The sequence below is a fragment of the Mytilus trossulus genome, chromosome 8 (genome assembly GCF_036588685.1).
Source record: "Mytilus trossulus isolate FHL-02 chromosome 8, PNRI_Mtr1.1.1.hap1, whole genome shotgun sequence".
Classification (NCBI taxonomy): domain Eukaryota; kingdom Metazoa; phylum Mollusca; class Bivalvia; order Mytilida; family Mytilidae; genus Mytilus; species Mytilus trossulus.
In genome coordinates, this window is record NC_086380.1 from 46,015,025 (window position 1) to 46,087,113 (window position 72,089).

At 32.6% G+C, this 72,089-nt stretch overlaps 2 protein-coding genes across 3 annotated transcripts in view; both read right to left on the bottom strand.

Annotated features, from left to right (window-relative positions):
* Positions 1 to 8,535: 8,535 nt before the first annotated feature.
* LOC134681027 (clathrin heavy chain 1) lies at positions 8,536 to 50,042 on the bottom strand. 2 transcript variants are annotated; one of them, XM_063540400.1, is made up of 32 exons: positions 49,847 to 50,042; positions 38,717 to 38,924; positions 37,744 to 37,893; positions 35,503 to 35,621; positions 34,679 to 34,696; positions 33,221 to 33,382; positions 30,259 to 30,372; positions 29,725 to 29,898; positions 28,899 to 29,096; positions 28,281 to 28,481; positions 26,688 to 26,963; positions 26,272 to 26,409; positions 25,791 to 25,883; positions 25,348 to 25,419; positions 24,593 to 24,773; positions 23,928 to 24,091; positions 22,744 to 22,869; positions 22,170 to 22,312; positions 20,816 to 20,938; positions 19,546 to 19,657; positions 18,984 to 19,106; positions 18,245 to 18,390; positions 17,758 to 17,941; positions 16,474 to 16,666; positions 15,892 to 16,049; positions 14,918 to 15,082; positions 14,490 to 14,646; positions 13,998 to 14,116; positions 12,892 to 13,455; positions 12,223 to 12,444; positions 11,409 to 11,484; positions 8,536 to 10,642 (listed from the first exon to the last, which is right to left on the bottom strand). In XM_063540400.1, the coding sequence occupies exons 1-32, from the start codon at positions 49,886 to 49,888 to the stop codon at positions 10,518 to 10,520; spliced, it is 5,046 nt and encodes a 1,681-aa protein (XP_063396470.1). In that variant the 5' UTR covers positions 49,889 to 50,042; the 3' UTR covers positions 8,536 to 10,517. The 2 variants fall into 2 exon arrangements, with proteins under 2 accessions (XP_063396470.1, XP_063396471.1); XM_063540401.1 differs by lacking the exon at positions 34,679 to 34,696.
* A 16,116-nt stretch (positions 50,043 to 66,158) lies between these two features.
* LOC134681028 (mediator of RNA polymerase II transcription subunit 21-like) overlaps positions 66,159 to 72,089 on the bottom strand; it is a 24,127-nt gene continuing 18,196 nt past the window's right edge. The window contains exon 4 of the mRNA XM_063540402.1: positions 66,159 to 66,554. Coding sequence (XP_063396472.1) covers positions 66,393 to 66,554 — 162 coding nt within the window. The 3' untranslated portion in view covers positions 66,159 to 66,392. The remainder of the gene's footprint in view (positions 66,555 to 72,089) is intronic.

The following is a 72,089-nucleotide window of genomic DNA, read 5'->3' on the forward strand; positions in this document are numbered from 1 at the left end:
TACCGACTCCTCCACGGCTGTCACGGGATTTTCTAGGTAGTAAAACAGTCCAGATCAACTACAAATACCGACTCCATCACGGCTGTCACGGAATTATCTGGGGTAGTAAAACAGACCAGGTCAACTACCAATACAGACTACACCACGGCTATCACGGGATTATCTATGGAGTAAAACAGACCAGATCAACTACCAATATCGACTCCACCACGGCTGTCACGGGATTATCTAGGGAGCAAAACAGACCAGATCAACTACCAATACCGACTACACCACGGCTGTCACGGGATTATCTAGGGAGAAAAACAGACCAGATCAACTACCAATACTGACTCCATCACGGCATTGACGGGATTATCTGGGGAGTAAAAAACAGACCAGATCAACTACCAATACCGACTCCTCCACGGCTGTCACGGAATTATCTTGGGTAGTAAAACAGACCAGATCAACTACCAAAACCGACTCCACCACGACTGTCACGGGATAATCTGGGAAGTTAAACAGACCAGATCAACTACCAATACCGACTCCACCACGGCTGTCACGGGATTATCGAGGGAGTAAAACAGACCAGATCAACTACCAACACCAACTCCACCACGGCTGTCACGGGATTATTTAGGTAGTAAAATAGTCCAGATCAACTACCAATACCGACTCCACCGCGGGTGTCACGGGAATATATGGGGAGTAAACCAGATCAGATCAGCATACAATACCGACTCCTCCACGGCTGTCACGGAATTATCTCGGGTAGTAAAACAGACCAGATCAACTATCAATACCGACTCCACCACGGCTGTCACGGGATTATATGGGGAGTAAACCAGATCAGATCAGCATACAATACCGACTCCTCCACGGCTGTCACGGAATTATCTTGGGTAGTAAAACAGACCAGATCAACTACCAATACCGACTCCACCACGGCTGTCACGGGATTATCGAGGGAGTAAAACAGACCAGATCAACTACCAACACCGACTTTACCACGGCTGTCACGGGATTATTTAGGTAGTAAAATAGTCCAGATCAACTACCAATACCGACTCCACCGCGGGTGTCACGGGAATATATGGGGAGTAAACCAGATCAGATCAGCATACAATACCGACTCCTCCACGGCTGTCACGGAATTATCTCGGGTAGTAAAACAGACCAGATCAACTACCAATACCGACTCCACCACGGCTGTCACGGGATTATATGGGGAGTAAACCAGATCAGATCAGCATACAATACCGACTCCTCCACGGCTGTCACGGAATTATCTTGGGTAGTAAAACAGACTAGATCAACTACCAATACCGACTCCACCACGGCTGTCACGGGATTATCTAGGGAGTAAAACAGACCAGATCAACTACCAATACCGACTCCATGATGGGATTATCTGGGGAGTTGAACAGACCAGATCAACAACCAATACCGACGCCATCACGGCTGTCAAGGGATTATATAGGGAGTAAAACAGACCAGATCATCTACCAATATCGATTCCACGGCTGTCACGGAACTATCTTTGGTAGTAAAACAGACCAGATCAACTACCAATACCGACTCTACCACGGCTGTCACGGGATTATCTAGGGAGTAAAACAGACCAGATCAACTACCAATACCGACTCCACCACGATAATATTCGAGGGAATACACGAAATACGTTCGGTTATCAGTCAAAAGCTCCAGGAAATTTCGGCGGCAACGTTACATCGGTATGACCTCTCAATGACACATTCGATGTAAAAAGTTATCAAAATTGTCAATAACTCCTAGAGAAAATATTTCCATCATGTCACCGATTATGAGATTTTATTGTGCTGAACTTTTTTGCTGCCTTCTATCATTTTTCCTACCAGAAGTCCACATTAAACTCAAAAGTGGGTAAAAGTTTTGAATGACACCAACTCAGTCCAGTTGTCGAAATTGTTAACTTTGTATAACTGATAATTGTTTTCTTTGTTTACAATTACTATCTGTCTTTTAAAAACACAAATATCAGTATAAACCCTACATTTGAGAGCAACAAGATTGCTACAGTATAGGACTCGGAGCTATTGTCACAATACTTAAAAATAGTCAATGTCCCATTCCTCAAGAACAATATCAGATCAAATCATCAAAATGTCAGTAAACTATGGCCAACTACACGACCGGAAACATCCTACCATGTACATGTATAAATAAAGACAATCTCAGAGAAGTTGCGATCTCAAGATTTTTTGTAATAATACTAACCATAGTCAGTCACCATGGTCAGTCATGTAACTCCTGTAAAAGTTATCAGATGTAAATTTATGTACGATATGGTCAACTACTATAGACAGTTTAAACATTGTGTATCCCCTTTTATGGAGCCTCATATATGGTAAATGTATAGACTATTTTTTTAAATTATTACTGCAAACGTTGGTTTGTGAGGGACACTCCAACTTTTTTTTCAAAACCCTGGAACCTCATTGGACTGCACATGAAGGTAATTCCAAATATTACAGCATTGGAGTTAAGCATGTCAAAAGATTATGAGCGACAATTCTAATATGACGTCCTTATTACGCTTTGTAAACAAATCCGTGTTCTATAGAGCATACAAAATATGTTTGACACATGCGCACGAACTTACTGTGTATATACACGTTATTTCCATCCTAATCCTATAAAATGTATACATTTAAGCAGCTAGCTTAAACTTTTATTATATATTTTTATAAAACAACATTATATTTACCCTGCTCGTGGTTTTTAAACTTATCAAATATGAATTGTAATGCACAGACTCCTCGGGGAGGAAACGGGAAAAGCCAAACGTTTTTACGGTATTTCTTACGCTTCGACCTATAAAAATACTGCATTTGTCCTATTAGAATCGAAATAATTCCTTCATGTCATGCTCTATGCTCATTTTAACATGGGTAGGCATTATATTTGACCACATTTAACACCTCGCTAACGCTCAGTGTAAAATATCGACAAATATAATGCCTACCCATGTTAAAATGAGCATAGAGCATGACATGAAGGAATTATTTCTTAACTAACAAACCTATAATGTTCAAGGTATGAAAGCTGGAGTTTCAGCAAGATACAATTGCATTTACCAGTTGTGTGGAATACAATTGTTTTTGGTCATTTCATGTTGGCATTTTTGTAGATAGTGTACTGCGAATTATTTCTGTTGTTAACAGTCAAGTTCTATCTATCTATCTTTAATTTTGTAATCGTCGGCAAAAAGACTCGAATAACTCCTGGAGGAGACAGTTATTAGTCAAACTAGTCATTGGAATCATTTTTTTTTGTCAATTGTATTAATTGGCATTTCAGTAAATCTTGAATTTCTGTTTAGTATTGCAGTTTACAGATATTGGGTAAAAACACTAAATTGACAAAAAAAAGTGTTACGTATTTAAAGGACGACATCAAAAGTTCAATGTAGGATAAAAAAACAAACTTAATTCACATAGTTTTTTTCACTGACCACCCTCCTTTCTTAACTTTATTTGGGAAAAATTTATTGACCAATATGGATATATGTAAAATCGATGTTGGATAAACAAAACTTGCAGCAGTGTTTAACCCCCCCCCCCCACCCACCCACAGACTATTTGATTTAAGTTTTTAATCCATGCTACATGATCTTCTGATGTCATCCCAAATGGCATACATTTTTTACAGAGGAGGTAAAGCCATTGCTATTGTAAAAGTTATGTTTTCTTCTCTACTGAAAACCTAAAGAAGAAGAAGAAGAATGTCAGTATTGGACATCTTGGAAAAAGATACATTTTTTTCACTTATTTTAGTCATTAGATGAAAACAAGTATACTGAACCTTTTTTGATGTCATTTGGCTTAATTATGGTTCAAATTTTATGAAAAATTAAAGTAAATGGTGAATGTGTCCATGGGACACAGGTGATGCCTGAGCTTGCATATAATATTATAAAGAGACATAACTCAAACACCGCAATAGTGTTGCTTTCCAAATTTGTGCTTGATCTGAGTTTTGTAGTAATAAGAATTATGTATCGGTTTAATAACATCAAGTTTAGAAAACCTTCAGCCTTTCCTTTGTAGTAAGAAACCTTGTAGTATAATTTCAGAGGGATGCATACACTTGAGTTATTGTCTGTAAAAAAGAAAAATTGCTTCTTTTTGGCCACTTATTCCTATATGTTCAGGGATATTAACCCAAACTGACACCAAGCCTTCACTTCATTATATGGAACCGTGTGGTACAATGCTAGAGAGATCAATGCAGTTAAACATAAGTTATTGTCCCGAATTTTCAAAAATGCTTTTTGGTCCTTAATTCCAAGACTGTTTGGCCCCATAACCCTTAAAATAAATCCCAACCTTCTGGTACAATTTCAGAGTAATTGAAATACTTATACACAACTTACTGTCCTGAAATTAGATAAATGTATGTTTTGAGCCCCTAATTCCTAAACCTATGGGACCATAACCCCAAAAATCAATCCCAACCTTCCTTTTGTGGTTATTAACATTGTGTTCAAATTGTATTGCTTTCTATTTACCTATACTAAAGTTATTATCAGGAGACCATTCGTCTTCGGACCCCACTGACGACGACATGATACCAATATACGACCAACAAATTTTCAATTTTTGCGGTCGTATAAAAATTAAATTTGTTTTCGTTTAAAATTGTGAAAGATAAAAAAAAAAGAAAAAAAAGTTTTATTTTATTTGAATTGTTCCAAAAATTTATAAATAGATAATTGAAACTCATTATCAGCCCTTAAGTGAAGTCAGGAAGAAAGGTTTGCAATGTAAAAACTCTTACGGGTAATTTTATGAGATATACTGTTTGACCAAACGTTTATCACCTTGAACTTGAACTTTTAAATTTGCTTCTGTTTAGTTTGTAAAAAGTTAAAAGCTGTTGTTTGACCATTGAACCAGTGTTTATTATATGGTATTTAATTATAGTCAATTGTGTAAAGATGTTAATATCAGTGAAAATACACCTACTTCATGTAATTGCAGTAATTCCGAATATATTTATGGACCCATTTCCCATGTTATAACAGGAGATCTTACCATCGTTCAAGACCGAGAGTTAAAATCATTCCTCAGTAAAGGACCTAAATATCGTCCCCCGTCAATTATTAATTGGAATGAGTGTCGTAATATAATCCACGACTCACTCCATACTTACTGTATGAAATGGATAAAACGGGAAAAAGCTGACAAAAAATCTTTGGACTCTTTTTTAATTCAGTAATGAATATAGTTGATATACGTATTCAACATTTTAAAGAACATTTTACTATTAACAATAACCACAATAAACCTATTTCTCGTATCAAACATAAACTAAAAGAACTAGCTGTTGAAGGCCGTACTTTAACCTATAATGGTTTAATTTTTAAATTGTTATTTGTATGGAGAGTTGTCTCATTGGCACTCACACCACATCTTCCTATATCTAGCCAATGAATTTGTTTTTGTCCCGGCCGATAAAGCTGCTAATAATATCATTATTGTTTGACGTAAATTTTACATTGAGGTTCTGAAAAAGGAAATCACCAATTCACCAACATTCCAACTGACTCCATTTTCAGAAAACGAAATCTGTAACAAACATAAACTTTTAGCCAACGCTTTACAAGCAGAGCCAAATACAATGAAAGTCCCAACTATGTATTGGCTTCCGAAGCTACACAAAACCCCTTACAAATATAGATTTATTTCGTCTTCAAGCCATTGTTCAACTACTAAATTGTCTATTCTTCTTACCAGCAAACTTGGTACAATTAAAAACCTTATAATAAATTGTTCAAATAAGGCCTTCGAAAATAGTGGAATAAATTACTTTTGGAGTGTCAAGAACTCGTTGGAAGTACTTGATAAATTGCATGCTTATATTGGTGATTTTGAATCTGTTCAATTTTTAGTAGCAATAAACAAAAAAAACTATGTTAATTGGACATGCTTTGATACTATATATGCCCTTGAATTTTTACTAGATAACATTTTTGTTCGCTTTGGGGATTCCATATATCGTCAGATTATCGGAATTCCAATGGGGACTAACTGTGCACCACTTATCGCGGACCTCTTTTTGTATTGTTATGAGTTACAATTTATGACAAAAATAAGCAAAGACCCATCAAAACAACATCTGATAAACAAATTTAATAATACTTTTAGATATTTGGATGATATTTTGGCTCTCAATAATGACGACTTCAGTATGTATATTAATGAAATTTATCCTGGTGAACTTACTTTAAATAAAGCTAATACTAACAATGACCACTGCCCTTTTCTCGATCTTGATATCTATATCATTAACGGAAAGCTGAATACTAAAATTTATGATAAAAGGGATGATTTTTCATTTCCTATCGTTAATTATCCGTTTTTAGATGGTGACGTCCCCTTGTCACCATCTTATGGTGTTTATATATCTCAACTTGTACGATTCGCTCGTGTATGTAACAATGTTTTAGATTTTAACGAGAGAAATTTATGTATTACTGAAAAATTATTACACCAGGGTTTTCGATATCACAAACTAGTCAAAACATTTACTAAATTTTATCATCGGTATAAAGACATCATTCGTAAATATAGCTCAACATGCAGACTTCTTATACGTTCAGGTATTTCACATCCAATTTTTTATGGAAATATTCTTTATAAAGCACAAAGGTGTCAGTATTCACCTCATAAACTTACAAAACCTTTGAATAGACTTATTAAGAAGGGATATAATTACGATACTGTTGTCAAGTCATTAAAGATTGCATATTTTGGCGTTAATATTGAGTCACTGATAAGGTCTTTGCGTCGGAATTAAACACATTTGTTTTAAAAACAGTTGTTGGCATGACACGGGTTATGTTCTTCTCATATATGTTATGATGGTATGATACTAAACCCCTAACGGGAAGGATTGTGTCTGATGTTCATATGATGAAATCATAATCTTTCAGTCAGTTTAATTGAAGTCTGGAGCTGGCATGTCAGTTAACTGCTAGTAGTCTGTTGTTATTTATGTATTATTGTCATTTTGTTTATTTTCTTTGGTTACATCTTCTGACATCAGACTCGGACTTCTCTTGAACTGAATTTTAATGTGCGTATTGTTATGCGTTTACTTTTCTACATTGGTTAGAGGTATAGGGGAGGGTTGAGATCTCACAAACATGTTTAAACCCGCCGCATTTTTGCGCCTGTCCCAAGTCAGGAGCCTCTGGCCTTTGTTAGTCTGGTATTATTTTAATTTTAGTTTCTTGTGTACAATTTGGAAATTAGTATGGCGTTCATTATCACTGAACTAGTATATATTTATTTAGGGGCCAGCTGAAGGACGCCTCCGGGTGTGGGAATTTCTCGCTACATTGAAGACCTGTTGGTGACCTTCTGCTGTTGTTTTTTTATTTGGTCGGGTTGTTGTCTCTTTGACACATTCCCCATTTCCATTCTCAATTTTATTTGTTGTAAATTACCAGTTGCTTTTATTAAAATACAATATCCAGATTTGTTATCTGGTTTGCAATGCCCACTGCCAAAGATGATGATGAAAAATATGTGTTTAACATCAAATGGCAAACATTACATGTATATTTGGAAGAGTATGTTGAGTTGATATAAATATGAACCCTGCTCTGTACAAAGGGTATAAACAATCAGACCAGTCACCAAGATAAACATTTGCTAGCTAAGGGTGTAAACAATCAAACCAGTCACCAAGATAAACATTTGCTAGCTAAGGGTATAAACAATCAGACCAGTCACCAAGATAAACATTTGCTAGCTAAGGGTGTAAACAATCAAACCAGTCACCAAGATAAACATTTGCTAGCTAAGGGTATAAACAATCAAACCAGTCACCAAGATAAACATTTGCTAGCTAAGGGTATAAACAATCAGACCAGTCACCAAGATAAACATTTGCTAGCTAAGGGTATAAACAATCAGACCAGTCACCAAGATAAACATTTGCTAGCTAAGGGTGTAAACAATCAAACCAGTCACCAAGATAAACATTTGCTAGCTAAGGGTATAAACAATCAGACCCCTCTCCTCTTTACTTCTTTAGACAGAATTTGCGAATAAAGTGTTTTTCGCCTTCTAGTGAGTGTTTCAAGTCACATCCACTCCAACTAAATCATTATTGACCTAATGACAGCTTTTAGAAAGAGGTGTAAAAATTTCTCTTTATGAATAGAGGTAGGTGAAGCATAACCCTTAATTAAATATGACATTTCAAAATTTGCATTTGAATATCAAAAGATCTTCATGAAGTTCATTAATAACTTTTCAAATGCCACTAAATATTATCTCATGATTAAAGATAAAGACATACAACACAATTGGCATGTGGTAATTGATCTCTACATTCATACATGATCATCTTAAAGGCATTTTTTGATTGGAATCAGCCAGTTACAACTGAGATCAATGGAGATCGTTACCTTGTGCATCCTAAATTTTGACTTTATCAAAGGTGAACTGGATTATAACCTTTGGCTGGCAAAGATGCTAATACATGAAAAACAACCGATAGTAATCATTTTATTTTATTCAATTATTTGTTGTATATCATATAACTATGGTCTATAACAACAGTGTTACAGGCACAGCCATCATTCAACCAATCAAAAGTCTTCATTATATACACACCATCACTGAAAAGTTTTGATTGGATTAAAACACCTGAATGATTTGCAAAGCTGTGACAGTACTGTTAAAATGACTGGATTAACTCAATTTGGTAACTACTTATAACTGAAAATCATTGGGCAACATAATTCTATAGTAGAGCTGTATAAACAAATATGCTAACCACAAGCATAAAGTCTAAAGATGTTTAAAAACAAAGATTTCAGCTAATAAAAGATAATCTCTATGATCATTAGAGTTAAAGAATTACTTTTTTTAAACCTATTCATTTACTAAATTAGATGGTAATTTTGACTGCTGTCTATAAGGAATATCCATGAAGAAATATGAATGTAATTTGGACTGTAGTCTATCCTAACTATTCCTATTGACAACGGTATCCAGTCATTTTAACTAAGTGTATATGATTCCTGAATTACAATGTTCAATGGACAACATAAATCAACAATGTGCTATCATGTACATGCATGTACATAATTTATATTAAGTGCTTATCTATTTCACTAATACAGAATAAATAAATCTACACATCTTAAAAATTTCACATCACATTCTTTGTCTAACATATTCACTCACAGTTATGACCTGGAAACACATTAATATATCAGCTTTTGATAAGTCATTGAAAATAGTCAAAACCATTTTTTGTATCTTTGATATCTTTCTCTAAAGCAGATTTTTTTTCAATTTCTAAAACTTCTATCCTTTTGTAAGTCTCAAGTCTATCACCACTTTGATGAGAGTTTGTTATATGAATAGTTTTTACAAAGAGTTAAGCACACATTACTAAGTCAACCAAAAACATTAGGACAAGCAAAGATTTGGATATAAACTTCATGCATAATATTTAACCATGACAGCGCTATATTTAACTTTCCAAGCATCTTAGAAAAGTCAAACATTTCTGACTTAACTGATTAAGCATTATAAAATTTACATCTTTATAATAAATTTTACTCCAAAATACACAGAATTAACATATTAAAATTAACATCTATTTCTCCCCAATACCTAGACACTACAACCTTTTCAGTTCCAGAATTATTGCTATCCTCTATTCTAGAATATTCATTACTTTAAAACACGGCTATAACACTTCTAATCTAACTTTGAGATGTCAATTGGTTTTTAAATATATTTTCCCCTGTTATAAGCTCTAGCATAAGGTCAAACAAGACATTTGGAATGTTTTTAGACAAATTTGATACATGAATAAAATGTGAATGTACCACATATGTCCAATCAGTCATATTATATATAACTCAAGACAATATTTTTTGTAAAACCTGCATTTAAGACTAGATCATACATTTCTTAAGGTGTTAAGCTGTCTGACTTATAGGTTTTAACGCCATCTTGTGGCAAGCACTTATACTAAATCAAAACTTGATACAAAATGACTGCATTTGTATTTGCACCGAGCTTTATAAAACAATCAAAATCAATTTAACAAAATTTTATAGATAAAATATCACTATAAATAAATATATCAACTGAGTATCTTTTCAAAATAAGAAAACTGTAAAATCAGTATGATTTGATGAGAAAATGGTTCCAAAAAATTAACTTAATTAATAAGCACTTTCAAACTATTGCAAATTATTCAACTTTTGTTCAAATCAAAACACATTATCAACAATAAAAACAACACAAAATGCCAATAGTTCCAGAATAAAATCACAATATAACTTAAATCTGAAAGTTACAAATAAACAATAACAATCAACAGAACATCTTCCATTCTGATACGGTCCCTCTGTGAATGTTCCCATTTATAATCATTCTTTAATTCACACAGGATGATATAATGACAAATGAATAATGTTCCTAGGAATTTGAAGGTTGGCTTTATGCGGAAGGTTGTTACATGCCATAGCCATATGGGTTAGGTGGTACACCATATTGGCCACCATAGCCTGGTACAGGTGATGGAGCTTGGGGTGGCATCATTGCAGCTGGCCCAGCTGTTAACATCAGCTGTTGTTCACCTATAACAAAACCATTAAATATGATAAATTATTGAAGAAAAACACAAACTTTAGTTATAGAAAGTGCACAAGCAGGCACTTTTATAAAAGTAGAACCATTTGAAGGAAACAATTATCTGCCTTACTCGAGTACTCTACAAATTTGAGTGCAATGATCAATTATATATTTGTTTATATTTACAGGACATTTATATTCAGTGGCAGATATACTTATTGTCCAAGAACAACTACTGCAATGACAAGTCACACCTTTTACATTAAATCCCAGAAATCAGAGGTGCTTCTTACATTCTGTATATTAATCCAGACTAGAACCTTATTTCATTTGTTTAAAGTGGGTGGCTTGACAGCCCAAAACAACACTATTGTTATAGAGTATATTACATGCTATAACTAACTCGAGGATTAATTGTGTATGTCACATAGAACCTTAGCATTAAACTAAAATAATGAAATACATGTTTAAATGTATATTATGTTGCCTTGGTCAAAGAATGGACTGATTGTTCTTCAGTGGTTGCTTTTTGTTGATGTGGTTCATACATATTTCTTGTTTCTCTGATTTTTATCAAGTTCTGACAATTGTTTTTCCTGTTTGAATGGTTTTACACTCGTCATGTTTGGGGCCCTTTATAGCTTGCTGTTCGCTGTGAGCCAAGGTGTTGAGTACTTTTACCTTACAAATTGTGACTTGGATGGGGAGTTGTCTCATACCACATCTTCTTTTATCTGATTATTTATGTAACTTATGTAATTTTGTATTTACCCAGAACAATTGGTCTTTCTTCTGCCTTTTGTTCTTCTTCTGTCCTGACAGCTTCTGATTGTTCCAACTTGTCCACCTAATAAACATTATATATAAGTAAAAACTCACACTCACAGGAATCAAGTAAAGGCAAGCTGTTCAAGTAGTGGTACCAATTTATTTGAAACAATTTATTACATTGGTTGCAATGAAGTACATTGATTTCCCAGTGAAATAAGAACCAATAAATAAACGTGGTTATTTCACTCATCTGACATCCTACAAGAGTGGTTTGATGACGTCACACCAAAACAAATTGTGAATACATAGAAACAGATACAGTTCCTTACATTTCCAACTTAATTTCATGGTCGTATAAAAAGAATAACTAATCAAAGAATTCAAATATCAAAAAATATTTGACTTGAGACTGAACAACACCGATAATTAACTCATGTTCTACAGGCATTCTTGAATTAGTGTGCTGTTCGGTCACTGGTTCAATATTTTTCTTCATTTGAAATCTTTGATTAGTTATTTTATAATAATTCAAGGGAATTTACACAGCACCGTTTCTTCAAAAAATATCTAAAAATATCTTATCTTTTTTATTTCATTCAAGATTTCTGACATCACACATATCCTTTTGTTTTGCATTAAAGAAAATTTGTTAAGTCTATTCTTATTATTGATATTTAATGAAATATCAAAACATTGAACATACTCATTGTCCCAACAAGAATAATAATACATAAATGAATGATTATGTTGTATTCGCTATGATTCCTTTCCAAAATGTAATTTGTACCAGAAATTTTAGCTTTGACTTCCTCACCTTTGATATATACTCTCTCACAACCTGAATCATGTATGGCATAGCAAAATCCATAATATTGTGTCTCCATGCCAACTCAAGTATCACATCGGGTCGTAATAAATCATAGCATTGGAACAAACATGCAGCAAAACACTCATGATATTTCTCTTCTAGGAACCAAGCTATCAGGTCTTCAGCAATACCAATGTCTTTAGATTCACCAGCATAACACATTGCATCCTGTAATTAAAGTAATCAGATTTATTGTTGTTTCATGTTCAATACAATTATCAGTTACCACCCTTTAAATATCACTTCTGTTCCTATCGTTACCAAGACAAATGGTTGGCAAATTGGTTGAAGAAAAGAATCATGTCAAGTTTCATGGTAATGTTACTACCAGCTCAAACATTCAAGTATTAATGCATTCCTAGAGTTTCCAATTTTTAAATTAACATGTTTTAGATAAAGGTAAAACCAGAAAAGCCAGTCAATGCAAGAAAGAGTTAACTTTTTTAGGTTTGGTGTTCCTACATCTTTTTTAAAAGGAAAAAAATTATGTATTTCATCCTAGAAAATGGATTCTAGTGGAAGTAAAATGTCATGGTATACTTCTTTGTAGAAGTTATTTTATTATGTTTGACTCATCTAAAGTTGTATATTCTAGCCAATTAATATACCACTCACCTTAAATAATTTATCCTTTTTACATAGGTCAACTGACTGCTTCCATCTGTTGTTGCCTTTGTACAAGTATGCAGCTATTCTTCTGAATTCTATTAGCTCGTGTTTTTCTAATCTCTGGGCTAATGCTATGTTGTCAAAGTTCTGGTATGCATCAATAGATGTTCTCAGGCCCTGGTAATCCTCCTCTTCAATCAATAAGTTGTTGAGAGCCTCATTTATAGCTTTGTTGTTGTTTTTCTGAACTGACCGAAGGTAAGGCTTCACAAGAGGTATCTGGTTGACTTTAGTGAAGAAAATGACTGCTCTTGTATGATCAAGTCTTGGTGTCAACACCAGTAATAAATCATTCAATAATAACGGTTTAAAGTCTAAGTAGAATTGAATTGCCTTGTAATAAAGTTCAATGTTTGCTACTTTTGTTATGATATCCTTGAACTGACTTTCTTTCCAGGCAATGGTTGGGTGGCTCATCATTGTTATCACTGCATTATCATATTCCTCATACTTATCATACAAAAATACTAATTCTGACCACAGATGGGCTTGTTCGGCTGCTCGTAATACCTATAAAAGATAAAATCATCATGATTTCAGTTTACATTTAAGTAATGAACTATAACTGTCTTTTCTTTAACTCTCAAGGTATGACAGCCATTAATAGACATCAAAAGCAGTCAAGTTTTTCAATATTTACAAAATTTTAGTTAATGAATTATTAGGTCTTTATCACTTAAAAGTTAACAATTGTCATCAGTGGTATCATTGCAAAATTGTTAGTCACCATGTAAAAGTTGACATAGTTGATCTAAAACAATAGCTATAAATTTAATCATCTGGAAAAATTAAATAAAAGATACAAATTGATGGTTCAACACAGTATCATTTTTACCACAGAACAAAAAACATCTTCAGAAATCCAAAAATCTTTCTAGAAATCAAGTTCCTTTTCTTTTTCTTTTTTTTAAGTTTGATTATGCATTACTTAACTTGAGAAATTGAATGTTTTTTTGTGATTTAAGGGAATGTCTCATATAAATATACCTGTTTCCTATTAATCAAATTTGTGTAATTAAAAAACAAAAGAATTTTAAAGATATAAAACTTACCTTTGGAATGTTGACTCTAGACCAGAATAATTCTAAATGTTCTCTCATTTTCTCAGGCTTGAATTTTGAGTATAAAATTGCTAATTCTGTAAACATACCCATATGGGCTCTTTCTAAACCTGTAAGTAGAAATTAAAATAAAGTGAATATGTTTTTAACATTGAAACCTTTGTTTACAGTATCTTATGGGTTATATTCTATGACTTCCATAATCTATTTGGTTAAAACCCAACATCAGCAATCATTCAATCCTCCTGTTAAGTCTTATTATGAGACCATTAACTGTTTTGTTCATGTTTAGAGTATAAGAATTAGTGATGCTTATAAATATCTTAAACTAAGTCCCAGGAACGATTTGTTTTGGTATTGCAAGAAAAGTAAAATTGAGCTTAAGGACATAGCAAATTAAATAATTCTTTCATTTACATCATATAACATGAATGTAAAAAGATGTTTGAAATTACTTGGAAAAAATGAGAATAGAATGCTTACCTAATGCTGCCTCTAATAGAGATATAAGTTCTTCAAAATATCCTCTATCTTGATAATAATTGATTAATTCTTCTAATTCATCAGCATGTACTACAATGTGTAGACCACACATCTGGGCTAAACGGAATTCTTCATTGTCTACACAGGCAAAACATACCTAAACACAAAACAAAATGTTATAACACACATCAAACAAAACTTCTCCTGAAACAATTCTTTATAATGAAAACTGACATTTGCACATATGAAAAATACTGATGATGAAAGGGTGTTAAGTAACATATGTTTTTAACAGTTACAAGTTCTAATAAATTGTCAGAATACTATATTATCTCAATTTCACATTATCTTTTTTGCCAATTATCAAATATTCAAGAAAGAAAGGAAATGCTTTCACATATTTTATACAGTCAAAAAGAACATCTTACTTCTTTCCAAGTTCTGGTACTATTAGCTTTCCTGGCTCCATCAACTGCAGCTTGGTATTCTTTAAGGTGGACTAGAGTTATAGCCAGTCTAGCATAGTTAGATACATTATTGTAAAGAAGCTTAGCAGCCTCAAACATCTTGTCATCAAAACATTTGTCTGCTACCTGTCAACACACAAAATAGAAATAAATACATTGATCAATCAACAAGACTTTATGCGAAAAGACATTAGTACTTTTTCTGTGGGAATTTTATCAAAATCAAAATACACTTTAAACATAGAAAGTAACCAAGTTAAATCCTTTCATTATATGTGATACTCCAAATATACCGTAAAGTTGACCGAGTGTGTAGCAATTAGTGAAACTATTTAGCAAAGAACTTAAAAGGGATCCTGCTTAAAGGTGCATAAGAACAATGTTCAATGATTTATTTCAAAATGACCTTTCTTTGATTTTGATAGTTTGTTCTTATGTTGTACTGTTATACCACTGTCCCAGGTTAGGGGGAGGGTTGGGATCCCGCTAACATGTTTAACCCCGCCACATTATCTATGTATGTGCCTGTCCCAAGTCAGGAGCCTGTAATTCAGTGGTTGTCGTTTGTTTATGTGTTACATATTTGTTTTCGTTCATTTTTTTACATAGATTAAGCCGTTAGTTTTCTGGTTTGAATTGTTTTACATTGTCTTATCGGGGCCTTTTATAGCGGACTATATGCGGTATGGGCTTTGCTCATTGTTGAAGGCCGTACGATGACCTATAATTGTTAATGTTTGTGTCATTTTGGTCTTTTGTGGACAGTTGTCTCATTGGCAAGTATACCACATCTTCTTTTTTTTATATTTTATGGCTTTGGATAAAGTTTTATTTTAAATCTGTAGAATTCATATTTCTAATGCTGCTTTTTTATTGTTATGTTTCATGAAATAGAATAAATCTACAAAATTGGTAAAAGATATGTTGTACTTCACCTGTGTTATATTGGCATGGTTAGGACCAGATATGAATTCCTCTAAATCTGCCAATCGGTTTGTCTTTGCATAGGCATATATCAATTCTGTTTCTATGAATGTTTCTCTTGCTTTTTTACGTGCCATCTGTAAGAACTTGACTAAATCTTCCCAGCTATCTGTAATCAAATAAAAATTCAATCATTTTGATTGTAAAAACACCATTTCTACATTTAAACAGTCATTTCAATTGTATACCTTTCAAAAGTCAGATCTTTAAAACACTTCGTAGGTGAGAATGATTTTTTGCTTGTGTTATAAGAAATTTATCATTAAGTGATACATTATTCAAAACATTAGCCATTATGAAGTACATGAATACTGTTTTTCTCTATATTATTTCAGAATATTGCTTTCATTTAAACTTTATGCCATACATATTATAATGGTATTTCCTTATGTATATCTCAATTTGTCATGTCTTTCATTGTCTTTAGGTTCTATTTCAAGTTTTGTATATGGCAAATAAAATACTTTTTTTTTAAAACTTAATTTTTCAATGATCAGTTATCATCTAAATTTTTTGGCAGCACTAAAACTTACTATTTTTACTGGCTACATTAACTACGTCCATGTAATTAGTTGGATCATCAGCTTTGATAAAGGAATCAATAGCTTCCTTTACCATGTTAGCATCTAACTGTGCACGTCCAAGTAGACTCCATACTGCTGGATCGTTACATCTTTCTGCAAACTCATAGGCTCTGTCCAAGTTGTTTACATGGTCAATCAACACCTAAATCAGAAAACATCTTTTGTACATGCTGATTATCATTAGATTATTAGAATTCTTTTTGATTGATAACATATTACAATCAGGTTTTTTTTGGGTCAAGAAATGAAGAAATCAAATGTTTTTAATAAGATATATAATGATACAATGCAATACATATTTTTTCCATATTGGAATCCAAACTGAATCACACACTTATTTTTACAAAAAAATATAGAAAGCCTTAAAATATTTAAGTTATCAGCAAACTGAAAAAGAATCTGTTCTGAATTTGAAAAAAGGATCACAGTAGAGCATGCTTGCATGGAGCTTGATTCCTATGGAGTTAATTCATGAAGGGCTCAAAAAGATTTTAATGTTTTTTCAATCAGACAGAAAGCTATGAATTTCATATAAATAATTGTGCTATTAGTATTAATACAAAATTACTTCATTTGATCGGGCAGACAAAAAGGAAAGACTGCCTAACATAAAACAGTAAACTCCTCCTTTCAAAGAGAGCATAAACAAATTAAAAAATGGACAAATTATTCATTAAAGGGCAATAATACCATTAAGAAGTTATTTGACATTCCAGTCGTATTTACCAATTTGTAGATCTTGTTTTGCTTATCATCATTGCTTGTGAAAGTTCCTTTCTATCCATTATAATTTTTCAAGCTTTGAACCATAACACACAAAAACAGACAATAACTCAAAAATTTGTACATCTGTATTACTTATGATCTGAGTTTTTTTCTCAATCTGACAATTATCAAGATATATTATATAAATACTTATATCTTACCCAAAAGTTCTCTTTTAAGTCTTCTAGGTCATATTTTTGCATAACAAACATAAATTGAACAACTTGTACAAATCCCAAAGATGATTGTGGCCCAGGAGTCGATTTGACAAAAAAACTTACGACTAAGTTTTATCTTAAGTATACTGAATTGTTCATGACTTACGATCAATCTTAGTCGTAAGTTTTTTTCGTGAAATCGACTCCAGGAGTTTATTAAATAGTTATCACCAATCATAACATATGATTTCAATAGGTCACAGGATAATAAATTGTCAGGTGAGCTAAACACAATATAAATAATACAAACCTGCACAGCAGATGTATTGACATCAAACTTTTTAAAGATGGCGAAAGCTTCCTCAAACAGTTCATTATTTATAGCTATATTAGCTATATCAGGAGCATCATAATTATCTAGACGGTTGATGTATTCCATAACACGGGTACGGTCAGCTTTAATGGCTGTCAGGATCAACAAGTTTTGTAGATTTCTGAAAAACAGTAACATGTTATAATCATTAACATTCTATTAAAACTTCTATCTGTGGACCAACAAGGTTGAGAGCATTTCAAGAAGGATATACAATGTATATGATAACAGCATTATTTCAGCAATTATTTGGTTTTATTAAGAGCATATGATCAACAAGAATGGTAAAACAAACAAAAAACCTATGATCACTGAAACACTCTTAGAGATATCCAGGACAACTACCTTCTATAAAAAATATGCCATAAAATTTATTTCGTGAAAAGACATACACAGAACAAAAATATGCATTAACATTATATACCTATGATCACTGAAGACTGAGTTATCCAGGACAATTTTCTCTAACAATTCTATCAATTCATTTGGTAAGTCTGCAGTCATGAAGGCTTTGACAGTCACTGATATATCATCTGGGTCTTGTGTTTCTGACAAAGCTGTTTGTACAACCTAAAATATTAACACAAAATTAGGATGTTATCAGCAAGAGATCATTCTTTAACACAGTGTAACATAATATGTTTATCTGTATAATTGTATATTTGTAGTAAGTTTGTGCCTTAATTAATTTTTATTTAGAAATTTTCAGTTCTTGAATTTTTCCATTAATTGAGATAAGGTTGAGAGCTATAAAAACAAATTTAACCACTCAACATGTTTAGACCTGGACCTAACTATGAATCCTGTCCAGCAGTTGTAAATCTATCATCATATCTTTTATGCTCTAAAAATAGTTCTGATAGAAGCCATTGGTCATGTTTTGAATTTATAGACAACTTGTCTATACTACAGGAGATTTAAGTTTTCAAATGTAGTGTTGGCCTCTTCCTAAGTTATGGTGACAATAACATTAAATCTAGATTCACTTGCCATATGATGGCTGTCTGTGGTATATTTTTTAACTTATTCTATACTCTACATGTTCTTCTCTTTCTTAACCCATGTAGTTTATTTTCAAAACTGAAATCATCTTTTGAACAATTTACTTTGAAATTATGAATTTCTATTTAGAGTTATCTTACATTAAAGTGATAATGCTTTACCTGATCTATTAACTGTCTTCTGAACTCATTATCCTCGACTAAAACTTGAGCCCACAAATCCATATCTCTTCTCTTTACCAAGTATCGGGCTTGGCTCTTGAACAGTGAATTCTCATTACACACCTGCAAAAGGCAATGTTAAAAAATCTTAAGTGATAATGTAATAGTTGTAAACATAAAAAAAAAAAAAAAAAAATCATGCAACGGAATTTAGATAACAGTAAATTTTAAAATTTCTGTGTATATTATTGCCCATTTTGATCAATAAAATATAAAAGCCAAATAAATAAGTGTGTGTTCATCATTTACATATAGAAACAACCATATACTGCAAACTTAGTAATTTTACAGAGTTTAAATATCAAGATTTCTAGTACAAAACATGTTTATGTTTAGTTTTCATGTTTTCTTCTGAGTGATTATAACATTCTTTTATGCAGAACATACTTTCAAGATTTTATGTTACTCACAAAATCAGAGAAAAATAAACCCTTTGCAAAAGTTCACACTGTTTTATACAGTATGACTTTTCCTCTACTTATACTGTGTACATTTAACCTACCTGTATAAGTTCCATATCACACTGTCCTCTCTCATAAGCTACACAGGCTAAATGTGGATCCCTCTTTTCACAGTATTTACCTACAATTTTACTGTCATAAAACTGGTTCTCCCTGAAAAACATGCATATTAAAGAAATTTCTTAATAAGAGCAATTCGTTTATTTCTTAAAGATATTTTAATCCAAGTTAGCAGGTCTTGTTTTGTCTCAGACTTTCAAAATTTACATGTATTTTGAGAAAAACTGTGGACAAAGATACGTCTCATTTCCAAATGTTGAATTGAAACTTGCAATACTTTAAACCAGGACTAAAGGAATAGGACTAGATAATCTGTGAAAATCAGAATTGCCAATGCTCACTCAACTGCATACCAAGAACAGTTGACTTATAATAGCAGTCTTTACGATGAACTTTACAATTTACATGCCTGGACCTCAATTTTTGAAAATATTTAGTTAAGATTCTGTTGGCCTGAAGTTATGATTTTTACAGGCCTGTGAGCAATTTTACAAGCCAGGGCTGCCAGGCCTGTGGTTCAGCATGAAGACTGATAATAGGTTCTCCTTCAACTTATCTAATTGGAAACATGTCAACTAAGGTTTAAAGTCTGCAGTGCCAAATAATTTCCATTGAAACTAGCCGGGACGATGCTTATACACTTGCAAACCAAGTATCATGGTCCTACCACTAGTGACCTGATTACAAAATAATAAATTGTTGACACCCATTTAGCTACTGGAAATATCATGCTTACATTTCTTCTTCACTACTAAATCAATGAGAGACAAAAATGTGTTTACAATTTTTGAATTATCTCAGTAAAATCTGACAGACATGCTTACACCAATTTAAGTATAATAAAGAAGATGAAAACACTTTATTCGAATGTGTGGCCAAAAACAATTTTCCTATGATAGCAATTAGTAATGATCCAGTCATCTTTCCACACAAGTTTTTATACTCTAAACAACATATTTTTATATATAGCAAATCATTTATTAACAATGTTGTCAAAATTTCAGGTAGATGCACAACGTTTTAAAATACATAGGTCTTAAAGTTATGAATTTTGGTAACTTATTGACCTAAAGAGGTCATTATTTGCAATTTTTGGATTGATAGCAAATGTATTTTACAGCTAGAAGTAATTGTGATTTGTTATATGTTCTTCTCAACAGCTGACTAATGCATTTTTGTCTCACTTCTATTGCTATTGTTTGATTGAGCTTTCATATAACTTAAGTCTAACAACGTAATAATTTGTGTTACCTTAGGAATCTTTCTGGGTTATTATTACTGTCTATATATATCTTGGCTAAAGCATTGTGGGTTGCTGTTTCATTGACTCCTTCATGTACTCTCATCTCAAGCCAAGGCAGAAGTAACTTCATTCTACAAAAAAATAACACAATAATGTACAATTCACTAACAATCAGAATGGAAACTAAATAAATATTTTGATATCATTTTTTAAAATCATATCCAATATTTCATGCACCTAAATATAGGAAGATGTGGTATGAGTGCCAATGAGACAACTCTCCATCTAAATATCAATTTATAAAAGTAAACCATTATAGGTCAATGTACAGCCTTCAACACAGAGCCTTGGCTCACACTGAACAAGAAGAAATAAAGGGCCCAAAAATTACTAGTGTAAAACCATTCAAACGAGAAAACCAACAGTCTCATCTATATAAAAAAAGAAACAAGAAACACGTATAAATAACATAAACAAACGACAACTATTGTACATCAGATTCCTAATTTAAATGTAAATTGTGACGGAAACATGTTTCTCCAGAGTTTCTATTGACATTCAAACAAATAAATATTTAGTGGCAAAAGTAAATAATTAGTGAAAGCATTTTTACTGTTATAAAAAAAATTTAACAGCCAAATTTATATGCATAGAGTGAAACTTGTCTAATTAACTTGTAAACTTTATTAGACCCAAGGAAAGCTTGACAGTCTGATATCTTTGACAACAGCAAACCAATATCAAGCAGACAGAACTCCAAACATCAATAACATTCAAATAAAAACAATTTTTAATATGAATTCTTCACTTGACAAAAGAAAAATTACCGCTGGGGAACTTTGCTCCTTTCTCTTGTTGTGCTGGAACAATTTCAATAACAAGTGCAACTGTGAAATGATTTTTTTTATAACTTCAAATAATAATCAAAGATCCTTTGAAAAGTCGCTCACATTAACCCTCTCCTTATTGTCAATGGATAAACTGTTACAATAGGACGTTGAGGTCAAAATTCTAAGTTCAAAGGGGCACAACTCACAGAAAATATATTGAATCAAAACAAGTTTGGTTGAATTCTGCTGGGTGGTTTCAGAGGAGTTGGGAGGACAAAAACATGATAAATAGAGAATATGTCTGATGATGTCCCAGTTTGCATTAAACATTATAAAGGACATAACCAGATAACTGTAACAGTGATGCCATTCAAACTGAACTTGGCTTGTGTTTAATGCGAAAAAGCATTGTGTATAAGCTTCATAACGTTTAGATGAGACAAACTAAAGTTAGAGAACAGAAACTAATTTCGGACAAAATGAACACTTCTTCCTTTGTGGAGGGGGCTTAATTGTTTTTTTTAGTTTGTACCTATTTCTCTTTTCCACTTCTTCAACAAGTTCATCAGTAGAGAACTGTCCTTTGACGACCATGATTAACTGTTTGATAACATCTTCTCCACAGTCAACATCCAATAGACCTCCAATAACTACTGGTAATCTGGCTGGGTTCACCTATGAAGGAACAAGTATTAGTGATATTACATTGATACAACAATACTGTTGTGAAAAACAGAAAAATTTCAAAAACTATTAGTATTTCATATTATTTTAAATTAGAAATTTGATATTATATTTTTTTATTGCTTGTGTCACTGACTAGATCTACACTGATTTACACAGGTTGTTATGTTTTCAGTGAAAAATAATACATCATCCAAATGTGCAATATCAGATGTTTGTTGTTTATAGAGGATAATCCTAAAAACTTTGAGCAGTCAAATGGTCTTCTTTTCAATTTGTTTGTCCTGGTATAACATTAGAATCTTGTTTAAATGGAATATTGCACTAGTCAATCCTCTTCTTTCTGCACACAGCATAACTGAAAAGTGTTTGCACTAGTAAAATGATGTTTGCTATTTATAATTAACCAAAGTTTTCATTACCTTCTGGACATATATTTCAATATATTTTTGTAGACTGTTTCTGTATAAATACAACACCAAGTCGTGGACAAAGTCAAACCTATCACACACAATGATCAATGGCAGCTGGTCAGTTAACTTGGCCTCCTGAAAAAAAAAAGAAAAAAAAAAAGTAAGTATTTAATCATTTTAACATGTCATACCAAAGATCAAATTATTTTTTTTGTCAGAAAGTTGTCTGTATTTAAAACAACATATCTTTATAATGTACAGACATGATCAAGTACTGTACTTCTGAAGTCAGGCAGTTTTTATTATAACAGCAACTTTTATAGCATATGAATGAAATTTAAGTAATTATTTCTTTAAATATATCAAAATATTAAAGACCCTGGACGATACAAGGCTTGGCAAAGTTATAAGACAGCTGTATTCACCTTTCTCATCTAAGATTTAACCAATCTTAAAATTTCTTCAAAATCAATCATATAATAAGGATTTCATAAATGTTCCTGAACACTTAAATAAAAACAACCAAAAAAACCCAAGTGATATGTTAAGGGGAGAAAACCTAATCATATTAGAAACTAGAGGCTCTAAAGAGCCTGTGTAGCTCACCTTGGTCTATGTGAATATTAAACAAAGGATGCAGATGGATTCATGACAACTTTGTGTTTTGGTGATGGTAATGTGTTTGTACATCTTACTTTACTGAACATTCTTGCTGCTAACAATTATCTCTATCTATAATGAACTTGGCCCAGTAGTTTTAGTGGAAAATGTTAGTAAAAATTTACAAATTTTATGAAAATTGTTAAAAGTTGACTATAAAGGACAATAACTCCATAGGGGGCCAACTGACCATTTTGGTCATGTTGACTTTTTTAAAGGTTTCACTTTGCTGTACATTATTGCTGTGTACAGTTTATCTCTATCTATAAAAGTATTCAAAATAATAACCAAAAACGGCAAAATTTCCTTAAAATTACTAATTCAGGGGCAGCAACCTAACAACAGGTAGTCCGATCTATCTGAAAATTTCACAGCAGATAGATCTTCACCTGATAAACAATTTTCCGAAGCCAGATTTGCTCTAAATGCTTTGGTTTTTGAGTTATAAAACTGCATTTTACACCTATGTTCTATTTTTAGCTGTGGCGGCCATTTTGGGCCAGGTGAGCTAAAAATTAAACTAATCACATTACCTTTAGGAAATTCTTGACCCTTTCTGGTTCATAACATTGACTTTCTCTACAAATTCTCTCTACTTCTTTAATCTGACCAGTTTTACATGCGGACTGGATGTATTTAAAATGAACATCAGCATCCTGGCTGAAGTTGACAATGGATCCCAGGAAGTAAAACAAACCTGAAGTAATCAATCAATTGCTTAATTCAATGGTATTTCCAATATGAAAAATGAGCCATTTTTTCAGGTACAAAAAATATTTAGAAATAAGTTTGATATCATGAGGTAATTGCAGTTTTTTTAGAAATATTCAGAGTATGACTAAAATAGCATAGAAAAGAACCATAAAATTATCTGTCCTTTCCTTAAACTACAATCTTTAAAACTTAAAGAACAAGGAAGATGAAGTAGAAAAAAAGTTGTGATACACTTATTGAGTTAATGAATTGATATTCAAATAAATAAATAAACTTTGATATATGGCCATTAGTTCTTGATCTAATCTTTCACAAATCTTGTGTTTAAACCTTGCACAGAAAAGTGTTAACATATACACAAGAAATGTTTTTTGACAGAAGCTTAAATCATAAGCAATTCTAAACCTGAGAAATATAACATCAACCAAGGTTTCCAAACAACACCTAGCTACATTCATCTGAAAATATGGAAATAATTTCTTACCTTCATAACTTTTAAATGATTCAAATATTTCAATGAGTCCATTTGTAGTTAATTGTTCATGGTATTTGGATGCAATCTGCACACAGACTTGTAGATTTTGTCTAATGTTGGCCTGCAACATTGCTTTAAGACATTCTAATGAATCTTCTACTGACAGTGATCCAAAGTAGTTAACCAGCCACTGAAATCAACCAAACTAGGATATTACAAAGATATATGTATGTTGTTCTCTAAAATGATTTTGGCTTTATGTATGTTGGGTACCTGTCTCAATGATATCTTTTATTTTTAACTGGATCCATTTTCTAATGTATATCTTTTAAAGTCTCAAATGCAATAACCATTGATAAACTTATTTCTTCTAAGCTCTGAGATACAGTTACTGATGCTCAATTCAGAATTACTATCTGTTTCCAAATTAAATATGTTTCAACTCTCACAACGTTTATTTTGTTGCTCAAAGGAGAACAAACTACCTTAAAGTCTTTGTGCTCATTCCTGTAATAATAACAACAGATGCAACTCTCAGCATAGTAATACTGTGATATCTGTCAACTGAAGTTTCTAAATAACTATTACAACATGACTATAATTTCATCTGTCAAGGGCAGGTTTCTTATACAACCCTTCCACATTCACTGGTGTCAATGTATTTTTTTTTTATTTTAAATTAATAACTTTTTTGAAGTTTTGGTTGGTACAGTTTGATGTTCCATTAGTTTTGACAATTTGTATTATATTTTTGTAAATCTTACCTCTGGGTTCAACAAATGTGTGTGAACTACTGCTCTCTTGATGTCATACAAATCTGTGTAGTGTTCTAAAGCCTGAAAATATCAAGTAAAATATGCATATACACTCATACCACTTCTTCTTATATCTATATTGAAATAAACTTTTTTTTTAATAGAAAACTGTTCAGTATGATTTAAGTAGTTATCTTTTAGAGTTTTTCAGAATAAATCACTTAAAATGGCACATAAATTCACAGAATAAAGCAAATTATCATATATCAATTTTCAATATGGCTCAAGGCAAACATCAATATGCAGAACTTGACCTAGCGAATACTGCTATTAAATGGAGAAGAAAAAACTTGGAAGTATTGCAAACAGAAAAAAATAATTTTAAAAGTGAAATTATCAACACAATATCATGTTCTTAGGTAAAAACAAAGAATGTATGATGAACAACTTACTCTCTGGAGAAGTCCAGCTTTCTCACAGAGCTGTGCAATGTGTGCTTTATCATAGTGTGTAAACATCTGGTTCCCTAAGATAGCATCTGCTACCTGTAATAGAAAAGACATGATCAAATAATCAAGAACAATATTTGATAATCAATTTAAATGATAAATTACTATTTAACCAACAGAAAACAACAATTATATATATGTAGTTACTTTTATTTGTAAGATACACTGGATTTTTAGATGTTCCCCATCTGTTTTCAACATTTAAAATCTTTAATTTAAATGCAATCTACACTACATTAATTCTGCACAACTGATTATTTTTCTTAAAGAAAACTTTTAATTCTCTTAAAACTTATTATATAAAATATATGAGGTTAATATCAACGAAAGTTTCATACAACTCATACAAACTAAAAATTTAGATATTATCATCTTTTTCATTTTATAAACATCAAATTGTCTTATTCTAACCCGACAACATTACCTGGGGTGCTGACATCAAATTCATTTCTAGAAGTCTAGTCTGTAGAGGACCTTCTGATGGTCTGTTGTTCTTCAATGCATCAAGTAAGAATGATGTACACTGTTGTATCAAGTTAAACTCCATAAATACATCCACAATCTGCAATAAGTATAATTATCAAAATTTGATCTATTGCAAACTGTTCAAGTAATGCTAAATGGGAATTTATCTACAAGAAATATCACCTTCAATAAACTACAATACATTTATATATCTTAAGGAGGATCGAGGGTACAAAAAAACCCTTCTCTATTAATTAGGTAGTTTTCAAGAGGTAATAGAGGAGATAACTTTAACTTATACCAAATATTAAGATACACACATGATTTATTTTGTTTTAAATTTGAATAAAACTGCACTATAGCTCTTTATTGTACCTGATTTAGATCAGCTAAAGGTTCATCATCTTCAACCAACATCTGTGCAAAAGCTAAACCCTGTTCAGGGTTAATTCTCATTATGTTTCTTAACAATGAGATAAAATCCGGAGTAAAGTTGACTTTCTTGGCGTACAATACAATCTTCTGGAATTGTCCTGTCTCAGCAAAACACTGGATGACTTTCATTGGAACATTAGCTCTTAGATAAACAGATAAAGCTAGAGTTGGGTCAGTAGGTTTTACCAAATCACCAAGTTCTTCACTACACTCAAGCTGAAATAAAAACAATGAAAGGCTTGTTATTTTTCCATTTGTAAAGTAATGTAATATACAATTTATGCAATTGAATCAAATTTTACTGCAAGAATTATCAATCATAGATTAACTTTTTTAATATTTATACGATCTTGCATGATCCCTTCCTGTGTGGAAGGTCTACCATCATACAGAATAATGTGTACAGGTAGGATGGAAGGATTTCCAACCTAGAGTCTGTCTAGTAAGCAGGTTCCATATTCATATAGCATTAACATGTTCTTGTCTTTAATATGTAACATAAAACAGCTGTCCATTCATCAGAATTACAATGTTAAACATTTCATAATTTATGTAATTTATTGTACTGATACACAACATGACTTCTTCTACTTTCTTTAGCTATCTGCAGAAATTTTACATGTTAATAGATCAATATACAACACTTATATAAGTTGTTCAATTATTTATTTTTGATTTGGTACATAGATAATAAAATTATGTATTGAATTTGAAGAAAGTAAAAGAAGTTGGAAAGTTCAAAGTAACAGGGAAACATGATGGAAAGGATGAAGTATGACAAAATCTTTATCCTTATTTTCACATAAACTTCAATATCTTCCAGAAAAGGGTAAGAGTTTTGTTGATTAGTGAAAATCATACGATTTCTGCACACTTTTCAGGAAATATCTGTGATAGGTATACCAGTAAGACAAAATATATTGAACAAATCATGAATAGCGTTTTTCTAATACAATACATCCTAGTTTACCCTTAAACAAGAATGTGTTCTCAGTACACGAATCCCCCACTCGTACTATCATTTTCCAAGTTCAGTGGACCGTGAAATTGGGGTAAAATCTCTAATTTGGCATTAAAATTAGAAAGATCATATCATAGGGAACATGTGAAACAAGTTTGAAGTCAATTGGACTTCAACTTCATCAAAAACTACCTTGACCAAAAACTTTAACCTGAAGCGGGAAAGACGGACGGACGCACAGACCAGAAAACCTTATGCCCCTCTACTATCGTAGGTGGGGCATAAAAATATATATTCAAGGACAGGCTATTATTTCAATCCACCAACAATAAACAATGGATGATTGGACAAAAAGAAATTAGTTTTCAAACAGTAAGCTTTTGCTTCCCCTTCTGCATTCCAATAACAATAATTTCTAGTCAAGTCAGTAATTTCCAACTAGGTTTATAGTATGGTGATTATACTAAGAGCCGGAAACTTAATAATCTGCAGAGTCAAACTTATATTTTAAAATTGGTATTTACTACTTAAATTAAATATCCAGCACAGTGAGAGTTACTTGATGTACAAACCTTGTCCTCTTTGAGCCATTTTTCTAATAGCTGTTTTCTACCTTGTTGCAGCACAGGTCTACACAATTCTAGTGACTCATACTTGTTCAGCTGGCCCTTGTCTAACAGAATACCAAAGTACTGTAACAATGGTGAGGTTGCACCTGGCTGAGCAGGTACCTGCTGGAATCTCTGTATTGTCTGTGGTGTTCTTAATATACCCTAAAATAGTAACACCATTTAAATTTGGGAATATTTCTTATCTATAAATAAAATATTTACTCATGTTTTCACAGAACCATAAAAACAGAAGGACTGTCAAGGGTAACACTTACAGCAGGGGCATAAAAGTTTGATATTGTGAGTGGAAGTTTACAAATATATAATTTTACAGAAGATGATTTATGTATAAAATCATATTTCTTAAATAGTGTCCATTCTTTTTTTCATCAAAGGCAAAGTTTCTGTTAAGTCATACAAAGCAAAAGACTTTCAGAATAAAACTTATGAAGTTGAATTACAGAATCCACAGTAATATATGGTTTGGTTTTGCATGAATATGGATCAAACCTGAACTATTAAGCATGCAAATTTGAACTTATTCAAATGTTAAATTAAAAAAAGCCAACATGTCCTTACCTTAGGAGCACTTGCAGCTGCCTTTGCTGCTTCTGCATAATTTCCACTTTGGAACAAAGCGTTAAACTTCCTGACAAACAGATCTTCTCCACCTTGTAGGTTAGCCCTGGTTGCTATTTTGAGTGCCAAGTCTGGGTTGTTTAAGGTCGTAGTGATGTACTGTACAATGTTGTCCTCTTCTACACTCACTGATAAAACCTAAATCAACAAAAAAAATAAGCAATTTATTTTTTAATAATTAAACTTGCTATACAACAATAAAATTGAATCTAAGAGCATTCCCTCTGTTTAAATGTGGCATATGTTAGTTCAATTGGTCTGACAAATTAATGTTTGCACTGTAATTAAAATCAAAATTAAACTTGCCAGGGATTAAAACATTCAGTGAAGTAACCAAAATTTGTAAGCATTAAGTTGCACTTTTTCTTTACTTTCTTACTTTTAAATTAGTTCCAACATTTTAGGGTAAAAGAGAGAAACACTTTTCCAAAATTGATTGTTGATGGGGGAATGAGAGGCAATTACAATACAATTTAATTTGGATGTTGCATTTTCCTAAGAATTTTTGAAGAGTGTATCCTGATTATTACATATTTATTAAATTACAAAATGAAAATTTTAAATCTGGAACAGCTCTTATTAATTTTTATTGATATTTATTATTCAGTCAGAAATACTTGATGAATATGTTTTTAAACAAGCATAAGCAAATGTGTATGAAGTTTTCAATTTTACCTTTCTAAACTTTTAATTCAGAACATTTCAAATTATGTTATTAGAGTCACTTAAAGGTAAGGGTACTTTCTAAGACTAAATTTTCACTAACCTGTCCTTTTCTGTTGACACCAATTATTCCTGATGTTGCCTCATGTGGTGCAGTAACAAAGATTGTGTCACCACTGATCCTGTTCATATAAATACATGTTCCAGTCTCAATGTCATACAGATGGATGTAACCATACTTTGTAATCAGGAAAGATACTCCATGTTTTGGACTGACCTTCAAGAAAGTATAGAGTAATATGACACTCAAAAGATCCTTCTATTCTAATGTCTTTCAATTTCATCAAACAAACTGAAACTGACCCATACAAACATTATAAGGAGAACCAAAAGTTATACTCTATAACTTGTGTTTTTAAAGTGGTTTTTTTCTTTCTTTCTTAAAAACTCTTATAGACCATCTATGTAATATGAATAATATTATCATATCTTCAATTTCCAATACAAAGTTATGACAACAGATTTGCATATTTGGCTAAACATTCAAGCTATGATTAGTTTAGTAAATTATGAGTATCAATTATTTTGCAATTTTTTTTTCTCTTTTCACAATATTTTTTCAGTTATCTGTTTTTACCTGCATTGCAACAGGAAAGTCATTTTGTGCTTCTGGTGGAAAGAATACATCAACAGCTTTCTTAGCAAATGGCTGGTTACCCTGAGGTGGTTGTCCAACTTCAATTACATGTAGCTACAATATACATCATAACTTACTATATAAACATCACTTCAAAGTTACATAATATCTTGTTACAGTCAGATTTCAAAATTAATTTGAGTATCCTTTCTTTTTAAATATTTTTGATTTGTAAGAAGAAACCCAGAAGTTATTGAGTATATGTGACAGACTTTACCTTGCTTTCTTGAGCTCCACATTCAAAGATAGAGGGGGTTGATGGATTAAGGTTATTGACTACTTTTCCTTGTCTCCTTGAGCAGCTCTAAGTACAGCAAAATAACCAGATGCTTCACAGGGCGTAGCTTTATACGACCGCAGAGGTTGAACCCTGAACGGTGGGGCAAGTATGGACACAACATTCAAGCTGGATTCAGCTCTAAATTTGGATTGTGATTAAATAGTTGACACAGCATAGATTTCTGACACAGAATGAATGTGTTCTAATGAACTTAAAATTTTTGTTTTCTCTTAGAGCAATTCACTATGCTGTTCAATATTAATCCTCTCAAAATAATGTTTGAAGAAATTTTCTTTTTATTTATGAAATTTCAAATGAGAAAAATTGAACCCAATTTTTTAATCACATCCCCCTTTCCCTTATTCCAAAACTAATCTCAATTAAAATATTCTAATGGATTTTGCAACAATAACTACTCATTTAAATACATCATAAAATAAACTAAATAAAATGTAAAAAAACTGCTTGTTATCACTGAATGGTAAAGATTATTTAAATTTATCAGTTGGTAGTAAAAAGTGAATATACATTGTATATTGTATATAACAAAGATTTAAGTTGATTCTGGACAAAGAAAGATAACTCAAATTAAAAAAAATTCTTGCAATAATATATTTCTTGCTTACTATTTTGGACAAAGAAAGATAACTCTAATTAAAAAAAAAAATGCTATTTCACAATATTGTGAAATTAGATATGTCTTGCCATTGCACAATACTGTGCAATTGAAAAGACTTGCTATTCCACAATACTTAAGGTAGATACATGGTATACCAGCATATACCGCCATCTTGGATTGTATAATCACAGTAAAAAATCGGTCTAGTTATTTGACTAAATCTGCAAATTTAGAGACAGATTTGCAATTTTAAGGTTAGACTGTTTGATAATATAAAGAAAAGATGGTAATTTATTTTATAATTCAAATTATTTAAACAAATATATTTGTTTTTGCTTTTAGAATAATTTTTTTTCAAATGAGTCATTTAAGGGAAGATAACTCTTTTAGTAAATTTTTTATACTAGACTGATAGGGAAATTTTTTCTTTTTACTTGTAGCAAGAAAACAAGTTCGGTGACACCATTTTTTATTTTTATTTTCTTAAACTATAGTACAAAACCTATCTTTTCACAATTTATTTCAAAATTCTATCTCATAGATTTTTTTTTATGCACACAAATGTGTTTTTCCATTAACAATCTAAACAAATTTAGGCAATTTTCAACGACACATAGCTTGAAAAATAGCACGGTGACCCATACTTTTTATTACATTTCTGAAAAGAGCATACTAATATCTTCATTTTGGCTAAGTATAAGAAAATTCTGTCTCAAAAAATATTTACTTATGATTTAATATAATAATTTTAGATCCTGATTTGGACCAACTTGAAAACTGGGCCCATAATCAAAAATCTAAGTACATGTTTAGATTCAGCATATCAAAGAGGCCCAAGAATTTAATTTTTGTTAAAATCAAACTTAGTTTAATTTTGGACTCTTTGGACCTTAATGTAGGCCAATTTGAAAACGGGACCAAAAATGAAGAATCTACATACACAGTTAGATTTGGCATATCAAAGAACCCCATTTATTCAATTTTTGATGAAATCAAAAAAGTTTAATTTTGGACCCCGATTTGGACCAACTTGAAAACTGGGCCAATAATAAAAAATCTAAGTTCATTTTTAGATTCAGCATATCAAAGAACCCCAAGGATTCAATTTTTGTTAAAATCAAACTAAGTTTAATTTTGGACCCTTTGGACCTTAATGTAGACCAATTTGAAAACGGGACCAAAAGTTAAGAATCTACATACACAGTTAGATTCGGCATATCAAAGAACCCCAATTATTCAATTTTGATGAAATCAAACAAAGTTTAATTTTGGACCCTTTGGGCCCCTTTTTCCTAAACTGTTGGGACCAAAACTCCCAAAATCAATACCAACTTTCCTTTTATGGTCATTAACCTTGTGTTTAAATTTCATAGATTTCTATTTACTTATACTAACGTTATGGTGCGAAAACCAAGAAAAATGCTTATTTGGGTCCCTTTTTGGCCCCTAATTCCTAAACTGTTAGGACATAAACTCCCAAAATCAATACCAATCTTCCTTTTGTGGTAATAAACATTATGTTTAAATTTCATTGATTTCTATTTACTTAAACTAAAGTCATTGTGCGAAAACCCAGAATAATGCTTATTTGGCCCCTAATTCCTAAACTGTTAAAACCAAAACTCCCAAAATCAATCCCAACCTTTCTTTTGTGGTCATCAATCTTGTGTCAAAATTTCATAGATTTCTATTAACTTAAACTAAAGTTATAGTGCGAAAACCAAGAAAATGCTTATTTGGGCCCTTTTTGGCCCCTAATTCCTAAAATGTTGGGACCAAAACTCCCACAATCAATACCAACCTTCCTTTTATGGTCATAAACCTTGTGTTAAAATTTCATAGATTTCTATTCACTTTTACTAAAGTTAGAGTGCGAAAACTAAAAGTATTCAGACGACGACAACGACGACGCCAACGTGATAGCAATATACGACGAAATTTTTTTCAAAATTTGCGGTCGTATAAAAAGAGGGTTGATGGATTTGGGTTATTGTCTACTTTACCTTGCCTCCTTGAGCTCCACGTACAGCAAACATAAAGAGGGTTGATGGATTTGGGTTATTGTCTACTTTAAAGGTGGAAAACGCTGCAGCATGTCCTTCTATTGGCTGACTGACTTTTCTCTCAGTAGAATACAACTGCATGGCTCCTACTACTCTATTTTGCTGTAAATTAAAACAGAAAATATGAATCTACAATTAACATCAAATAAAGAAGGAATACACATTGTATATATTGCAAATGCCCTTCCATCAAGTTAAGACAATGTTTTTTTATGCAATGAGTCGAGATTTACATGCATTTTTAGATATTTCCTGTGTGTGAATAATTTTCAAACAATAAAAAAAAATCCTTACTCAGCCAACCTTAATCAAATTATGACTGAAATCAATTAAAATAGATGAACAAAAAACAAATGTTTTGATACTCTTTAATACAAAAAAAAGCTTCTGATTGATCTCAATATTTATATTTAAACAGATCTTTTGACTACCTTTAAGGCAAGGGTTGTGACACAGGCATAACTGATATGTGTTGATTGTGCATTTCAAGGTCTGGATAGAGATAACTCAACCTTTTTCTCTGTTGTATTTTTTCTTAATTATTTAGGATAGTTTGAAGTGACTGAGCAAGTGTTTTTAGACTGCATGTGTTTCCACAAGTGAACCATGAGATATTAAGAAAATGTGAAGCTGCAGGATGTAATGGAGATTGGCCTGTTTATTAACTGATATCTAACTTATCTATTTTGACTAATCATCTTCTAGTCTAGTTTCTTGTGACATAAATTTAAAATATGGAACTTTAAATCCTTTCAAGATAATTAAGGCTTATGTTGAGAACTAAGATTTAATTTTCCTTATTCTATATAAATATATGTATTTAACCTATGGACTATTTTCTACATATTTGGAAAACAATAAAAACATAAAAGCCATATTAATATCATGCTTTATTCCAATTTCCAACAATTTCTACAACAGCTTTTGTTAGTAAAAAAAAAAGAAAATGCTGCCTAATTCATGCAACTAGGCTAAGGCATAATTTTTATGACATAAGATGAAGGTCAAATGAGAGTCTACTTAAGGGTTGGACTTTATATATGTACATATGTTAAAGAAACAACTGCGTCAAACACAATTTGATGTTGTGGGAATATATTAATATGTAGAAATGTGATTTTTCTTTTGGTTAGATCTGATCATCATTGTCAAAAGTATAAAAGACAGACACAAAATCATATAACTAATGAGCCATCTACTAAAACAGAGTATACAAAAAATTAGTATAAAATCCTTTTTTCTTTTCTATTTTAACTTCTGCTGTAATTGTCAATCTTTCCCTCAAAAGCTTAATATTTTTATTTATAACCCTTTCCCCTTCCCTTCTGCGACACTACATTATTGACAGACTAGGTAAGAAGGTGAAGTGTATAGAAGGTGGGTGTGGCCTATACTTACTGCTGCCTCCTGCCCCGTCTGAAATGTCAATAAATGTATGGTAGAACACTTAAAGTGAGCAGGATACCTGTACTATATTTTCAACATTGTTACAAAAATGTACGTTGTTTTCACCATGTTAAATAGTATCTAATCAAAAATTGATCAACATGTATCACCAATCACCACTATGAGAAAAGGAGGAATTTTTAAGCATGTTAGTTCTTATCTCCCTTGTCAACATATTTATTGGGTATCAATAGTAAACCAAAAACAGAAAGTCTTTTTAACATAATTGTCTCTTTTAAACGAGAATTTGAGGAAAAAAAATCCTCTGCATATAGTACAGATATCCAAAAAAGATGTTATAAATATCACATTAATTCCTAAAACTGGCATTTAGAGAAACCTGCTACAAGTAAGGATAGAAATATCTATGTTTGTGCTACGTTTGAACTACAGTTGTTACATAGCAATGAAATGAATGTATTTTATGTTACAATATTAAAAGATCAATTATAATTTTAAAACAAAGAAACAGCTTCTTGTCCTGCTTGCTTCTGTTAATTAAGAAAATTGATCCTTTTTTTTACCATGGTATCCTCCAAATTCAAATTTTGCTACTTTGAGCTTTTACTCAATTTAGCTTGAACATTAAGAACATTGTAAATTTTATATAAACTTTCAGTAATTAAGGTCTTTTTCACTAACATCATGAACATGTGTTGAAATACAAATTTCAGTTTAATAGGAAAACTTACTGACTTCTGATGGCTATTAAAGGAAGATATTACAAAGACAAGCAAAACAAAGAGAACTGTTTCCCTGCCTAGATAAGTATTTACCTGTGCTGATATTCCAATTAACAGCAGCCATTGTTGTTTAGCATCTGTCCTATAGTTGATGATCTGACATCCAGCTAAATTAGTGTGACGATCAAACATCTTCTGTGGTTGGGAGTCACCTAAAATAGGGAGGATTGATATACATCTGACATCAACATATTGTCAATTTGAAAATACATTTTTTTAAAGGCGACGGGGAGAAGTAACACTCAAGGTCCTTTCGATCATTTCTCCCAAAATCTACATACAATGTGCATTTTTTCAAGTACAAATCATTAATTAACTTTTTTAGTAATGTGTTAAAGCTTTATTTCTAAAAAAATTATAGATTGGTTTTTTTTAATCACTAATTATGCTAAAACCTTTAAAAGCATTCATTTAACAAAAAGTAATGTTCTCCAATCTGTTACAATGAAAAGCAATCACTCTGAGTCTGTGGTAGATATCAAAATCTAATTAGGTTATTACTGGAAAGTTATTTAGCCTGGTTTACAAATCTTTAATAAAGACAACAAAGACACCTAACATTTAGATCTTTTTGGTTATTCTTGTAGACTGAAAGCAGTCACCTTTGATTAAACTTTGTCCAACATTAACATAAAATGTCTGGAAGCTGACATCCTGCTGAAAGTGCAATAGTAAGCCCCTTAAATGTCTTGTGACTTATAGTTGTGTGTTTTTGTATTTTGAATTACATGTAACTTGAACCAAATGTCAGAGGAACATTATGTGTTATAGGCTTTGCTCATTATTGAAGGCTGTACGGTGACCTATAGTTGTTGATTTCTGTGTCATTTTGGTCACTTGTGGAGAGTTGTCTCATTGGCAATTTGACCACATGATGGCACGCCTTCTTTTTAATATGTAAAAGTATGTCAAATTAGTCCCTACTATTTAATGTATGATAATTCGTTATGTAACAATATGATGATGAGAAATTTGATAGATTTTTCTTAAATTGATCTTTAATGCCAAGAAATTGTTCCTACTTCTGTAACTGAAGGCCGTACAGTGACCTATAGTTGTTAATGTCTGTGTCATTTGGGTCTCTTGTGGACAGTTCACAGTTGTCTCATTGGCAATCAAACCACATCTTCTTTTTTATAGCATGCAATATATGCAAATTAATGTTCTAGTGATTCTGGTAAGTCAGTGGACTTATTTAAACATCAATAGGCATACATGTACATGTTTAAATTTCAGAATTTCCTACATCTCAATATGGAAATCATACTTACTCAAACACAACAAGTAGTTATAGGTTGTATTGACTTACTTTTGACAAAGTTTTAAAACATGAAATAAATGTAAAAAAAACAACATGCAAAGGTATGATATATTTCTCATGGATTGCACAATTTGGGTAGGGATAAGCCCAGAAATCCCCAAACTTACATATGGTAAACTAAAAAGTAGGCAGATAGAAAATCTACCACAGCCTTTTTTGTCAAGATTGGCCTTCAAGCAAGTATCAAGTTGCAAGGAATTGAAGCTAATATATACCAAAGTTTTAAAAACCTATTTTCCCACCACAAGAGTATCATCATGCATATTTACCTTGGCCTTTTCAGAAATGAAGGCAGAAATGATCATAATAAGTTATTTCTTCCATTATACACAAAATACAACATGAACTAAAACACTTAACCTTTTTCCTAGTTGAAATGTTAAAACATTTGTTGTGAACTTCATAACTATTGTAAATTTTGTTTTATGTCATTGCTGAACAAACTACATTGCACAAAAGTGACATATCTTTTATATCTTTGTAAATAAATACAAGATAGACACTACACACCAAAGAAATCAAGTATTGCATAATTGGCATGTATCAAATATCTACAAGAGGTGTCCTTGGAATCTATGACATCTTTGGTTTCATCACTTTCGTGGTTTGTTTCAATAATTATAGAAATGAGTGACAATTTTCAAGTAAATATAAGAAAAAGAAGATGTGGTATGATTGCCATTGTGACATCACTCCACTACAAACCTAATGAAGTAAAAGTTCACCAAATACTGATTGGTTAAGAACGTGCAAGATTTTAATTTAATTAGCATTTCATTAAAAAGCCACTGCACCGCATAAGAAAAATTGATAGTTCCTGTATCACTTCCATGAATTTATAAGCAAACAAGAAATCTAAAAATTTTCCTCAATCCCAGAAGTTTCTGTTTAACATATAAATTTATTAACTAATTACTCTTTGCGTTTCACCTATCATTTTTTTTTTTTTTTACCTTCCATGCCCCAATGATAACAAGCTACATCTGTTACCAAGGCAACTGTATTCACAGTTATCCATTTCCAGAAAACTACTTCCTCTGTCATGGTGTGGGACTTCATTTTACTCTTCATTTCAATGTTAAAAATCTGTAAGGTCTTTCCAGCTATAAAATGACAAATCACAAATTATCTGACATATCAAAAACACTTCACAAAAATACTAAACAGTAAACAAAATTGGAAAACATTGCTGGGATTGTGATTTTGATTTCCCCTAAACATGGGATTAATATCAGATACAGAAGTTAATTAATTACCTGACCTAGCATGACTAGTATCAAAGAAAACAGGTTAACTATTCATATTTTACAAATACTTTTTTATAATTTCAATTTTTGACAACTTACACAGATGTTAAAAAAGGTCTAAATCTGTTTAAAAATCTTTGTATAGGTTGCACTTTGTACATGTACAGCTATTTCTCAAAACACACCTCTTTTTGGGAAAATCTTGAATATTCATAGAAAATTAATTTTGTTTACATACGGGTTACCAGTTATGCTCTCTCTGTTCCATCTCAAAGAGACATAACTTGGGAATGGTACCAGTAAATATACATGTGCATATTGTTTACATTGAAATATGCGGTAAACTTCATTCGAGGTAGGGATAGTTAAGAAAGTTAGTGTTAGTTTAAACTATGAGAAGTTCAGGGCATATAAACGTTGAAAATATGCCCCACAGCCCTATATTTTGACTTTTGAAAAAAATTGTGGTGCATATGAACTTTCAATTCTAGGATAAGATTTTTCCAAACTTCATAGTAAAAGTTGTACAGTTTTAGCCGTAAAAGGAGTTCCTATGGGAAATTGCATTGTCAATATTTACAGAAATGCAACCTTTAGGATTTGAATCCATATTTCTTTAAATACATTTTGTTGAAATCAACAAAATAATCATGTTGAACTATTCACATCCTTTATTTACCTTTGAGTGCAATTACTTTGCTAGCAGGGTTCATGATGGCAGAGTCTGCTGAGATGGGTCTTCTAATAGGATTAGAAGAATCATTCATGTCAATGATGACAACTTGGGCAGTTTCTCCCACTTTCTCTCGAATACAAATAAATTTGTCAGACTCCATGGTAAGAGTACTGAACCCAATATTTGCAGCATTGATTCCAACATTTTGGAGCTACAAAATAAAAAAAAACTTTAATTAGTGACTTGAATTCATAATGAGTTAAAAAAAATAATATTGCAATTACTTTATTCATGAGAAAAAATGAAACTTATTCCATGATTCAAATTTTTATTCTGTACATGTCTTTTATAACAAGAACAAAAGGTGCAGCCGTCCTTAGTTAAGAATATAGTTAAACACAAATAAACCTTTGACTTATTTGACCTATAAGTCTAGTAAATCTACATGTACATATGTATAGTGTACATTGTACCCTAAAATCCTCCAACAAGTTAACCACTGAGAATGTCATTATAGTTCAGTTTATCAGTAGTTTGTGATCAATTTCCTGATAAGTAATATCAGTGATAGATGTTTCAAAAAGTAAAAACCTTTTTTATCTTAAAATTAATTACAATAACCTTCAACTCTGATTATTTATTCATGAAATGCAAAGGTATTGAGATAACAAATGAAAGAGATAAAGTACAGAATCCTCAAACAAACTGGCTGATTAGCTCAATTTATCATATTAACTGACTACAAACATTGCCAAGAAAAGTATAGTGACATGATACATTGACACAGTTTTTTTTAATAAATTTTCAACAGAATTTAATTTCTGTTTACTGTACATTTTAAACTACAGTACATATATGAGGGAGGTTAGGAGGGGTCCTGATCCCAAATTCCCGGTCTTAAAAACACGAAATCCGAACTTAAAAACATGAAATCCAGAGGTCCCGAAAATCGAAAAAAAGAATTCCTGGATCCCGAAATCCAGAGCTTAAAAACACCCGATCCCGGAGTCCCAATAAAGGTCCTATCCCCCCTCATGTATAAAATAAGGAGATGTGATATAATTACTAATGAGACAACTATCTAACAGGGTCCAAATGAAGTAGATTTAAGCAACTACAAGTCACAATTTAGCCTTCAACAACGAGAGAAACCAATATGGTTAAGTTTGCTGTAACCGCCCTACCATGGCTAATTATTATTGGCCCAAATTTTGTATGTTGGTCAATGGTCAAAATATGTATCTGTTCAATGGCAGGTGCTTTATGTATATATATTTGTTTTTGCAGATCAATATATTCAGAATCTAATCAAAGTTAAAATTATCTTTTATAATAATGAAATTATTCTTCAAGTTCGCAAGAACAAACACTTCAAATAAAACTTTGATGCAAACATAAACATTGATTAACAAAGCTTAACACTTGAATTAACAGAGTTTTTTTCAAACAAGAATGGTTTGAACAAATTTGGACCTGTTTTTGTATTGTTATGAATGAGTTACAATTTATGACAAAAATCAGCAAAGATCCATCGAAACAACATCTGATACACAAATTTGATAATACTTTTAGATGTTTGGATGATATTTTGGCTCTTAATAATGATCCTGTTGAACTTACTTTAAATAAAGCTACATGTAATACTAACAATGACCACTGCCCTTTCCTTGATCTTGATATCTATATTATTAACCGGAAGCTTAATTCTAAAATTTATGATTAAAGAGATGATTTCTCATTTCCTATCGTTAATTATCCATTTTTAGATGGTGGCATTCCCTTGTCCCCATCTTATGGTGTTAATATATCTCAACTTGTACGATTTGCTCGTTTATGTAACAATGTTTTAGATTTTAACGAGAGAAATTTATGTATTACTGAAAAATTATTACACCAGGGTTTTCAATATCACACACTAGTGTCTAGTCAAAACATTTACTAAATTTTATCATCAGTATAAGGACATCATTCGTAAATATAGCTCAACATGCAGACTTCTTATACGTTCAGGTATTTCACATCCAATATTTTATGGAAATATTTTCAGTATTCACCTCAGAAGCTCACAAAACCTTTAAATAAACTTATTAAAAAGGGAAATAGTTACGATACTGTTGTCAGGTCATTAAACATTGCATATTTTGGTGCGTTAATATGGATTCACTTATAAATAGGGTCTTTGAATCGGAACTAAACACATTTATTATGAATAAACTAGATGTTGGCATGACACGGGTTATGTTCTTCTCATATATGTTATGATGGTATGATACTTAACCCCTCACAGGGAGGATTGAGCCTGATATTCATATGATGAAGACATAATTTTTCAATAAGTTAAATTGAAGTCTGGAGCTGGCATGACAGTTAACTGCTAGTAGTCTGATGTTATTTATGTATTGTTGTCATTTTGTTTATTTTCTTTGGTTACATCTTCTGACATCAGACTCGGACTTCTCTTGAACTGAATTTTAATGTGCGTATTGTTACTGTATGCATTTACTTTTCTGCATTGGCTAGAGGTATAGGGGGAGGGTTGAGATCTCACAAACATGTTTAACCCAGCAACATTTTTGCACATGTCCCAAGTCAGGAGCTTCTGGCCTTTGTTAGTCTTGTATTATTTTAACTTTTAGTTTCTTGTGTACAATTTGGAGTTTATGGCATTCATTATATATTTGTCATTTTGTTTATTTTCTTTGGTTACATCTTCTGACATCAGACTCAGACTTCTCTTGAACTGAATTTTAATGTGCGTATTGTTACTGTATGCATTTACTTTTCTGCATTGGCTAGAGGTATAGGGGGAGGGTTGAGATCTCACAAACATGTTTAACCCAGCAACATTTTTGCACATGTCCCAAGTCAGGAGCTTCTGGCCTTTGTTAGTCTTGTATTATTTTAACTTTTAGTTTCTTGTGTACAATTTGGAGTTTATGGCATTCATTATCACTGAGCTAGTATACATTTGGTTAGGGGCCAGCTGAAGGACACCTCTGATCTGGGTGCGGGAATTTCTTGTTGCATTGAAGACCTGTTGGTGACCTTCTACTGTTGTCTGCTCTATGGTCGAGTTGTTGTCTCTTTGGCACATTCCCCATTTCCATTCTCAATTTTATTGTATATTTCAGTGAAAACATGTGGTACTTTTCGTATCAAATAAAGAAATAGGAATTCTGAATTAAAACAATTTTTACTATATTTTTTACTGATCCCCTCCCAGATTTTTCTTTTCTAATGTCATAGAATACAAATTAGCTATCAATTATTTATTGGATTGTTCAGATAATGTCCAAACAAATATCAAAAGCAACAATAAAATTAAAAGTAATTGTATAGAAGTGGTCATCAACTGATTATTTAAGAGTGGCATGATACAGAACTATTGGTTTTATTGATCTCCAGTTTTGCTACCATAGAAAACTGTATATATTGATTTAGGGATGGTATTATCTGTGTACAAGTGTATTTCCAATATAAATGGAGTATAACATGCTTTCTAAATTGAGCTGGAAAAAAATCTGTTCATGTCTTGTCAAATCAATCAGCATGATCAGTAATTTAAAGCCACAATCAACTGAATGTGGTGAAATATTCATAAGTTATGCCTTATTAGGTTAATGATTCAAATCATTCTGTCTTTGTAGAATATCATACTTAAATGACATAAAAATGTTTTTGTCCAAAATATAAAAATTATCTATAACTATCATTATTAGGTACTTTTATTGTCCTCTTCTCTTCAGAGAACTTAAATGACCATCATACATGTAGGTTAAAACACATACACATGTATGATCTACTGTTGTTTCCTGTCAATATTCTTAATAAAATAAAGAACAGATTGCAGTCCCCCCCTGCATTGAACTTGATTTATCTTACAAATGATACCAGGACAATAACTTAACAACCACTTTTTGTTGTTCTTTTAAAACTTCTTTGTAAATATGTTAAGAGAAATGCAGTCTTCAGAGCAAATGAAATGCGATATTTAATTTTTTATTAATACATTTCTATATATATGTATATTTCCAAGTGCACAGCTCGTTGAAATAATTTGCTCACCACTATTTTTTTTTTAAATCAGACAGTGCAGATATAACCCTATCATAAAAAATTTATAAAGTTCTGTAGTGAATTATTCACAGGAAAGTGCTAACAATACAATTTCCATAGGCATATAAATCAATATTTCCAAGGGTCATACATGTAACTGCTTAAAAAAATATAGACACTGATTTTCCAAATAAACAAACACCTATAATATATGTGTTTCATAATTATCTGACAAGAATTGTACACATGAAGCACTAATGAAACAATTATCAATTCAATCAATATTTCCAAGGGACAGATATAATTGATTGGCACTGGTTTTCAAATTTGTCAAAGACAATGATAATATATTCCTGTTAAATAAATTTCAAAAAAATCAGGCAAGAATTGTACACAAAGTACTCTCAAATCCATAAAGGCAATTTTGGATATAATTAATATTTCCAAGGAACATAACTCTTTATTCTCTAAATGGTAAAAGACATCCCTAATATATACCTATGAAAAAATTTCATACAATTCTGTACAACTGGTAAAGATACAAAATAATTAATGTTTCAAATGGTCATAACTTTTCTAAAAAACTTTGATTGGCACTGACTTTTTAACTCGCCCAAGACATTGCTGATATAAACCTATGATACAAGTTTCATAACAATCTGACAGACATTGTCTGAATTTATGTAATGACAGTGGAGCGAAAATCATAAACTTGAAATAATTTCACAAGTGAAATACTTAAGGTAACACGATACCGAATGGCATATCTCCCGATTTCCAAACTTTTTGGCATACACGTTCTTTGCACCGAGTTACATCGAAATATGTAATAAAAAATGGGGGTCACCATTTTTGTTTTCTTGGTATTTGCATTGGAAAACGTCGATTTGGGCGACAAATTTACTTAGGTATATAGGGGAAATGCCTGTTTTTCGGCTAACCTTTTTAGATTTTCCAATGGATAGCTATGTTCTCATATACGGATAACAACAAAAAACTAACATAATATTCAGAATTACAAACTGAATTCATACATGTATAGAAAATCATATGTCACCATCCTTGTTTTTGAGATAAATGGCTTCAAAATTGATTGATACCCTTAGAATTAGACCGAAAACGTGTGACGTTATTGAATACAGAATGTAAACGTTATTCTCCTCAGAGATATGAGAAATGGAAAACACAAAATGTGTCGGGATCTGAAGGGTGTTTATTTTATTTTCGTTTCCCCTGTCATGTTTCCGTAAATTTCCTAGTGATATGAGATTCTACTGATATAATTTATTTCGTCCTGCACATAGAAATTTCACTAACATGAATTCAACATTAATCTCGTCTGATTTTTACACTTTTTACGGCGTGTGATTCATTTGAATTACTGAGTTTTTAACTCCATCCTTTATGACAATGGTGGTGTCATTGTTTTATCCATGCAGAAAAATAGTACTTTAAAAATTTGATTCAGTTAACAGTGATATAATTGCTCTGTTTTTGATGGTTGTTTAACGATCAGTGGCAAATAGTTCATGCATGATAAATAAAATAACAAAACTCAAAGAACAATTCAAAACTTTTATTCTTGAGTTGCTACGTACATTTTTACATTAGTATAGTGTAATTTGCGTGGTGTAAATGTGTGTTTGTGGAAAATTATTTTATAAAACAAATCTTGAGATCATATATGCATTCGTTGTAAATAAAAAAAACTGCGAAACATAAAAGCTCAAGCTTGAAATTCCACATGTAGGAGATGTTACCGGAGTCTGTACTCTGCGGGCCTTTATAATTTATCAAAATGCCTAATCAAGCAACCTGTTATGAACACAAAAAAATAAGAAAATCCAGACGATATGCGCATCTTTAAAAAACAGGTACACAATTTAAACCTGAAGCTAAAAGACTATCAAGTGTGGGATTGACGGTCGAATTTACACGGGTGAAACAATATGATGCTGCGTGCTCTATTAGTTTCAAGTGGCGATTTTGAATTGTAGGATTGATTGCTGGTAACTTTACGTCCCGTGGCTAATATTTAATGCATGTTCCAGACGCAGTAAACAATAAATAATACATCCCGCACAGCCAAACGGACGCCTCACTTTGGAAGCATTTTACTGCCGGTCAGAAGAAGACCAAGTGACCATATTTTTATCCCTATTCACCTACGGCCTTGGGGTGTAAATTGTAGGATATAAACAAAATATAAAATTATGTGCAATATACATTGTCAGAATTATAAAAGGTTTTTGCACTCGCTACGAAAACATGTTGAAAGCTCGGCGAGTCTCGCTTTCCATCGTGTTTCTAAAGCTCATGCTAGTACATTTTATACTAGTATTACAATATGCATACATGTATATGATTTTTTTATACATGGATAGTATATTTATCCACAGAAAAAAATGCATAGTTCTTTTTTTACATGTATATAGATCTACATGGAAGTTGCATGTTTGTTCTAAAAACTCCTTTTAATATTGTAAAACTCCTCGGGCTTTTCCCGACGATAAGGCAGCAACCATTTGAGAGGGGGGGGCTATGTTTTTTTTTGGAAAAACAAGTTTTTTGTTTCCAGTTTTTGGAGAAAATACAAAGTGTTTGTTTCACCCTGAGCTGCAACTATATGTGATGCTAAAATTGAAAGAAAAAAATGTTTTCGACTTGCTGCCTAAGTATTTGAGCAATATGTCCCTCAGGGCCTAAAAAGGCAACTATGTTAATTCTCGTTCAGTCGTGCTGTCTCCGAACTTGTACATGTACATTATTTCCACCTCAAATCACACACAAAAAAAGCACACTACCACCAAATACCCATGCAAGCGTAATTAACACGAAAATAAAATGTAAAGGATTTCAAGATCTAGCTATTTCAGTCTCTTTTTTCCGTTTGAATAATAATTAGTCAGTCGTTTGATTGTAAATTTGGAGAGAAAAAAACTTGTAACGAAACCAATCTGACTATAGCCAGTCTTGCGTTTATAGGTGCAAGTGGCAACTTGGGGATGGCTTTAATCAGACTGTAACAGGACCTGCTTTTTTCATTTTATTTTTGCCGAATTAAGTTCCCATGTATTTTTCAGCCTACGTTAACTTTTTCAAGCTTCATTCCGATGTTGCTGTCTATTATGTGTAGACATGGTCTATAGGATTACAAATCTCGCACTTTATGTTTCAAAATATTTCCGAAACTATATCTGATTTACTCTGTACAGAACAATGAATTTCAGAGACTTTTTATACTGGAACATAGAGAAAGATATTCGGCAAAATAACCAAGTAAACCACTTTCTTAACATTCCATACAAACACATTGTGTTTGTATGAGTTGCAAAGTCTGCTTGTATTGTGCATTATCGCCTAATTCTATCCGTATTCTCATCCAGATAAATTTCCTTTTTCCATTTTGCCCAAGCGGTTTTTTTAACGACCATTTTAACATAAATTAATAGATGTACCTACAATTCCCCGTGTTTTTTACACATCATCCTAAGTTTCTATAGATTAGATTTCTACTTTCAAAACAAAATTTCATGGGAATAAGGCGTTAATCATGAAAAAGTATTTATTATTATACCAAGAGTAAAGACTTGTGATAAAGCTCAGTCTATTATATGTAGATAAATCGTTCAGATGCTTAAAATTTAAAGAAACAGAATATTTAAAAGTAAAGTAATGCAATTTTAAAGATTAACAATAAGCAATAACAAAAAGAGTTATTAACATTTTCTTCATCGGTCAGGCCATAAGTCTGGGCAGAGTCGATGTTGGTAAGGTCAAGTTTTCTAACTCTTTAATTATTATTTTTTAAATGATCCGTTTCTTATATCTCTATATTTTATGTCAGAATATTCCTTGACATCAAATTTGAAGTCGATCCTTAAAAGAAAAAAAGTTATAAACCGAATTGACATCGGTCAGGACATTAGTCACGGGAAAGATGAAGATGGTCAGGTCAAGTTATCTTTTTTTTTCGTTTATTGTATTAAATGTTTTAATCTGCCATGGTATTGAGTTTGTCTATCCTGTTTATAATAAAAAAAAAATCGCTGGTTCATAGCTGTCAGGATATAAGAAATTTCAAAGTCAATTTGGTCAGGTCAAGTTTTCTAACTCTTATAAATATGTTTTTCCCTTTTTTCCTTTTATTTATTAAATATAAGTTCTCATCTTGCTTGGTTCCAAATTTCAAGTTCATACTTCCAATAATAAAAAAAAGTATTTAGCATTTTCATTTCTGTCAGGACATTGTCAGATTTTCAGGACATTAGTCAAACTCCGTACAGTAATCGTTTCCGTCCGGAACTATTTTCCTTTTATACTCCATCAAGTATCCAGAAAAAGTTACCATTAAAAATGTCATATAAATACCCAATATTTGTTTTATAATTTTATCACTTTGTGATTGCAAAACCTGATGCATTGGCTTGAATGTGTGAACGTTTTTCGATAACGTCAGGAACGATAACTCGTGGCGTAACGTCATTCGGTATCGTGTTACCTTAACTTAAAAATTCCCACCTTATGCAGACAACAGACAAACAATGCAGAGTTTGGGAAAACCATTGGTCCTGTCTACCAAGAGGCTGTGACCAGTTTTGTGAAGGCTAGCTATAGGGGGGAGGGGGTCCAGAGGACTAACGTAAAAAAAAGCAGTGCAGTGGTCAGCACCAAAACATGTAGATTAACAAATTTTCTGCAGGGTCCCTAAAGTGTTTATGTTATAAGACTTTCTACATTTTATGTCCTTTATTATAACAACCCTGAACACCTGAAGTATCCACTTCAGGGACTCTATAGTAATGTCGGTTTTCCTTTCCTCCATCAGAGCTCCAGATAACCTGCGTATTTGCGTGATTACGCAATAAAAAAAATCGAACACCCAATGCAAGTGTTCATTGCTGCGTTCAAAACCCAATTCATGCAAAGGAAAACCCAATAATTTGTCAAAACCATGTCAGAGTTCTTAACGCTTTAAGTCGCTGTGGTATGCGTTATTTACCCTTATCTATTACATAGTCGTCGCGTAAATCTATTTATGTAATAGTGAAAATCGCAAATGTCCTTTCGTTCTAAAAATAGAGCGTTGTTAAAGGTACAAGTGGTGATGAAAACATTTCGATCTTCTCTGCCTTTATCCAATTATCGTTAGCCATTGCGTCATAATTCTTTTCATACTTTTCGGGATTGAACATAACACTTAGCAATGAATTAAAAAGAAAGTAAATTTCCGGTAAAAATATTTAATATAAGCTGTTCAATAGATATAGGAAGATGTACATGTGGTGTGAGTGCCAATGAGACAACTCTCCATCCAAATAACAATTTAAAAATTAAACCATTATAGGTTAAAGTACGGCCTTCAACATGTTTGAGTTTCTTTTTGAGAGGATTATGATGATAACAAGACTGAGCTAGTGTTGTCAGGAAGCGCTGCTTGAACGCACGGGATCGCATGCTTAAATTACTTACATGAAGTCAGCATCAGAAACCAAAAGTTCTGATAAAGGACAAGTAAATCCAGATTTATGTAAATAAAATAAGACAAACAAATTGTTTATTATAATTCAAGAGTATATATTTATTTCATTTGAGTTGATGAGTGAACACACACATTCAATATCTTGTTAATAAAAAACCCAATACATAAAGGAGCTTGGTGGGGTAAAGACCCCAATTTGTGAATTCTCATCTGGAGCTCTGCTCCATATAAAAATCTGAAGTTAATAAAGCTTTAACATGTTTGTTATCCTTAATATTGATATTTTTTTTTTATAAAACGAGAGAGGAAAAATCAAGGGCATAGGGACTCTATGGCGAACGGACGCAGGGCCAACATGTAACTGTGTGCACATTGTACAGTATATATATATATAGTACATGTAGTGGGTCTCATTGGTGTCTCAGCCTGACGCAGGATTGCAGATTTTTTGTAAGCGTGACACGTGAAGATCAAATTATTGTGGCGTGAAAACGGGAAATGAGGTCTTGCGGGACCCGGGAAATGACAAAAAATGAGAATTGCTTACATACATAGTGTAAGCGGGATACGGGAATCTGAAAAAACAGTAAGCGGGATCCAGGATCGGAAACCACCTATGTACAATGAAACAAATTAATGCAAGTGTGCACTAACAGTGATGATAAAAAATTCCCATGTCATGCCAAATTAAACCCCAAAATCTGTCATGAAATTATTTAGGTACAAAACTAACTCATTCAAGTAAGATCCAGGAAAGTGTCACAAAAACCTTACAAGCAGTTTAGAAGTAGTGGAAGCAAAAGGTGGAAGGAAGGACCAGCAACCTCAACACTGACATAATACAGGTTTCCATATCTACCCTTGATTTCTTTACTTTTCAACAAATGAACATATTGTGTGTCCTTCTGATAAATGATTGTACATTTTGTTGATAAAATGTTTCAAAGTTTACATTGAATGTTGCAGTCTAAAACAATGAAGTTATTGAGGTTTAATATAAAGAACATTTATTTACAAAATGTACATGTAGATCCCCTCCCAATCTGTTGATTACTTGTAAGAATAACTGTCAACAGTTCTCAAGTCTTAAAACTTTAAAATAGGGTTGGCTTGTTACAAATTAGAAATTTGGAACATACGTAAATGATATGAATGACTCATACTAGTAACATTTTGAAATCATGGTGAAGTTCTGGTTAGGGGGCGTTCCGAGTAGCACTTGTTTTACAGTCAATAGATCTGTAGTAAAGCAAAAACTTCCACAAGCTTTTGTACAAAATGTAAATAAGAAATTTATTGAATTCATGAACAAGAGTTGTCTTTGCATAAAAAGGTGACTTATGACGGTAAAAAAACAAGTTTATTTCCGGTTTTTTCGTGCCAAATCATCAACTGCTAAAATGCTCTTATTTTTAAAAAGAAAGGGTGCATACATGATATTTAGATACACAACGCAGGTTTCTTAATAGATGTATCTTTCACAATGATAAATGTAAACAATAACATAAAAATAGCTGTCAAAATAGTTAATTATCGTCTTGACGAGGGGCGTGAGTTCAGCATGTTACCGGTACGGCTAGCGTTTATTTACGCACCTGCAAATGCTCCTGGAATCGGATGGGCAGCTGTTGTGTCATTTTAATATCCAACCAGTCCTGGTTAAACTTTTGCTTCACGAAATGTAATAAAAAGGAATATTGACCGGTTCACCGGTACTTCTCTGGCTGACCGTAGTGTCTTTTACTGTTCAAGATGGCGGATCCCAGCGTAAGAATACAATCCGTCGCTTATCGTTCCAACAAATTAGTACCAACAATCAATATCAATATCTAGAAAATATCTTTTCTTCTCAAAAATAATAGAATAAAATAGAAATAATCCTAAATTATTATTGTTAAATTTGAAACACTAGTATCACTGAAAACTAAAGTTGCACTATATTGTATACGTATTGGAAAACCTATTAACCGTGCAATAATTCATTCATAGAGAATACTTCCGTGTCATGAATGACGTCAAAGGTCAAAGTTGTCCAATATCACATGATCATACTAGTCGAATCTAATTTTGGATACATGTAATATGCCGGCAAGGATTTGTATAGGTCTTTTCGTATCGTAAATGATATTTGTGATCATTTGTCTATCAGCTCACAGGCATAATTTCGTCATGTGACGTCATAAATTTTTTTTCACGATGTACTCCTCAAAAATAGAGGTTAGAATGAAATAAATTAAAATATATATTTTTTTATTCCAAAAATAGCATGAGACGAAACTGGAGGTGACCCTCAGCTGGACCATATATAAAAATGTGTACTAGTTCAGTCGGGGTCTCATTTGGGGTTCTGATGGATCCCGCTTACTGAGGGTGGTAAAGGGTTATTTTCGTGCAACGTTTTCGGCATTTTTATTTCACGTGTTTTCGTGTTTAGACATTTTATTTCTCGTTTTTTTCGTGTTTGGTTCGACGTGCGTGCCTCGCGTTCTACTTAATTTATTTTCCATGTTTCGTGTCGGTACTCTTAATTTCTCATGCCTGTCCCGCATTTGATTAAAAAGTAAACCGGGACTAAATTCAAAGTCAGTCTGGAGATTGTTTTAAATTATGTGTCCCCAGAATAAATTGCTATCAAATTAATTATAATTTATGTATAATATTTTTCATTCAAATCAGTTGCAACTAGCGGACGCTAAAATGTGTCTGCTAGGTCATCATGTCCATTATATAATGACTAGATGATCTCCAAGAATGGCTGATTAATAAATTATTCTACTTTTTCCATTAATATATTTACTATTGTATTTCTCGTGCTTCATTTTTTTCCGATTTTTATTTTCCGTGCAACGTTTTTGCGATTTTTATTTCACGTGTTTTCGTGTTCAGGGCCCCCCTTTACCACCCTCCTTCACTGGTTTGTCCCATATCCTTCTTACACTATGTACGTAAGCAATATTATCTTAGTTTTGCCAGTAATTTCCCGTTTCCCGCTAGACTTCATATTCCGTTTTCACGGCACAATAATATGACTTTCACGTGTCACGCTTACAAAAAAATCAGCAATCCCGCGTCACGCTTTGAGACCAAATGGACCATGGTCATACTGAAGTCCCACTGAACGCCAAAATATATAAATGAACTAAAATACAAAAATAGTCTAGCCAATGTAGAATAAAGAAAAACACACCAATACACACAGTAAAACTCAGTTTAAAAGAAGCCTGATTTCGATGTCAGAATAGGTAACAAAAGAAGCTAAACAAAATGACAATAATAAATTTTGAAAACTACTACTACTAAAGTTGGCATGTCAGTATAACTGATATATATATACAACTCGTCTAAACATCAACCCAACAATGTTAGATCTGTAAATTTGCTTTCGCAAATTTTTGGTTCTTCCCTCGCCGGGATTCGAACCCATGCAGCTGTGATATCGTGACACCAAATCGCCTGCACTGCAGCCGTCCCGCTAGACCACACGACCACCTGGGCTCTCAATAAAAGAGCTTTTAGTGGGCATGTGTTACCTTTCCACGTCAGTTTTAATCTAGCGGCGTACTACAGTACATGATATATAAGGCATGAAGATGTTATTGTTACAGATCAGCTAAATTATCTATAGTAAAGGATCCTACAAATTCATGTAAGATACAGTCACAGAAAATAATTATATTCATAAGTACGTCTGAGTCAGTGACAACCCTACAACAGATGTATCCATCGGGTCGCCATCAATGATGGTGATACATGGCTGTGTACATAATGTATATACAACTCGTCTAAACATCAACCCAACAATGTTAGATCTGTAAATTTGCTTTCGCAAATTTTTGGTTCTTCCCTCGCCGGGATTCGAACCCATGCTGCTGTGATATCGTGACACCAAATCGCCTGCACTGCAGCCGTCCCGCTAGACCACACGACCACCTGGGCTCTCAATAAAAGAGCTTTTGGTGGGCATGTGTTACCTTTCCACGTCAGTTTTAATCTAGCGGCGTACTACAGTACATGATATATAAGGCATGAAGATGTTATTGTTACATATATATACAGTAGTCTTCTAGCAGTTACTGACATGCCAACTCCAGACCTCATTGAAGCTGTTGTCGCCATCATGTATATAATCCAGCAGCACCACCATCTCGTTAGGCAGCAACCATTTGATTTTCGGGGGGGGGGGGGGGGATTTTTTTGGAAAAAAAGTTTGTTATCAGTTTTTGGAGAAAAAAATAATTTTCGACTTGTCGCTAAAAAAAACTAGATTGTTTTCGCCAAAGGCGAACAAAAAGTTTGTCCAGAAAAAAAATCCATAGCCCCCCCCCCCCCCCCCGAAAATCAAATGGTTTCTGCCTTAGGGGAATAGTATCATACCATCATAAAATATATGTTCTTGAGCAGAATATAACCCGTAACATGCCAACAACTGATTTATTTTTAGAATGAATTCCAATAAATTCGATCCTAAATGACAGTGCTAAGGAAATATAGGATCGTTTTGTATGGCTTTAACGATAAAACTTACAGACTAGACCAAATTCAAAAGGACATCTAGAAGTAAACACACGGCCGATAGACACGTGTCTGTTATATTATATGTGAGCCATAAGTTAAAGGACCAAGTCTCCAAAAGCTGTGCATACATGTATCATACTACTAGAGTCATATATACATATGTCTCTGATTCTACAAAAGATCTGCCATCAATAACTTATACCCTAATTGATCATCACTAATCCATTAAAATTTGATAAATGGAATGCAAAGCCTGAAAGGCTGTGTAAGTGAGCATACAATAAACAAGCGGCTCTCACAATCGCTCACTTGTAATTTTTGCTGAAATCTTTCTTCGATGATTATTTCTGGCATATCAATATAATATATATTACTGAGTGGCTTATTAATGCAATTTAAATATTCTTTATCACTGAACAAGTACTCATTTTTGTTTGAAAAAACTTAAAAAGTAAAAATAAAATACTGATCTCTGAGGAAAAAAGAAAACGGAAAGTCCATAATCGAATGACAAAATAAAAAGCTCAAACACATCAAACGAATGGATTAAAACTGTCATTTTCCAAACTTGTATTGGTACAGGCATTTACTTATGTAGAAAATGGTGGATTAAACCTGGTTTTAAAGCTAACTATAGACTCCGTGTGCGGGATTATCTCACTGTATTGAAGACTCATTGTTAGCCTGCCGATGTTTTCTGCTCTATAGTTGGGTTGTTGTTTTTTGACACATTCCCAATTCCTCATTTCCATTCTCAATTTTATTAGTATCTGTCCGATATTTTCTCCAAAAGCAGAAAAAAATCTCTATGTTCCATTTGGCTATGAAGTATGTTTATTGACGTACAAGGAAATAAATTACACAAGTTTGGCTGAAATTGATTCAGCAGTTTCAAAGGAGAAGATTTTTTTAAGTTAAAAAACATGATAAACAACTTGTGTAAAATTGTCCTTAAAGGACAATAACACTTCAAAGAGGTCAATTGACAATTTTGGTCACATAATTATGTAAAACGTTTTTGTAGATATTGCTTTGCTGAACATTTTTGCTATTTACATGTTATCTTTATCTATAATAATATTCTAGATGATAACCAAAAACTGCTAAATTCTCTTAAAATTTCGAATTTAGTGGCAGCAACCTAATAATGAGCTGTTATATTCACATGGAAATTTCAGGGCTGATAGAACTTGATACAATGAACTCTTTTATCCCATGTTAGATTTTGCTCAATGCTTTAGTTTTTCATGATATATAAATCAAAAACTGCATTTTACCACTATGTTCTAGTTTTAGCAATGGCGGCCTTGTTATTCAACTTTATTATAGATACCCTAAGGACCATTCAGCTTATGTTTGGTTGGAATTGGTTTATTAGTCTCAGGGGAGAAGCTGTTTGAAATAGTTTACACAGTACGGATGACGACGGACGCCAAGTGATGGCTAAAGCTCACATTTCCTTCGGAAAGGTGAGCTAAAAAACAAGTACAGAGAAAGTAATATATTCTCTAGATCATATCTGTAGTCACTCCTTAATGTAGATCTGTCCTTGTTATGATTTGAACAACGTTTTTTTTTTATTTCGTTGGACACTTAAAATTGTGGATAAAGTCATCCACGAAAACCACGAAAATTGGTTTCCCACGAATAAAAGTACTTTCACAGTATGGAGCGTTATTCTCGTTCAAACAAAAATCCATGCGAACGGGGTACTGATTTGATGACATAGTTACACAGGAAAATATTGTATGTGTGCTTTATAAAATAGTAGCTAGGAAATATAAGCTAAAGGCTCTAAAGAACATGTGTCGATCATCTAGGTCTATGTGAATCTTCAACAATTGAAGCTCTCCAACGTTGTAGACTAGAATGTATTTCAAGACACAGTCATCTACTTTACTGATCATATTCTTTTTAATGTATCTCTCTGTATCTTACCTCCTATACATTTCTAGGAATGTGATTGGTTGAAAGCGCCCTCTTGGAGACCGTGCATATTTAATATTAGGTTAGTATGGAGGCGGGGCTTTATCTCATACACGGTTAGTATTTGGTGTTAACGTCCCTTTGTATATTTATAAGGTAGTAGGGTGGTGGGCTTATTTCATACACGGTTAGTAATGGTGTAACGTCCCTTTATAAAAACAAAACGGTATTGAGAAAAAATTGTAAAGATTTAGACAGACGAAGAAATTGATGATTAAGATTGAAATAAATTCATAAAATACATTTAAACCTAACAAGTTGTCATTGTTGGTATCTGTTTTTGTAGGATCAATGGAAGTAGTTTTTTTAATGCTAACAGTATTGACGACTTGCTCATTTTGATAGGTCACTAGTCTAAATTTCACACGTTAAGATAGTCGGTAAGATAAATTCATTACATAGTGTGCTAGTGACCAATACGGTATATATGGGGTCAGTAAATTCCATATGGGGATTCGCTCTCACCCCATATGAAATTTACCGACCCCATATATACCGTAATAGGTCACTATCACACTATGTAACTAAAATATTATTCTTTAGCTTTCGCCATAAACACAAATATGATAGTAGACTAAGTTGCATGCCCCACACTCAACTCTGAATTAATGGTATATAACAGTCATAGTGAGACTTTTATATATATATTATTGTGTCTGGGAGACTCAAATGATGCCCCTTGGCAAAGGAGTAGGGGCAATAAGGCCCTTATTTGGCCCAAAAATTACTACAAATTTAAAAGTTATCATACATGACATACATATTCTTAAATTACTGAAAACTTGTCTAAGGTATAAGGCGCTAAGAAAAACAAAACAAATTTGATATCAAACAAGTTACCATGGCAACAAATCATAACTAATTTGCATATTTTGTTAAATTTCGTGATTTTCCTTTTTTTTTCATAAAATTTTAAGTATATTTTAGACTGAAAAAGTATGTGCGCACCCAAGAAACATCTTTATATTTAGTAAGATAATGCCAATAGTTATAATAAAGCTTTTGTCAAATTATTTTGTTGTTTCTCGGCTGCGCAGGATGTTTCCACAACGGTAATAAAGTCAGAAAACTGCATAAATTCTGTATTTTTCATCGTTTTTGTGAACACAGTACATATTATTACGTAATTGTGACGTCATCAGATACAAATCTTAATGTTTTTTTATTTATATTTCTTGACCCTATACATTTCTTAACATCATGTGCCAATTTGAAATAGTTATCAAACATTTCATTTTCTTGGGCCAAAATTAGGCCTTTTAAATGCCCCTACTCCTTTAAATTGTCTCGCTTTTAAGGGAGACTAGTTACAACCTGCTAACTACTAGTATCTCACAAAAGAGCAAATATCAATAAAAATCAAAACTCTGACCACATGCACTCCTTCAATGTAAAAAAATGTATGTACAAACCGTGAGCCAGCAAATTGGGAACATTCTAGGATTCAAACTGTAGGAGGAGGTATCCGGAAGTGCTTTGCATCTCTTATGCAAGTAAATACTCCAAAAAGGGATAAAGTTCAATTGTCTCCAAATAAAGCAAATATTAGTAAAAATTTGTAAGGGTTCCGCGGAACCCAGTGTCTCGCCTATTTTTGCTGTAAATCGCAGGCTCAACAACAATGAGGAAAAAAATTAATAAAAATATTCCTCTTGTTACTATTTTATGATTAATGTAAGAAAATCTAAGTTCATTTAAAAGTAAATTACAGAAAAAACGGAGTAATCATTTTACAAACTTTACTTCTGAATACAATCTTATGATCATAAATAAGCTTCTGTCCAAGTTTGGTACAAACCCAGGATAGTTGGAGAAAGTTATTAAAATTCTAAAAACTTTAACCACAGAGTGAATGTTTTGTTTCCCCGCAGAAAAAACTAAGTCCATTTATAGTAAAATACGGAAAAAATGGAATTTTATTTTTACAACATTTACTTCAGGATACTATCTTATGATCATAAACAAGCTTCTGTCAAAGTTTGGTAGAAATCCAGTATAGTTTAAGAAAGTTATTAAATTTTCAAAAACTTTAACCACAGAGTGAATATTTGTTGACGCCGCCGACGACGCCGACGCCGACGGAATGTAGGATTGCTTAGTCTCGCTTTTTCGACTAAAGTCGAAGGCTCGACAAAAATCAAAACCTTGACCACATGCACACCTTCAACTCATAATACTAGTAGCACAGACGGACGCACATGCAGGGGTAAAACAATACACCCCCAACTTTTATTTGCGTGGGTAACAAAAATTCAGTAAAGAGCTAGCACTCCTATAAACAGTCGGACAATGACAATGTTCAACTATCTCCAAAAGAGCAAATGTCAAAAAGAATAAAAACCCTGACACAGTCGCACCTTCAATATATGAACGAACAGCCAGCAAAGTGAAAACTTCCTATCATTCAAGCTGTAGGAGTTATTTGGAATAACCGGTTATATACCTATAATGGGACAGACAGACGGACGGACAGGGGTAAAACAATATCCCCCAACTTTTAGTTGCATGGGCATAAAAAAGTAAGTTAAGACTAATAGTTTTGTCCATTAATAAAAGTTGCCATTAAAAAAAGAACAATGAATTTATTAAGAAGTTGACAAGCAATTGTGTCCATGTTGTATTTTGTAGATAGTTTTTTTTTAATGTTATCTATTCAAGTTTATGGTAATTTAGGCCATTCTACTCATTTGTAAGCTGGTCTTGTTGATAATTTTAATTGGCTTTTAAAAATTCTCACTATCTTTTATAGTTTTAGAGATGTTTGACAAACAAAAATCGTAAGGGTTACGCGGAACCCAGCTAGGTCTCGCTTACTTTTGTAGTCACATAGTAATTGCAGACTCAACAAAAATGAAGAACAAAAAAACAATTAAAATATTCCTCTTGATACAATCTTTTGTAAAACTGAGTTCATTTATAAGTAATACAATTAACGGTACCAATTTTCTTGCACCAGATGCGCATTTCGACAATACATGTCTCTTCAGTGATGCTCGTGGCCAAAATATTTGAAATCCAAAGAATATATAAATGATGAAGAGCTATAATCCAAAAGGTCCAAAAAGTATAGCCAAATCCGTAAAAGGAATCAAAGCTTTGCATGAGGGAGATACATTCCTTAATTTATAATAATTCTAATATTACAGCAAATTTAAATAACACAAAAAATCCGTATTTTCATGCCAGTACCGAAGTACTGGCTACTGGGCTGGTGATACCCTCGGGGACTAATAGTCCACCAGCAGAGGCGTCGACCCCGTGGTAGTAATACAATTAACGGGAAGAAATGTTGTTGTTTTTTACACAAAATTTACTTCTGAATACTTTCTTATGATCACAAACAAGTTTCTGTCCAAATGTGGTACAAATCCAGGATAGTTTAAGAAAGTAATTACAATTAAAAAAAACCTTAACCACAGAGGGGATGTTATGTTTCCATTAGTCCATTTATTAGGTCTTATAAGTATAATACAGAAAAACGGTATTTTATTTTTACAAACTTCACGTCTGAATACTATCTTATGGTCATAAATATGCTTCTGTCCAAGTTTGGTAAAATTCATAGATAGTTAAAGAAAGTCATTAAATTTTAACCACAGTGGGTTTTTGTGGACGACGCCGACGACAGAATGTAAGATCGCTATGTCTCGCTTTTCCGACTAAGGGGACGACCAATTGATATTCGGAGGGGGCGGGGGGGGGGGGGGGCAGGAGGATTTTGAAAATAAATAATTTAGCCTTGATAATCACAAAAATAAATGGTTTGTTCTGTGGTAGTTTGAAAATAAATTACATGACTTACAATGTATTGAAAATAAATAACTCAGCAGGTCTAATCGAAAGTATGAGATGGCACCAGATTCGTCATAAATTCATCTTTCCCCAAAAAAAATATTGGGAAACACTTCCCAATTTTTTTGATAATAAAAGTGTAATTATGATTTAGATATACTTGAAATGTCTGAAAATTGGTTTCATTTAACTTAACCTTACCTCACTCACGGTGGGTATGGGTGTCCTGCGAGAGAACGTACTGTGCTGGTGATTCGGTCCTGACGGGTGCTGGTGATCAATGAAAAAATGTAAACAAAGACGAAAATTATGATTTTTGACGTTTTCACTCATAAAAAATGGAAGAATACAGTTGAGATTTTTCAATTTCGTTTCTTAGGGGTTCATATATAAACCATTAAAAAAATGACCCTCTAAACTGTTTCAGTAAGCGTAACACAAAAATGCTCATTTTCAGAAAATCTCGAACTGAAAAAAAACCAAAAATGCTCATAGAGTCCGCTATCTATACCGCAATCCACACGACAAAACAATTTTGTGAAAAAACATTGCAATTTACAAAAAATTAGCATTTTCTCAATTTATTCATGTCCTGATACTGTGCTGGTGGGTCCTGTCATTGTGCTGGTGGGTCCTGATACGGTGCTGGTGATTTTGGATAAGAAGTTGGTCATATTTGAAACAAATGTTACAAAATCAATAAAATTAGCGAGATAATTGTTGCCAACAGGATCTATGACTCCTATTTCAGCTCTTGTGCATCCATTTGGCTGTTTAATATGTGTTTTCAAATGATCTGAACCTGTATTACATAATAACATAAAAGGGCAACATCTTTCGTCCAATATCAGATAACAATATATAGTATCTAAAATAAGTTAAAAAATCCACAATACTATATAATTCATTTTATGTGTCAATTTGTTCGAAAAAAAGTCGAAAAGAAGAGACTTTTTTTAATGTCATGATTATATGTCGCTTTCTAGATCTATGCTTAGCATTTATTTCAGACGACATGGACTCCTCACCCTGATGACCCTGCTGCCTTTCATAACTTTATCCGTATACATATATTAATAGATAAACAAAAGGCTGCATGCAACACGTATTTTTGTATTTAAAATGATTCGTTGTAACGAGAATATTTGTGGTGAATGGAAACTGTGAGGGTCACAATCTTAAATTGCTTATAAATGTTGCTGGAACCAGTTTCGTTATCTGATCTGAATTTTCTGAAATGTGCAAGGTAGATAGACATTTTGATTTTTTTTACTCATTAATGAAATTCATTGTGTTGATCCCATGCTAAACATAACAAAAATCTCTGCACAAAAGTCTGCGAATTTTCTACAAAAATAGTGATTTTATTTTCACTAAATTCTCTTTTTCTACTAAATACAATAATGAACTATAAATAATAATGCTGTGCAAGAAGTTTCCCCTTGATATATGTACAAAATTATATCTCTTTTATTCATTGTCTGTGCTGTTTTGATACTATTGCTGTTTGCACATTTCGGAATTGACAGGCCACAGGAGGGGTCATAAACCGTACACGAAAAGATAAAATATTGATATAAGTACTTAATTTGCATCTTTGAACCCCCACCCCGACTTGTATTTTTAGGAGCCTGTGGTGTCTAAAAATGGTCGATTACAGACAGCCGAGTACGCATTTTACTTTCCAGGCGTGTTATTGTTGATTGTTAAAGTCCTGAAAACGGATAGATGGAAACCGTGAAAAATGTTTGATATATCTGGCTTTAGATTCAGTTTTTTTTTAATATAAATTAAGGCTACATTTAATATAATAATTCTATAAATTCACAATATAAAAAAAATGCAGAAAAAAAAAAGAATGAAGTGAAATATCTTAGTAAGGAGTCATTACTACAGAGATGGTGTGTTTGACACACAAAACTTAAAAGCTTAGTGATATTACCAATATTAAAATAAAAGTGTATTTTAGTAGGGTATTTTTTCCATTTACTCATTTTCAATTATAATCAAGGCACATTTTATTTTTATTCATGAAAAATATTTATATATAGAAAAGAAGGACACATCGTTCACTTCCTCCCCCGTAATTCTTTATCAAAAATATTTATTTTGAAATGAAAAAAAGCTTAGAAATCTTAATTTTATTAGTGTTCTCTAGGTTATCTCGTCTTCATTCTCTGACATATTCTAGCCTGCCCTTTCATAAAATAGTGATTTTTTTTAGTGTTCTATCGAACTTTCAAAAAAAAAATACCTGACAACCGTTTAGCCGACAAAAAAAAAATTGTTGGAAAAATCTTACAGCAAGTGATTCTTAATAGCTATAAGATACATTTTTCTTTTACAATACAACTTTTAAATCTTACGGGAAACTATTCCAAGCTTTCACTGTAACCTCGCTCTAACTTATCCCCATCCCTCCCCCCCCCCCAAAAAAAAAACCACCAAACAAACAAACCCGCAATACTATTGTCATTCTTATAGTCAGCACTCAATTGTTCACAAACAAATGTGTTTTAAGCTGCTAAAGACATGATTCAAACGCTCAGAAAGTCCTTTGTTCTATATTTTTGCTCTCCATTTTGATACAAAACCTTTTACATTTTTATTTTATTGGTTATTGTTGAAGGTCGTACGATGGCGTATGGTTGTTAACACATACTTCCTTTGGTTTCTTATGGAAATTTGTCTATTGACAACAAACATACCACATCATCTACTTTAAATAAGTATTGTATAAATTACAACGTATTTTTGTGATCTTGCAAAATGATCGTAATCCCGAAAATCGTAAACATATTTTCTTATCTTAAAAGGGGGCAAGAAGGGTTCCATTAACAGGCAAATAAATAATATTACAGTTAGTTTTAATTTTTTTTTATATAGGGGTATTTTTTCTCTCATAATAACAGATTCACAAATATGTCAATTTCAAGAAAGCAGACAACAGCTAATAAGTCAATAACAGTACAGCATCAATGATCTTGAATATATGCCACTTTTAACTAAAATATAAAAGCACAGAACCAGGACCGTTTTTCTTATCACCAGCACAGCGTCAGGACAATTCCGTTTAACGAACTTGCACGACTTTTGCAATATAATATTGTTGTAATATACTTTGCATGGTACTTATGACACATCAGAGAAAAATTAAGCAACAAAACAGTCGTTTTATTGCCGTTCTGATACAATGTAAACAAACCCACCAGCACAGAATCAGGACCCACCAGCACCCGTCAGGAATAAATCACCAGCACAGTACGTTCTCTCGCAGGACAACCATACCCACCGTGTCACTTTTATTTTAATCAGGCCGTAACTACATAGAGGCAAATGCCTACAGGTGCGGAAATTTCTCGCTACATTGAAGACCCATTGGAGGCCTTCGGCTGTTGTCTGCTCTATGGTCGGGTTGTTGCCGCTTTGACACATCCCCCAATTTCCTTTCTCAATTTTATATGCAGTTGGGAATATAAAAGATTCATTTCTGCAGAAGATGATGATCAATTCTGATTAAATGGTACATTATAACTTGACTATAATTCAACACTGTAATAAGATCATTGAATATTATTTTTATTGGTATAAATATTGATTTTGTTATCTGTAAATTAAAAGCTAACTAAATATTACTAGTATTTTATATACATATACATATTCATGGATCTACAATCTGTCGATACCTGTAACTTGGCATTGCACAAGGTCATGTTTTTCTCTGGCTGTTTATGAAGTCTCTACACTAAATCCATTGGATGTTGGATGTGTACAAATTGATAGTTTAGTCTTAGATGCATGATTTTTTTATTAGTTGTAAGTGCCTTTGAACTAGCTGTCATATAACTGCGAGTACTCTCAGATCTTTATATTGCGTCTTTTTGTGTCCGAATGTATAAGTACCCGGCCACGTCCACTTGTAATTTTGTCCATCTGATGAGTTAAGCCTTTTTCAACTGATTTTTATAGTTCGTTCTTATGTTGTACTGTTATACCACTGTCCCAGGTTAGGGGAGGGTTGGGACCCCGCAAACATGTTTAACCCCGCCACATTATTTATGTATGTGCCTGTTCCAAGTCAGGAGCCTGTAAATTCAGTGGTTTATGTGTTAGATATTTGTTTTTCGTTAATTTTTTTACATAAATAAGGCCGTTAGTTTTCTGGTTTGAATTGTTTTACATTGTCTAATCTGGACCTTTTATAGCTGACTATGCGGAATGGGCTTTACTCATTGTTGAAGGCCGTATGGTGACCTATAGTTGTTAATGTCTGTGTCATTTTGGTCTTTTGTGGATAGTTGTCTCATTGGCAATCATACCACATCTTCTTTTTTATATGTATTATTTATAATATAAAACAAATCATTTAAAAATTGTATGTTTCCAAAATTATATATATATTGTTGTGAAAATGAATAATTAGTCCCTTGCTTTAACAGAAATGAAAAAATCTTGCTTCAATAGTGCAGAAAATGAATAATCTGTCCTCTTAGTTTACAGCCAGATGCTCTGCAGGGCGCAGCTTTATATGACTGCAGAGTTCAAACCCTGAACATTTGGGCAAGTATGGACACAACATTCAAGCTAGATAAAGCTCTGAATTTGGATTGTGATTAAATAGTTTATTTGGGCCCTTTTTTGGCCCCTAATTCCTAAACTGTTGGAACCAAAACTCCCAAAATCAATCCCAACCTTCCTTTTGTGGTTATAAACCTTGTATTAAAATTTCAGTGATTTCTATTCACTTTTACTTAAGTTAGAGTGCATTACTAAAAGTATTTGGAAGATGAGGCTGACGATGACGCCAACGTTATACCAATATACGACCAAAAAATTAAAAAATTTTGCGGTCGTAAAAAAACTGTTAAAAAGAATAATTGAAATTAAAAAAGACTTTTATAGATGGCTTATCATTATACAGAAAATCAACCCAGAAAATCAACCCTGAAACATGACATGCAAACTTCCTTAAAAATTTGATACATGTATTCCCATATGGTCCAATCTCTAAAACCCAGATAAACAGAAAGATTCAACATATCAAACAGCCCCAGGTATAAAATTTTGTTGAAATAAAAACACAGTTTAATATTTAGACCCTTTGGACCCTGATTTGGACAAACTTGAAAATCAATTAGCTGCTATATTTTTACATCATAACAGGGTGAGTTTTTTTTTTGAGATGATTGTATGATATGAATGCGTAACAAGAGGCTGTCACAACGACAGCAAACCGGATTTATTAACATTTTTTTGTGTCCTGGCAATATCACAAGAACCATTACTGATGATTGGTGAAAGTGAAAATCATCAATATCAAATTTGACCTCTATTTTGTCATCAGTATCAACATATTAAAATTTGAAAAGCTTAGATTGAATGGTTCGTGAGTAAATGCAACAACGTGAATGGAAACACCATTTTACGATCTTTCAAGAACCATAACTCCTGAAAGGTAAAAGTCAAAATCGTCATTATTAAAATGGACCTCTATTTTGTCATCAGTAACAACATATTAAAATTTGAAAAGCTTTGGTTGAATGGTTCATGAGAAAATGCACGGACACGACTGGAAACACCATTTTTCAATCTTTCAAGAATCATAACTCCTGAACGGTAAAAGTCAAAATTGTCATTATTGAACTTGACCTCCATTAGTCATCAGTAACAACATATAAAAATTTGGGAAGCTTTGGTTGAACAGTTCATGTGTAAATGCACGGACACGACTGGAAACCCCATTTTTTAATCTTTCAAGAACCATAACTCCTGAATGGAAAAAGTCAAAAACGCCATTATTGAACTTTCATTTAGTTGTCAGTAACAACATATTAAAATTTTAAAAGCTTTGGTTGAATGGTTCATGAGTTAATGCGCGGACAACATTTGATTGCCGCCCGCCCGACGAGCATCCCCAAATCAATAACCGACATTTTTGTCACAAAAATCCGGTAAAAAATTGATAAAATCGTTCACAGAAGATGGAGTTTATGATATATCATGTATTAGTTCAAGAATTGGATAAACCTTTATTTTTCACAAGTAACTTGAATTTTTGGACCCTTTGGACAAATTTGAAGAACTGGCCCAAAATCTTAAATCTAAATACAGTTAGACTCAGCATATTAAAGAACCAAAAGAATGTGGACCAATTTGAAAATTTGGCCTGAAAATTAAAATTCTAAGTTCATGAAATATGTATACATATATAACATATATAGTTAAATGCAGCATAGCAGAGAAACCCATTTAATGCAAATTTTGATTAAATTTAACATAGTTTAATTTATGCAAAGTATAAATAAAGGATTGTTTTTTTTGCCACTTTTTTCTCCATATTATTGTCTAGAGTAGAAACCAATTATCTTCAGACAACAATGATGATGACACAGTCTATTACATCACCATAACAGTATACAAAACTAGGGCTCTCAAGAGCCTGAATCGCTCACCTTAATTCTTTTGGTTACATCTCTCATCAATGATTATTTTGGCTTTTCAATTTATTTAAATGTTCTTTGGATCGTCCTATTTTCTTCAAAAGCCAAAAAAAATAATCATTTTCTCCTATGTTCTATTTTAGCCATAGGAGCTATGTTTCTTGACATACAAGGAAATAAAATATAAAACTTATACTAGATACTCTGAAACTCATTTAGCCTAAGTTTGGCTGAAATTGATACAGCAGTTTCAAAGGAGAAGATTTTTTAAAGTAAGTCATGATGAACAAATTGTGAAAAAAGTCTTTAAAGGGCAATAACTCCTTAAGGGGTCAATTGACAATTTTGGTCAAATTGACTTATTTGAAGATCTTACTTTGCTGAACATTATTGCTGTTTACAGTTTATCTCTATCTATAATAATATTCAAGATAATAAACAAAAACAGCAAAATTTCCGTAAAATTATCAATTCAGGGGCAGCAACCCAACAACAGGTTGTCTGATTCATCTGAAAATTTCAGGGCAGATAGATCTTGACCTGATAAACAATGATACCCATGTCAGATTTGCTCTAAATGCTTTGGCTTTTGAGTTATAAGCCAAAAACTGCATTTGACCCCTATGTTCTATTTTTAGCAATGGCGACCATGTTTGTTGATAGATCAAAACTTCGGATACAATTTATAAACTAGATACCCTAAGGAACATTCAGTTAAAGTTTGGAAGTATTTGGCCCAGTAGTTTCAAAGGAGAAGATTCTTGAAATAGTTTACGACGACAGACGACGACGGACGCCAAGTGATGGCATAATTTATAAACTAGATACCCTAAGGAACATTCAGTTAAAGCTTATGCCATCACTTGGCGTCCGTTGTCGTCTGTCGTCGTAAACTATTTCAAGAATCTTCTCCTCTGAAACTACTGGGCCAAATACTTCCAAACTTTAACTGAATGTTCCTTAGGGTATCTAGTTTAAAAAGTGCTGGATCTGCACTACCCCCTATATATACATGTAATCGATTTCTCTACATTACTAATTAACCACAAATAAAAATTCATAAGAAACGGTACCACCTTTGAATTTATTTTTACTTGATCATTCATGAAAAGTAAACATTTGCCCCTCCTGGGGGATTAGTATTTTCTGGAACAGCCCTTATGAAGGAAGCAAATTCAGCAATATGTTGTTTTATTTCTGACAAGATATATATACATGTATAGCAAAATACATAAAATGGTATTTCTCTCTAGAGTTCTTCTTCCTGTAATATATGTTGCAAGAACATCAAAACTGTCCCAGGTCATCTGTTTCTATACAAAACATAAGTTAGTATTCCACTATGCACTAGGAACCAGTTTATTTGGGGTTATTTTACACACTGTACAAAATACTTTTCATACTATCATCAAGTATTGGATTCTAAAGCTTGACATCGAAGCTGACATTCAGCAATATCATGCAAAACTTCCTGTATCTGACTCAGTAATGTCTCTCCTTTACTGACAATGTCTTCCAAATGCTTTGCAGATTCTTGATTCTCATTTTCCAGTTTTTTTAAGCTGGCCAACTGAAATAATAAATGCAAAAGACTACAATCATGGAGTATAATATAGACTATGAACCCTGTAATTTAATCTTTTAATATACTAGTACATGAACTGTAAATTCAGAAATTATTGTGAATAATGCAAATGGACAGCTTTTGAAATAATAAAGACTCCCATTCTAATATATAATATTCATATATCTGTATGCTAATTTTCCTGATACATGTATTGCAATAATCAATCTCTCATTTTGTCCATTCTTGAAAAATCCCAATAATAAATGCAATCAATAATTTATGAATTTACAGTTATCTAAAAACATAAGTAACACCCACTAAAGTCCGCCTGATTCAAAACTGGAAGATAATTAGTCTAATCATGAAATCTTCTATTCAATAACAACATTTTTGGTTGCAAGTTCATATAATATCTAATTATTTCTAAGAGGCAACTACTAAACAGTACAGTAATTAAACTTTATAGAATGGTAACTGAACTCATCTAAGGAGTTGGTGACAAAAAGTATAACAATATTCGACATATGCCATTTTTATAGTGACATTACTGTAAACAAGATGCTGTCAGAGATTTCTTGGTGACTGTACTGTGGACAAGAGGCTGTCAGGATTTCCCTACAGAGGTCGAACCTTAAACAGTTAAGCAAGTATGGACACAAGATTTAAGCTTAAAACAGCTCTGAATTTGGATTGTGATTAAATATTTGATACAGCATAGGTTTGTCACATAAAATAAAGGTGGTCTCTTTAAAGAACTAAACAAAATGAAATTGGACATTTAATTATTATGATCCAATACTCAAGTACATTGTTAAAATCAGCATATGAAAAACCACAAGAACTCAATTTTTGATAAAATACTTCTTATTTAAACTTATTTCTATTCAAAGGGGAATAACTTAACTTTATTTTCATGAACCAATAATGTAAATCTAAAATTGGAACCTAGTTCAAATTAGATATGATGTCTATTTTATTTTCAAATTTAAATCAAACATATAATAGTTTTCAAATAAATCTGTCACTTTAAATATAATTAGGTGATCGACAATTACAAGATGTTGTATTATCTTTATAAACGCTGAAATCATTTAAAAAATTCCTAAGGGTTCAGCGGAAACCAGTGCCTTCCCTACTTTTGCTGTAAATCACAGGCTCAAGAAAAATGAGGAAAAGAATTAACAAGTGAAACTGAGAGCTACTGCTAACTGATGATACCCCCACTGCAAGTGGATAATATTAATAGTGTAAAAATATGCAAGTGTTCGGTAAACAGGAAGTTGTCGAGTGATGAATCGCATCACACAGTATAGCTGACTTATATAAATCCTGAAACCAAATTTTAGAAATCCTTGTATTGTAATTCCTGAGAAAAATGTGACGAAAATTTTCATTTTGGCTATCATGTGTAAAATCATACAAGTGTTCGGTAAACAGGAAGTTGTCAAGTGATCAATCTGAAAACGCATCACAGGGTATAGCTGACTTAGATAAACCCTGAAACCAAATTTCAGAAATCCTTGTATTGTAGTTCCTGAGAAAAATGTGACGAAAAATATTCATGGGACGGACGGACTGACAGAAGGACAGACAGAGGTAAAACAGTATACACCCCCCTTTTTTAAAGCGGGGGTATAATAAAAATATTCCTCTTGATATTATCTATTGTTTGTAAGAAGCTTCTGACCAAGTTTGGTAAAAATCCAGGATAGTTTATGAATCTAATAAATGTTTTAAAAACTTTAACTGCAGACTGTATGTAATGTTAACTGGAAGAAAATGTCCATTTATAAGTAAAATACAGATATACAGGTACAAAATTTTAACAAAACTTCCTTCTTGATCCTAGCATTTGATCATAAACAAGCTTCTGTCCAAGTTTGGTACAAATAAAAAATAGTATAAGAAAGTTAATAAAATTTCAAAAACTTTAACCACAGAGTGAATTTGTTGTTTCCTGGCAGAAAATCTAAGTCTATTTATATGTAAAAGGAAAAAAATGAATTTTATTGTTTAAAAATTTACTTCTGGATACCATCTTATGATCATAAACAAACTTCTTTCCAAATTTGGTACAAACCCATGATAGTTTAAGAAAGTTATTAAAATTTCAAAAACTTTAACCTCAGAGTGAACGTAATGTTTCACCACAGGAAAAATAAGTCCATTTATAATTAAAATAAGGAAAAAATGGAATTTTATTTTTAGAGAATTTACTTCTGGATACTATCTTATGATCATAAACTAGCTTCTGTCCAAGTTTGGTAGAAATCCAGTATAGCTTAAGAAAGTTATTAAAATTTCAAAAACTTTTAACCACATAGTGAATATTTGTAGACACCCCGATGACGGCACCAATGGAATGTAGGAGCGCTATGTCTCGCTTTGTCGAAGGCTCAACAAAAACCTTAGGTGAGATGTGGTGTAGTGGTAAGTGTGTCCACATCACCTGTCTATAAAACCCTACCTGTAACTCTAAAAAGGATTCTTCAGAGGTATTGAATCTATAAGTAGATCCACATCACCTGTCTATAAATCCCTACCTGTAATTCTAAAGAGGATTCTTCACTAGGTAATGAATCTATAAGTAGATCCACATCACCTGTCTATAAATCCCTACCTGTAACTCTAAAAAGGATTCTTCAGAGATATTGAAACTATAAGTAGATCCACATCACCTGTCTATAAATCCCTACCTGTAACTCTAAAGAGGATTCTTCACTGGGAAATGCATCTATAAGTAGATCCACATCACCTGTCTATAAATTCCTACCTGTAACTCTAAAGAGGATTCTTCACTGGGAAATGAATCTATAAGTAGATCCACATCACCTGTCTATAAATCCCTACCTGTAACTCTAAAGAGGATTCTTCACTGGGAATTGCATCTATAAGAAGATCCACATCACCTGTCTTTAAATCCCTACCTGTAACTCTAAGGAGGATTCTTCACTAGGTAATGAATCTATAAGAAGATCCACATCACCTGTCTATAAATCCCTACCTGTAACTCTAAAGAGGATTCTTCACTGGGAAATGAATCTATAAGTAGCTCCACATCACCTGTCTATAAATCCCTACCTGTAACTCTAAAGAGGATTCTTCCCTGGGAAATGCATCTATAAGTAGATCCACATCACCTGTCTTTAAATCCCTACCTGTAACTCTAAGGAGGATTATTCACTAGGTAATGAATCTATAAGAAGATCCACATCACCTGTCTACAAATCCCTACCTGTAACTCTAAAGAGGATTCTTCACTGGGTATTGAATCTATAAGTAGATCCACATCACCTGTCTATAAATCCCTACCTGTAACTCTAAAGAGGATTCTTTACTGGGAAATGCATCTATAAGTAGATCCACATCACCTGTCTTTAAATCCCTACCTGTAACTCTAAAAAGGATTCTTCACAGGTATTGAATCTATAAGTATATCCACTGTTAACTATTTAGTTTAGTAGTTTATATATCATAGTTTAGTCTATATAGTCTTTAGTTCTATTTGTATGTATCTTTGTATTTACAGTGACTTGGTGGGTTTAGATTAAAGTTGTACAAAGAACACTTCAGTCATTTATAGCCAATTAACAGTAGTAGCAGAGCTCACAACATCCGGCGAGATGGCGACGGCTCTGAGTTATAAGAACCCACCAAGCTTGACAAAGGAGAAGTCATATCAGCAATGGAAGAATGAAGTGAAGATGTGGCAACTGGTTACAGAATTGGACATAAAGAAGAGAGGCCTAGCACTTGTGCTGTCGTTACAAGGGAAGCCAAGAGAAGTAGCGTTAGAAATAACACCAGAGGATTTGAATGTTGATGATGGAGTTGACAAATTGATAATAGAATTAGATAAATTGTTTGAAAAGGACAAGACAGATCAAGCTTATGCAGCATATACAGCTTTTGATAAGTATCACAGGGAATCATCGATTAAAATGTGTGACTATATAATTGAGTTTGAACAGAAGTATAACAAATGCAAGAAATATGACATGCCACTTCCTGATGCAATATTAGCATTTAAACTTCTAGATAATGCAGGACTTGGTGAAAGTAATCGACATTTAGCTTTAACTGCATGTTCTGATTTAAAGTTTGAAACCATGAAGGCAGCCCTTAATAGGATATTTGCATCAAAATCACAGAGTGATAATGATATAGTTACTGTTAAAGAAGAATCTGCATTTGTAGGAGAACATCGTTTTGATAGAGGGCGTAGTTCAAGGAGATTTGGTGCTCGCAATCGCATGAATAGATCATTTGATCAAAGAAATACTCAATCCAGACTTAATCCAACTATAAATGGAAGCATATCTCGTTGTAGATGTTGTGATTCAAAATATCACTGGTTCAGGGATTGTCCACATAAAACTTATGATGTTAAACTTACAGAGGAACAAACAGACACATCTGAAACTGTAAACATAACTCTAATTACAACTTCTCAACAAAACATTACACCTCAAGAATTTTTTGTAGCCGAGGCATTTAATGCTGCAGTTGTAGATACAGCATGTACCAAAACAGTTTGCGGGACAAAATGGTTACATCAGTTTTTAGACACTTTCGACTCTGCTAATGAAGAAATAAAATGCAAGGAAAGTAATACACCTTTCAAATTTGGTGATGGTAAAACAGTACATTCTTATCAGTCCGTGAAGTTACCTGCAACAATTGGGTCTTAAAAATGTTAAATAGAAACAGAAGTAGTTGACTGTGAAATACCTCTATTATTGAGCAAAGATTCTTTGAAAAGAGCACAAACAGTTCTTGATCTCCATAATGATAAAGTGACAATGTTTGGAAAACCAGTTGATGTTCATTTCACCTCAAATGGTCATTATTGCATAAACATCAAAGACAGAAGAACTGGGCAGACCGATTCTGTAGTGAGTGAGGAGGAAATCCTGAAGGTAGATTCTGGATTCTCTAAGAAAAGAAAGTGGGATATTATATCAAAACTGCATAAACAATTTGGTCATGCCTCATCTGAAAAGTTGTTATCTCTATTGAAAAGTGCAGGCTCAGTTGACTCAGATACTAAGGCAATAGTGAATGATGTTTGCTCAAAGTGCATTGTCTGTTTCAAGTACCAACGTCCAAAACCAAAGCCAATAGTGGGCTTTTCACATGCAAATGATTTTAACCAAATTGTTGCTATGGATTTACATGAGATTGATCATAATTTTTACTATTTGCACATAATTGACCTATTTAGCCGTTTGAGTGCAGCAGCTATTATCAGGAGAAAAGACTCACAGTTAGTTGTTGACAAATTCATGCAGATATGGGTTAGTGTATATGGTGCTCCTGAAGTTGGAGTATACACTGACAATGGTGGGGAATTCAATTCTCAAATTTTTCGTGATATGGCTGAAAATCTAAACATGTCAGTTAAGACGACAGCAGGATACAGTCCCTGGTCAAATGGAATTGTAGAACGACATAATGCAACTCTAACTGAAACAGTTAACAAAATCAGAGAAAGCTCAAATCTATCTTGGGAAACTGCAATTAGCTGGGCTGTAAATG

Coding starts and splice junctions, on each gene's coding strand:
- LOC134681027 (XM_063540400.1), bottom strand. CDS start 49,888: ATGACACAACAGCTGCCCATCCGATTCCAGGAGCATTTGCAG. Junction 28,482..28,898: donor CAGCTGCAAGTGCTCCTAAG/GTAAGGACATGT, acceptor TTACTATTTTAG/GGTATATTAAGAACACCACA. Junction 22,313..22,743: donor TTGAAATATATGTCCAGAAG/GTAATGAAAACT, acceptor GTTCCTTCATAG/GTGAACCCAGCCAGATTACC.